The following is a 72,089-nucleotide window of genomic DNA, read 5'->3' as shown; positions in this document are numbered from 1 at the left end:
ACTCCATAGAGCAGTCATCTGGCCTCCAACAACCACTGTGGTGTGCACAAACACACATACACACACACACACATACACATACACACACATACACACACATACGCACACACAATCATGCACACATACACAAACTACTAGTAATTAAAAAAGAAGAAGCAGAATATGACAGGTCACTTTGTACCTCGTGAAATGATGTACAAGATTCGTCAACCAAGTAAGAAACAGAGGGAAGCATTCTTCTCAAGCCAGTGCGGCTTAGCCTGGGAAAGTGAAGCAGTTCAACTTTAGAGAACAAATCAATGTCCTTTGTCACGTCAGCCCACTAAGTGAGGAAAGGCCAAGAGAAAGAACGCTGTAGACTCAATGTCTAGTGCGATGGGAATATCTCAGTAACCTGTGAAAAGGAGATGCCTCCCCGTTCATCACGGAGCCTTCTGCCCTTGGAAGGGCAGCTATGAAAGCCACAGCTCACCTCGCACTCGGTGGTCAAAGCCTCAACCTCTTTCCTTCTAACCCGGGAGACAGGGCCATGCTAGGTGCACATCAGGCCAGTGCAACGGGACAGTTACCTCAGGGCTACAAGCTGAGAATGAACTCTGTCTGGGGACAGATGGTGGTGGCGGTAACATGGCAGTGTGAACACACTCAACGTCACAGAACTTTGCACATCACAGGCTAGGATGATAAGCTTCTTAGCTGTGCCTTTCCACTATTTTAGAAAATTAAAAAAACATTTCCAAGTCCAAATAGACACTCCTTGGCTGGAAAGTAGACTACGGAAGCCGCAAAGTGGGAGATGGGCTACAATTGGTCCGGCATTTGCGAAGTACTGGTTGACTCTCAACCCCAACGCCAGCTCTTCAAATGAAATATTCATAGAATGTTCATAGCAGAAATGACAAAAGGAAGGGTCAGTGGACTTAAAGACAGATGCGACATAGAGGAGACAGAGAAAATTGAAGGCCCTAGGAAGTGCAATGGAGCATGAAAGAGAAATAGAAAAGAATTGGCCAGAAGGAGATAACCTGTGCTTATCAGGAGCTGATGTGATTGTCTGCCAAAACAAAAACCAAAAATCCACTAAAAACCCATTGGTGTCCACAGAAAAGGGGCCTAGAATGCTAAATTATTTTAGTGAGGGCACAGAATTAAACGGTGACACTGTGAAACTGGCTGTGCTCCTATATATTAGAAACGAACACTTGAAACACAGATTTTAAGTCAGTGCCACACAGAGCTCACGGCAGGAGCCCAGAGTGAATGGCGTTCAACTGTCTGCCAATGGAAGAACGATTAAAAGGGCTTTTTAGATTTATTTTTAATTATATGCCTCCTTCTGCCTTTGGGAGCCCATGGGGTGCGTGTGTGTGTGTGTGTGTGTGTTACTCGAACGTTAATATAGATCCCCACAGAGGCCAGATGAAGGTGTGCGACACCCCCACCCCCACCCCCTTAGAGCTAGAGTTATAGGTATCTAAAGTAGATTCTGGGAACTGAACTTAGTGAACATTCTTAACCATCGAGATGTCTCTCAGCCTCAATTTAAATTTTCTAATTAAAAATAAAATGAAATGCAGTATATGTTGGCCAGCTTGAGTTCAATCAGCCTTCCGAAGGAGGGGCAGGGAACAGGGGTCTGGCTCCATGGACTAAGTACTTGCTGTGTGTGAGGGAGGACCTGCATTTGGATCCAGAGCTCCCACAGGGGCAGTGCATGCCTCTGACTCAACCCTTGGAAACCTGAGGCAGATCCTGGGGCTCTTTGTGCAGACAACCTAGGCAAATAGATGAACCCTGGGTTCAGGGAGAGACCCTGACTCAAAAATTAACGTGGAGAGTGATTGGGAAAGATACTGCCTCTGGCCTCCACACATGAGCACACACACACATGTAAACATGCACACGCACACCAATGCTCACACACTCACACACACACACACACACACACACAAACATACCCACATACACGGGCACTCATACACACAAGCATACCATACCCACATACACTCAGGAGTGCACACATACAAGCACCATCACACCATAGCATTTGACACATTCGCACAACTTAATTGTTTAAAAGTTTAGACCTGATTATAAAAGAGACATTGTGCACTAAAATAAAATAAAAATCACACACTGAAATTAATCAGACCCAAAGACTATACAGTTCTGTCAACATCTGTACAGCCAGAGCAGACGTTTGGAATGGAAGCTGTGGCGTTTCACATTGGACTTTATACTTTCGATATCAAATATGTTGTTATGCACTTTCCACCATTAAAACCAAAACAAAAGAGAAAAAAAGCATAACAGAGTTAGAACTAGAAAAACAATGGTTCTTATATCTTTTTTTCACAATGTATACTTTAAGACAAACATTTGTATTGATTCTTCAAAAATTATATACAATGTATCCTTGATTGCATCCATCCCCGGCTCCTCTCAGATTGCTCCTCTCCCCTCCTGGCTCAACTTCATGTCCTTCTAAACAAATGTAAGAAGCTATTGACTGCAGCTCATGGCTCCTCTTGAAGAAAGCTCGGAACGGTGTGCCAGGTGAAGTAAACAAACACAGAAGGGCTGGCACTGCTCTGATCCCGCTTAGTCACGAAGTCAGATTTACAGAGACTGAAGAATGGGGCTCCCAGGAGATGGGGAGTTAAGCTTTTCAAACACTTAAAACTGGGCACAGAGTCAGGTTTGCAAGATGAAAAAGAGCTTGTGGGCAGATGGTAGGAGGTGGCACAGCCCTGTGAATGTACTCAGCGCTCGGTGGCTGCAGCCAGCAACAGGTTTGGGAGGCCGCTCTCACACGTGTGTTTGCTCACAATTTTAGAGAATTTAAAAACTCACTTTTAAACGGCTGTTCTGGAGCTGGGAAGCACAACACATGGATGGCCATCAAACATACTTCCTTATGGTAGACGACAAAACAGAAAGCAGTAGACATACAGATAGACAAAGGGACAGAAAACAAGCCAGCTTTGTGACCGGGCAGGTGATTCTAATCAGCCGAGCTCACCTATGTTAATTCTACAAGCAGGTGTGGACAGGGAGAAAAAACAAGTTTGAAGACAAATAGCCAAAAATCCCTCAAAAATGGTGAAAAATGTCACCGAGACCCCCCCCAATGATCACCCTGGCCAAAAATGAGATGAAAAAGAAAAAACCCGAGAGCAGAAAACGTCAGTCACAGAGCGGAGAAGCCAGCATACAGGAAACTGACAGTGCCCAGCAGAGAGGACACATTGTACTTGGGGACCACACCACCCTTTCTCCACCAGAAGGTAAGGGTGACTGACACAAGGTAAAGTTGTCACATTTCAGTTAAACAATGGTGAGGGAGGGGCTGGGCTGGGGAGTTTAGATTCCTGGCACCTGCGTGTGTGAAACACCAGGGGAGGTTGTGCTCTCTTGTAATTCTAGTGCTAGAGAGGCAGGGGCAGGAAGAACCCTGAACCCCCTATCCAGCAAGGCTAGCAGGATGGGTGAGCACCTGGTTCAATGAGAAAGTAAGGTGGCAAGGATTGAGGAAGACGCCCGACATCAGACTTCCACGTCCAAAAGCATATGCATGCATGTGCACGCGCATGCACGCACACACATACACACACACACACAACACACACACAACACACACAACACACACACACTCACCACACACACACACACACCACACATACACACACACACACACACCACACACACATGCCACACACACCACACATACACCACAGACCACACACACACATACCACACACACAACACACAACACACACAACACACACACACACACACACAACACAACACACACAACACACACACCACACACACACAACACACACACCACACACACACACCACACACACACACACAGGCAGAGACAGAGAGTGTACCAGCTGGTTTTGTGTGTCAACTTGACACAAGCTGGAGTTATCACAGAAAAGGAGCCTCAGTTGTGGAAATGCCTCCGTGAGACCCAGCTGTAAGGCATTTTCTCAATTAGTGATCAAGGGGGGAGGACCCGTTGTGGGTGGTGCTGTCCCTGGACTGGTGGTCCTGGGTTCTATAAAAGACCAAGCAGAGCAAGCCAGGGGAAGCAAGCCAGTAAGAAACATCCCTCCATGGCCTCTGCATCAGCTCCTGCTTCCTGACCTGCTTGAGTTCCAGTCCTGACTTCCTTTGATGATGAACAGCATGGAAGTAAGCTAAGTAAACCCTTTCCTCCACAACTTGCTTCTTGGTCATAATGTTTGTGCAGGAATAGGAACCCTGACTAAGACAGAGAGGGAGAGAGAGGGAGAGAGGGAGAGGGGGGTTGGCAAGAGCTAATGCTTAGATGTGATGACCTGGAGACACCCACTTGGGCTTTTTTTCTAAAGGTTACTCACTTGGATCGAAGTGGGCAGCAATGACTAAAACCCACAAGTAAAGGCAGTGATCAAGAACTGTGGTGGGTGGCGGCGAGCATAGAACAGCTCACAGTCTTCAGCTGTTAGTTTAATTTCCCTGAAAGACAGCTGACTGCTTAAGCTCAAATCCTCAGATTGTACTATCAGCGTAAACCATGTATGTCCAAGAAGTACCCAAAGCAACAGTACCCAGCAACAGTACTCAAAGCAACAGTACCCAAAGCAACAGTACCCAAAGCAACAGTACCCAGCAACAGTAATAAAGCAACAGTACTCAGCAACAGTACCCAAAACAACAGTACCCAAAACAACAGTACCCAAAACAACAGTACCCAAAGCAACAGTACCCAGCAACAGTACCCAGAAACAGTACCCAAAGCAACAGTACTCAAAGCAACAGTACCCAGCAACAGTACCTAGCAACAGTACCCAAAGCAATAGTACCAAGCAACAATACCCAGCAACAATACTAAAGCAACAGTACCCAACAACAGTACTAAAGCAACAGTGCCCAGCAACAGTACCCAGCAACAGTGCCCAGAAACAGTACCCAGCAACAGTACACAGCAATAGTACTAAAGCAACAGTACTAAAGCAATAGTACCCAGAAATATTACCCAGTAGGTTGCATGACTCTAAGCACCTGTTGGGAGCACAACCTTTGATTGATGTGTCTTTACCACCATGGCCACTCTCCAAGCTCCAAGTGATCCCTGAACTTATTACGTTCCCATTCCCTGAGCTCTGGTCTGGAAACTCTCCCTAGACAGAAAGAAGGAAAGAGGAAATGAAAAACAGAGAAGACACAGGATAGCGTGTAAATGGTCCAAACATACCAGCTAACGATAGGAGGTTGGGCCAGCAAGTTGGCTCTAAGTTGTGAGTTCAATCCTTGGGACTTATGGGATGGAAGGGGAGAACCAACTCTATAAGTAGTCCTCTGGCTTCTGCTGACAGGCTGTGTCAGGCCAACAGCAACCTTAAAAACATAAAAAGTAAATACTGGAGGAGGGGGAATAGAGAAGTGATACCTCACTCGCTGTTTTTCCAAGAAATCTCCTCTCTCTCTCTCTCTCTCTCTCTCTCTCTCTCTCTCTCTCTCTCTCTCTCTCTGTGTGTGTGTGTGTGTGTGTGTGTGTGTGTGTAAGAGAGAGGATATATATACGTATATGGTGTGTACACATTTGTGTGTGTGACAGTTGTGTGCACGAATGACTGTGTGATTACCACAGTGCCCCTGTGGAGGTCAGACGATAACCTTGGGTGTCTGTCCTCACCTTACACTTTGTTTGTGATGGGGTCCCTTAATATTCACCTCTGCCTACACCCTTGAGCTCGAGGTTCCTTTTGAGGAGCCTTCTGTCTCCACCTCCAGTCCTGTGTAGAAATGCTAACATTACAGACATGTACCACTGGGTCAAGGTCACACGGATTTAGAGACTGGTTCTAGTGATTGTGTGGTAAACTCTTTCACCCCATGAGCTGTCCCCCAGTCCAAGACCTGTGAGTGGAGAGTGCAGAAAGGAAGAGTATTGACAGCTACCTCCGGGAGCCTGACTTAGATCTGGGAACTGAAGATTAGAGGTGAGACAGCTGGTTGGAAATAGCAAGGGAGATAGTTCCTGAAGATGGCCGAACTACCTCAAATGTTTAAGCACAAAATGATAGAGCTTCGGAATCCAAGGCTCGAACTCTGGCAAGCCCAGGATTGTCTCAATGTCTTTCCCTTCATAATTGTAACCCAAGACTCAAGTAAGTAAAGACTCGAGGCTTGAGCAGCCCTGTCAGACACCAACAACGAGCACTCTTAATCATTTACCACAAGGAGCTAGAAGGCCGCAGTGATGACAAGAAGAAATGCCCTCAATATGGAAAACTAAAAGGCACTTAAACGGCCTGAGAATTAAAAAGCAGAAAGAATTAAACATGAGAAAAAAGAAATTGCAAGAAAAAGAATAAGATTGAACTGAGTAAAAATTAAAACGACTTAAGGAGGCAGGGCTGACCTTAAAAGACCAATGTTGGGCATTTGACGATGCCTCTAATAGTCAGGTGTGAAACACCGAAGTCAGCCGATCCTTATGAAACAAGAAATACAATTAAACCCAAAGCTCAGAAGTGGGGAGGACTCTTCAAGCAGAAGCTGAATCTGTGACCATGTAAATTAAAGGGAAAAAACCCTCTGGCCAGACTGGTCATGGAGAAAAACAGACAAGAAATAAATTACCATGACCAGAACCAGAGAGAGTCCTTTATTACAGATTAATGACTTAAAGGACAGGAGGTACAAAAGCTCAGTTAAGTTGCAATGTGTGAAATGGACATCCAAGTGACCATGACACATATGGACGCTCAGTTGAACTTTAACCATTGTCACAGGCTGGAGAGACACATATACGGCTCCCACGGGAGACTGGGTTCTATTCCTAAGCCCATTAACTCTAGCTCCAGGGAGACCCAATGCCTCTGGCTTCTTCAGGGATCTGCATGCACAGGCATATGCCGCCACATAGACATGCGTGCATACATATAAGCTTTCAAAAGATAAAAGTAAATGTTAAGAAAATCGCAAAGATAATCCACAGTCCAGGTGGCTTATAGTCAAGTCTATCATACATTTGAGGGGGGAAATTCCACGAGAACCCCAGAAAATAAAGGATGGGGGTGAACTTCTAAAGTCATCTTATGAAGCCTGTGTTACTTCGAAACCAAAGCTGGAGCACTCTATGCTAAAAACCAAAATATAAAATGGTATCTCACAGAAACATAGGTGTGTGTTGTGTATGTTTGTGTGTGTGTAGTAAACATACATACATGTATAGGCTTTAAATAAATACACATGTGCACACATACAAACGTGTGTCTTGTTGCCATTAAAAATAATACCTAATGACTAAGAGAAAAGTTTTTCTGGCAATTCAAGAGAAATGGCTTAATTGTAGAAAAATCAATCAACTCAATCAAATTGGAGTTAGGATTTAGACACTAAGGGGGAAGGCCATATTATCTCAGCATGTCTCAGGAATAGTCTTTGTCAAAATTCAGCATGCATTCACAAGAGGAAAACAAATGAACAAGGACAAACACAGCTCTTAGCAAGTCGGGGCTGAAAGGGAATTGCCTTCACTCAGTAGTGAGTAAACCCTGGAGCTGCCACCACGCGCATTGGTGACCCTTCTGCTGCCGCGATAAGACAACGTGACCGAAGGTAACTTACAGAACTTCTTCTGATAAACTTACAGAAGAGTTTATTTTAGCTTTCAGTTCCAGAGACAGTGGCCAGCTCGGAGAGCTGAGAGCTTGTCATCAAATACAAACTCAAGGCAGAGAGACAGCATTCTCTTAAAGTCTGCTCCAATGGCATCCTTCCTCCTGCAAGGCTACATATACTTCCTAAACCCCTGAGCCTATGGGAGACCTTTCTCAACTAACCCACTGTACACTGGTCTATGGTAATATACAGAGTGCTTTCTTCCCAACATTAAACATAGGATGAGTAAGGCAGGCACGTTGGTGGACACCTTTAAACCCAGCATTTGGAATGTAGAGGCGGGCAGATCTCTGTAGGTTTGGGGCCAGCCTCGTCTACATAATAAAATCCAGGCCAGCCAAGGGTACAAAGTGAGACCCTATCTGAAAAAAAGAAAAGAAGGCAAAGAGAAGAAGTAAGACAGTGCCTCCCCGCTCTTACTCAGCAGATCCTGGATGTTCTAGGTACTACTATGAAGCAAGAAAACGGAACTGAAACAAAACAAGGCAAGGTGCATGCAGGATACAAAGAAGACAAAAATCTAGGGGCAGCAAGGCAGCTCCGAAGGTAAAGGTGCCTCCCATGAACACCGAGGACCTGGGTTTGATACCCAGGCCACACGTGGTGGAAGGAGAGAACTGATTCCTGAATGTCATCATGCACACACACCATGACAGGGATGCTGGCACCTGACACTCTCTCTCTCTCTCTCTCTCTCTCTCTCTCTCTCTCTCTCTCTCTCTCTCTCTCTCTCTCTCTCTCTCTCTCTCTCTCTCTCTCTCTCTCTCTCTCTCTCTCTCTCTCTCTCTCTCTCTCTCTCCCCTCTCTCTCCCCCTCTCTCTCTCTCTCTCTCTCTCCCTCCCTCTCTCCCTCTCTCTCCCCTCTCTCCCCTCTCTCCCTCTCCCTCTCTCCCTCTCCCTCTCTCTCCCTCTCCATATCTATATCTAGAGAGAGAGAGAGAGAGAGAGAGAGAGAGAGAGGAACACATACAAACACATGCGTGCATGCACACACACACATACACACACATACACACATAGAGAGTATCAATATAGCAAGTCCTTCTGGTCATGGCTTTTGTATTTACCGTAGTAATCTCCAATCCCATTGTTTTCATCAGAATGACTTTTACTCCACTGTTATGTTTACCATAAGTCCTCATTTGCTTCTCTGGTACTGTGATTAAAAACCCTGACCAATAGAAACTTGAGAAAGAAAGGGTTTATTTCCACTTACAGGTTGAAGTTCATCCTGGAAGGAAGCCTGGGGGCAGGAGCTGAAGCAGAGACCACAGAGGAACGCTAATTACTAGATTGCTCCCCATGGTTTGTTCAGCTACTTTTCCTATAGAACTCGTGCCCACTTGCCTAGGGATGGTACCGCCCACAGTGGGCAGGGTTTTCGGTTTTCTCCCCATCAATTAGCAATCAAGAAGATGCCTCACAGACACACTTAAGGCTACTCTGTTACGGGCAATTCCTTAACTGAGATTCTCTTTTCCCAAGTATGTCTAGGTTTCAGTCAAGCTGATTAAACAGATAGATAAACAGATAAAGGAAACATTAAAAACTAGCCATCATGATATATATCCATTACCTACTGGTGGGCTCCTAGGCTGATGTCGTGGCTGGTTCTTCTATACACATATAATATATGCTAACTTTGATTTCTTTGTATCTAGAAGTGATATGCCTGGGCTATCAGGCAATCCTACCTGTGATTTGTTTGTCTGAGGCCCCTGCATACTGATTTCCTGGTGGCTGGACTAATTTACATTCTAAGCACCATTGTGGGCTCCCCATCCCCTGCATCCTCACCAGTGCCTGAGACTTTTCTGTTTGCTGGGTGGTATCATTCAGGCCCAGAGAAAGGGACTCTCAGTGGTGGCTAAGGATGCTGTACGTTTTCTTCTTGTCTTCCCTGGCAATTTACATGTCTTCTCCTGTCACCTCTTCTGCTCATTTACACATTTATTGGTAGTATTATATATTCTTCAGCTGCTTCTGACTCCTCCGAGTTTTCAAAAACTGGTTCGTGATGTTGATCAGACAACAGTCAAAGGCTGCCTCCCGTTCTGTAGATAGTGTCTTTACTGTCGCTTCTGCAAATTTGCTGCACAGTTGCTCTCCAGCTTGATAGAATTACAAGGCTGTGAGTGTCCCTTGAAGGCCTTTCCCCATTTCCTCTAGCGGCTTCACATTTTCAAATCTTTTAAAATACTGATTTATCATGTTAGTGGTTACCTGTACATACGTACGTATACCACATGCGTGTGCTTGCCCTGGAGGTTGGAAGAGGGCAGTGGATCTCCTATAACTGAAGTTACAGACAGGTATGAGCCACCTGATGGGGGTCCTGGGAACGGAGCCTTAGCCCTCTGCAAAAGTGGTGAGTGCTTGTAACCACTGAGCAATCTCTCTTACTCCATCTTGAATTGATTTGGAGTGAGCCAGGAGTATCCCTGTAGTCGAATTCTACATACAGATATCAGGTTTTCCTGTGCCGTTTGTTAAAGAGGCTGTGTTTTCTCCAAGTATTTATGGAATGTTTCTCCTAAGATTCTGATGGCTGCAGCTTCAGTCTACTTCCGTGTTGTCTCTTCTATCCCACAGTTTTGTGGGTCTTCTTAGGGGACATTGTGTGCATTGTGGCTCTGTAGCACGTTTGGAAATTAGGTACTGCATAATTTATCCAGTATTATGTAAGAATTGTTGGAGGTGGTCAGGATCTTTCATGCTGCCTTACAGGTTTTAAGGCTTATTTTCTAATTATGTGAAAATGTCTTTGGTAATTTGATGGGGAGAGCATTGAGCACAGTCATTTTCACAACAGCCACTCTGGTGGTCTGTGAGCACTCGGGAGTCCTTCCAGTTTTCTGGCCCCAGTTTTCTGGCGTCCTTTCTCGGTCTCCTCTTGTTTTCCAGGTTCGGTACATTTCATTATGGAGTCTTTTCATACGCGTGGGTGCCTGGGCTCAAGGGTTTGGTTTGTTGTTGTTTTAGGCCTTTACAAGAGGGATTGTTTTCCTGACTTCTCTCTCAGCATGACCGTTTGTGGTACAGAAAAAAGCCGCAGATTTCGTCACCTTGATCTTTTATCCTGGAACTTTGCTTCAAGTGCTCCTCAGATCTAAGTGTTCTCTGTACACTCATTTCAGTGGGAGTCCATCCTCTGCAAAAAGGGGTGGAGGAGAATCTGCATCCTTCCTGTATGTAAGCCTTTGCTTCTTCCTCTCGCTTTTGCTTATACCAAGTCAGTGAAGGCCGAGTGGGCAAGCTTGTTTCACTCTTGATTTTAGAGGAAACGCTTTAAAGCCCTTCATTTAGTACAAGGTTGTCCTCCTCCCCCTCCTCATCCTCTTCCTCTTCTTCCTTCTCCTTTTCCTCCTCTTCTACCTCCTCCTCTTCCTCCTCCTCACCCTTCTCCTTTTTCCCCCTTCAAGACAGGGTTTCTCTGTGTAACCCTGGCTGTCCTAGAACTCTGTAGACCAGGCTGGCTTCAAACTTGGAGATTTGCCTGCCTCTGCCTCCTGAGCTGGGGTTAATCTGTGTACCAGCACTGCCCTAGTCTTATTTTTATTCTTTGAGCATTCAATTTGTGTATACAGTGTATACACATGTATATGTGATGTACACGTATACAATGTAGACTGCTCATACCCATCTACTGCTACTTTCCTCTATCTCCCCAGTGTCCCCACCCTATCCTGCCCCTAACCTCATGGCTTCTTTGTATTTTTTTGTTTTTGTTGGACCCTGTATCCAATTAGTGTTTCCCATAAGCACCTGGGTGTGGGGCTACCACCTGAGGCATTGACAGCTTTGTTTGGTGATTTTGTTTCCTTGAGACAGGTTCTCACTACATACCTCTGGCTGTCCTAGGGCTTACTATGTAGACCAGGCTAGCCTCTAACTCACAGACATCCACCTGCCTCTCTGATTCCCAAGTGCTGAAATTCAAGCTGTTTACCACCATGCCCTGCCAGGTCTCAGCTTTTTAAAAACAAAAAACAAAACAAAACAAAACAAAACAAAAACATGTTTTATCATGAAGGAACATTGAGTTTTGTCAAAAGCATTTCTATTCTTGATTCCATTTGTGTGTTATTCTGTCCATTGATTTGTGTGTGCTGAGTCATCCTCATATTCCTAGAACAACAGCAACCTGATCATGAAGCCTGATCTTTTTGAATGAAACGTTTAATTAAATTTGCTAACATTTATTGAAGATTTTTTTGTATTCCTACTCATAAAGGAAACTGATAGTTTTCTTTTTGTTGTTCTATTTTAACACAGTTTGAAATCAGTGTGATACTGGCCTTGTTAGATGAGAGTAAGGTTTTTTGTTTTGGGTCTGCGTGACAGTCTGTTGGTGAGCACGTGATGCTGAGGTTGGCCACCGTGATTGTGTGTGGACCTATCCAGCCAGATATGCCCAGCAGTGTTTTTTTTTTTAAATTGGATACACAGCATTCAGTACATTATAGTAGGTCTTGACGCCAAAGGACCTGAGTCTAATCCTTAGAGCCCATGTGGCTGAAGGAGAGGGCACACTCCTGCATGTTGTCCTCTGAGCTCTAGACATGTGCCATGGCTCACACACACAAAACAGACAAAGATGTAAACAAACGCAGTTTAAAGTCAGTCCCATGGAGGTGTGGAGTAGAATGGTGAACCCTACAGAATGGTGTGGAGAAGGGAAGGGAGATGTCAGTCAAAGACATAAGTTTCAGATGATGGGAGGGATTGGTTCTAGTGGGCCGTCATAGAACATGACGACTACAGCCGAGAACAATACATTGGTTCTTTTCAAAGTTGCCAAAAGGGTGCTTTTGTAACATTCCCATCCTAAGAAAACAATAAGGATCTGCTATAAGCTGCCTCTGTTGATCTGATTTAGACAGTCACTCTGTAGCACATCCCACAGTACTTCTCAAATATAGAGAGCGATTGTTTCTTGTCTTTGTAGCTGGTTATTTTGTATCTGTGTGGGGCACATGCCATGATGTTCACTTGGAGTTGATTCTCTTCTTCTACCACACACTACACCAGTTCTGGAGACCGAGCTCAGGCCATTGGGCTTGGGGACAAATGGCAGCTCAAGCATACTCAAAGATCCTACACAGGTCCTTCTTTTCTTTTTGGCTGATACATATTTGGAAAATGCTAAAAAAAAAAAATAAGAATGATAGGAAACCAAAATTAAACTCTAAGATATTGCTAACTAATGATTATTTCTTGATTAAAAACTTAAACTTTGAAAAGATTAAACAAGTGAAGAAAAGATACTGCTTAAGAAAAGTATGCATTAGTTCCCAGGGACTGTATAGCTGCCCTTCACAGTCTAGAGACCCAGACCAGTCTATACTGTGAGGGAAAGCACACCCCAGGCACCTAGACAGGCTGCTTCAGGAGACATAGCATAGAGCCTGTAGCCTTAAATACCAAACTTTGACATCTTCGCTCCACTAAGAATTAGTGAATTCTCTTCTGAATATTCTCTCAGCAGAGGTGTTTGGAATATTCAGGAGATTGTCTCAGCTAAGCAAAAAAGACGACTTGAATAAAAAAGAGAAGAAATCTGTCCAACAAACAGCCCCAGATATGCAAATCCAGGGCAGAAACAAACACAAAACCGAGGCAACATTTCTCTTCCACAAATTACTAATCCAATAATAATGACCCCTAACAAAAATGACCCAAAAGAAGTTCCAGATGAAGAATTCAAAAGAATAATTATAATACATCCAAACAACTCAAAGAAGACATGAATACACAAGAGAACAAAAGCAAAGAGCTGAATGCAATGGAGCAGTCAATCCAAGACATAAAAACAAAATTCAACAAAGAGATAGACTTGTTAAAGAGACAGCTGAAAAAAAAGTCAAATCCCTTTGATAAAAGGTCAAAAGACCTTTAAGAAAACCCCACGAAATCATCAAAATGACAAGAATTAATACACACATGTCAGTAATACCTCTGAATATCAATTTTCTCAATTCTCCAACAAGGAGACAGATTGGATTGGAAAACAGAATCTATCTTTTCACTGCTTCCAAGAAACAGCCCTCCGTCTCTATGATAGTCTTACAGTCCAAGACTGGGAGAAGATATTTCAAATAAAACTAGGAAACAAACACCTATTCCCATATCTGACAGAGTAGAGTTCAAAACAAAACTAGTCAGAAAAATAAGGGAAGACACTGTGTACTCATGAAAGGAGCCAAAGTTTCGCCATTTTAAACCTTTATGAACCTCATTCAGGTGTACCTGATTTCTACGAAATACTATAGGCCCCAAACCACAGGTTAAGCCCAGCACAGTGATGGTGGATTCAGTACCCACCTCTCACCAGTAGACAGATCATCTAGATAAAACTCAACCAGAGAAACATCAAACTTAAAATGTATGATAATTCTAATGGACCTAACATGCATATTCAGAGCATTCTATCCAAACACTAGACAATGCATATTTTTCTCAGCAGCCAACGGAACGTTCTCCAACACTGATCACGTGTTAGGACACACACAAAGCAAACACAGGAAATCTTCAATAGCATGCGGTGTTTTGTCAGACCACAGTGGAATGAAGCCAGCTGTCAACAAGATTAGGAACTACAGAAAATACTCGAACTGAACCGAACAACACAGAGCTCAATGACAAACGGGTCCCAGAAGAAATCTGAGAGAAATAAGATAATTCCTAGAGTTGAATGAAAAAGAAAACATAATAGAACAAAGTCTATGCAACATGATGGATGGAGGTGGTTCTAAGAGCAAAGTAGACACAACACTGAGGGCACACACACACATACACACACACACACACACACGTATGTGCATGTATATATTAAATGGGTAGCATCTCAAATTAATATCTTTTTCACTAAAAATAGATTCTTCTCCCATACAATACACCTTGACTACAATTTTCCTCCCAGCTCCCCTCTACCTGGATCTACTTCCCCTCCATGTCCCTTCAGAAAGGAACAGGCTTCCAAGAGACAACAACCCAACAGGACAAAACAAGATACAATAAGACAGGTGAAAGCCCTCATATTAGGCTGGACAAGGCAACCCAATGGTCAAAAAAGACTTCCAAGAGTAGGCAAAAGAGTCAGAGATGCACCTCCTTGTTAGGAGTCCACTGTTAGGAGTCTCGCAGGAACACCAGCTAACAGCCATAGCACATACACAGAGGACCTGTTGCAGGTCCCATGAAGGGCCCGTGATGGTCTCTTCAGTATCTGAGAACCCATGTGAGCCCAGCTTCGTGATTCAGTGTGCCATGTTTTCCTGCTATCCTCCATCCAATCTGACTCCTTTTATCTTTCCACCTGCTTTTTGGGAGGACATTTCTGGAGCTCAGAACAGGAGGAGAGACTGAATGGAGACTTCCAAAATAGGCTCTCTGTATATAATGTCATATAATGTCTGTTTGGGGGTCTCTGTACCTGCTCCCATCTGCCGCCAGAGGAAGTCTCTCCGATGACAACTGGACAAGACACAGATCTGTAAGTATAGCAGAATATCACTGGGAATCATTTCATTGTCTTTTGTTTGTTTGTTTTTGTGGCTGACCATTTGCTTCTTTGCTTGTTTTGGCCAGCAGTGTTTAGTTCTGCCCTAGGGCTATCCAGTCTTCAGTTCTTGGCCATCCAGGCAGTGTCAGGCATGAACTCTCTATCATGGTGTGGGATTAGATCAACCCAGACATCGGTTGGCCACTCCCACACGTGGTGCGCCACCGTTGCCCCAGCACATCTCATAGGTGGGAGATTGTAAGTTGAAGGTTTTGTAGTCAGGTTGGTATCTGGGTTTCTCTTTCCATAGTGGCAAATCACCTTCCTGCCCCAAAGACAGTAAAACATAGAGGCGAAGTCTCCGTGTGGCCACCAGCTCGCCCCCTCTACATTCAATAAACTGTGTGGGTGTTATCCTCAGTCATGGAGTCCTGCTGTCAGTTTTTGGAGAGCGACCCTCAGCGGCATCAGCCTGGGTTATTTGGGGATCTCCACTGAACCTCTTTAGCAACAGCTCTCCCAAACATGACTCAGTTCGACCACTGGAAGCTTTGCCTAGCTGCAAAAGATGGCCACTTTAAATTCTGTATCCACCGTTAGTAGGGGGTCTACACTTGGGTCACCCCGATAGATTCCAGGAAGTTTCCACTGCACTAGGTTTCCACACTGTCTCCCAAATCCCCCCACCCCCCAATGCCAGTTGTCTCTTCCCACACTCTCCCTCTACTCCTCTCACACAACAGATCCTTCCTATGCCTATCCTCACCCACCCCCATCCACCCACAAACTCTATTTCCCCTTTCTAGGGGCTCTAGGAGGAACTCACAGATCCCTCCTAGAGCCCTCCTCATTACCTAACCTCTCTGAGTCTATGGATTGTAGCTTGATGTTCATTTACTTAAAAGCTAATATCCACTATAAGTGAATATGTACCATAAATGTCTTTCTGGTCTGAGTTACCTCACTTAGGATGGTTTTTTGTTGTTGTTGTTGTTCTTATTGTTACATCCATTTGCGTGCAAATTTCATGATGCCATTTTTTTTTATAACAGCTGAATGAATAATAATCCATTTTGTAAATGTACCACTTTTTTTATCCATCCTTCTGTTGAGGGATATCTAGGTTGTTTCAAGTTTCTGGCTACTATAAATAAAGTCACAGTGAGCATAGCTGTTCTTGTGGTAGGGTGGAGCGTCCTTTCAGTATATGTTTGAGAGTACTACAGCTGGACCCGAGGTACATCTAGTCCCAGTTTTCTGAGGAGCCATCATATTGATTTCTACAGTGACTGTACAAGTTTGCACTCCCACCAGCGATGGAGGAGTGTTCCCCCAGCTCCACATCCTTGCCAACATGTGGTGTCACATCTGTTTTTAGTGTTGGCCATTCTAACAGGGGTATGATGGACTCACACAATAGTTTTGATTTGAATTTCCCTGGTAGCTAAGGATGGTAGATATTTTTTAAGTGCCTCTCAGTCATTTGAGGTTCCTCTGTTGAGAATTCTTTGTTTAGACTTGTACTCCACTTTAAAATTGGATTATTTGGGGTTTTTTTTTTTTTTTTGATACCTAGTTTCTCAAGTTCTTTATATATTTTGTGAATTAGCCTTCTATCAGATGTGGAGTTGGTGAAGATCTTTTCCCATTCTGTAGGCTTCTGTTTTGTACTATTGATGGTGTCTTTTGCCTTTCAAAAGCTTTTTCAGTTTCCTGAGGTCAATTGTTTGATCTTAGAGCCAGAGTCATTGGTGATCTGTTCAGAAAGTTTCTCCTGTGCCAATGAGTTCAAGGATACTCCCCACTTTCTCTTCTCTTCAAGTTCTGTCCCACTTTTTAAAATTATTATTATTGTTGTTTAATATATATGAGTGCATGCCAGAAAAGGGCATCAGATCCCATTACAGGTGGTTGTGAGCCACCATGTGGTTGCTGGGATTTGAACTCAGGACCTCTGGAAGAGAAGACAGTGCTCTTAACCACTGAGCCATCTCTCCAGCTCTAGTGTATCCAGTTTTATGTTGAAGTCTTTCATCCACTTGGACTTGAGTTTTGCACAGGGTAATAGATACAGATCTATTGGCATTCTTTTACATGTAGACCCCTCATTAATGTTTCTTCCCTAGTGTGTATTTTTTACTTTTTTTTTTTAAATGAAAAAGCAGGTGTCCATAGGTGTGTGAATTTTTGTCTGGGTATTCAATTTTATTCAATTGATCAATGTACCTGTTTTTTTATGAAAATACCATATGGTTTTTATTATTATATTTCTGCAGTACAACTTGAAATCAGGAGTGGTGATACCTCTGAAATATTTTTATTGTACAGGCCTGTTTTAACTATCCCGGGATTTTTGGTTTTCCATAGGAAGCTGGGATTGTCCTTTCAGTGTCTGTAAAAAGTTGTGTTGGAATTCTGATAGGGACTGCACTGAATCTGAGATTGCTTTTGGTAGGATGGCCATTTTCACTATGTTAATCCTACCAATCCATGAACATGGGCAATCTTTCCATCTTATGATGTCTTCTTCGATTTCTTTCTTCAAGACTTGAAATTTTTCATCATACAAGTATTTCACTTGCTTGGCTAGAGCTACTCCAAGATATTTTGTATTATTTGAAGCTCCCATGAAGGTGTCGTTTCCCTGATTTCTTCCCCTGTCCATTTGTTATTTGTATATAAGAGAGCTGATATGTTTTTTTTTGTTTATTTGTTTTTTAATTAATTGTGTATCCAGACACTTTGCTGTAGGAATTTCCAGATGGAATTTTTCTGATCACTTATGTATCATATCATATCATCTGTAAATGACCATACTTTTGACGTCTTCTTTTCCAATATGTACCCCCTTGATCTCTTTCAGTCGTCTTACTGCTCTAGCTAAGACTTAAAGTACAACACTGATAGATAACAGAGTGACAGCCTTGTCTTGTTCCCGATTTTAGTGGCATTGCTTTGAGTTCTTTTCGTGTAAGTTGAAGCTGGCTATAGTCTTGCTGTAAGTCACCTTCATTATGTTTTGGGAAGTCCCTTGTATCCCTAATCTCTTCAGTACTTTTATTATGAAGGAGTGTTTGAGTTTATCAAAGGCCTTTTCAGCATGTAATGAGATGATCGTGTGTCTTGTTTGATTGGTTACTCATTTTCATATTTTGACCCATTCCTGCATCTCTGGGATGAAGCTTATTTGATCATGGTGGACGATCTTTTCAATGTGTTCTTGGAATCTTTTTTGCAAGATTTTTATCGAGGATTTTTGCATCTATGTTCTAATATGAACTAAATTGGTCTGAAATTCTCTTTTTGTTGTTTTTGCATCTTTATGCAATTTGTGCAACAGAGTAACTATGACCTCATGAAACGAACACACAGTGTTCCTTCTGTTTCTAGTTTGTGACGTATTTTGACAAGCATTAGTGTTAGCTCTTCTTTGAAAGTCTAATAGACTTTTGAGCTAAAACCATCTGGCCCTGGGCAGGTTTTTTGTTTTGTTTTGTTTTTATATTTCACTAGGGGTTATAGGTCCCTTTAGATTGTTTCTCTGATTTGATTTTCTTTGGTAAGTGGTACCTATAGAGACAATGTTGCATTTCTTTTAGATTTTCCAATTTTGTGGAGTACAGGTTCTTAAAGAATCACTTAACGATTCTTTGGATTTCCTCAGTGTCTCTTGTGTCCTTTTCATTTCTGATTTTGTTAATTTGGGTATTCTCTCTGCCTTTTAGTAGTTTAGATAAGGGCTTGTCTCTCTTGTTGATTTTCTCAAAAACAAAACAAAACAAAACGAAACAAAACACCAAAACACCCAAGTCCTTGTATCATTGGTGCTTTGCATTATTCTCTTTGCTTCTATCTTGTTGGTTCAGCCCTAAGTTCGACTGTTTCTTTCTGTTTACTCCTCTTTGATGTGCTTACAACTTTCTGCTGTAGAGCTCTCAGGTATACTGTTAAGTTGCTGGTAGGAGATCTCTCTGTTTCTGTAGGCACTTAGTGCTATGAACTTTCCTCTTAACGTGGTTTCCTTGTGCCACCTAAGACTTTGTATGTTGTGTATCCATCTTCATTAAATTCTAGAAAGTCTTTAATTTCTTTATTTTTGTCCTGACCTGCTTTCCATTTAGTATGGAGTTTTTCAGTGCGTAAACTTTTTGTTGTTTCTGTTGCTGTTAATGTCCAGCTTTTACCCATGGTGGTCTGACAATATGCAGGGAGTTATTTCAGTCTTCTTGTATCTGTTGAGACTTGTGGCTCTGAGCATGTGATCTGCTTGGGGAAAAGTTCTGGATGGGCTGAGAAGAACATATGTTCTTTTGGGTTTGGATGAAATGTTCTTTAAATATCTGTTCTCTTTGTTTGGTTCATAACATTTTTAAGTTTCAGCATTTTTCAGTTCAGTTTTTGCCTGGATGACCTGTCCATTAGTGAGAGTGGGGTATTGAAGTCTCCCACTAACAGTGCATGAGGGTCAATATGTGATTTAAGCTCTAGCAGTGTTTCTTTTACAGAGGTGGATGTCCTGGTGCTTGGGGTATAGATGTTAAGAATTGAAATGTCACTTTGTTGGACTTTTCCTTTGATGAATATAATGTCATCATCTCTCTTGACTAGAAGTTTATTTTGTTAGATATTGAAATAGCTACACCAGCTTGTTTCTTCAGCTCATTTGCTTGAAATACAAAGGTTTTTTTTCCAGTCCTTTACCCTGAGGTAACGTCTATCCTTGATATTGAGGTGTATTCAGCAGAATGATGGACCTGTTTTTGAATCTCCTCTGTTATTCTATGCCTTTTTGTTGGGGAATTAAGACTATGGAGAGATATCAATGACAAATGATTGTTAATTCCTATTATTTTGTTGTTGGTGGTGATGGTGATAGAGATGATGATGATGATGATGATAGTGATGCTGTGTGTGTGTGTGTGTGTGTGTGTGTGTGTGTATCCTTCCTCCTTTTGGTTTTGCTAATGTGAGATTATTTATTTCCTGTGTTTTCATAGGCATAGCTAATCTCCTTGTTTAATTTTGGTGTTATCATGGAATATCTTAATTTCTCCAGATATCGTGACTGAAGGCTGGTATCTGTGATCTGCAGCACATCTGACCAGGCTTTTCTGGCTTTTAGATCAAATTAATATTTTAATGATGTACTTGTAGGCCATGAGAAAACAAAAACAAACAATATCCCTAAACTGTAAATGGCATATTTCTATTTTTTTCTCTCTTCCTCTCTCTTCTTTGTGTGTGTGTGTGTGTGTGTGTGTGTGTGTGTGTATGTGTGTGTTCTAAATACACAAATACAACCTCCTTAATCTGCATAATACTACTTTTATGTATGTTTCAAGGCTGGAAAACTAATTGATGTGTTCTGAATTTGAAAGAGAAAAAGGAAGTGAATAAGGTGGGAATTAAAGAGAGGAAGGGAAGGGGAAGATAATTTAATTATGTTATGATCTCAAAAATAAAAGAAATCATTAAAGTTTAAAAATACATATGTAGTTTTAGGTAAATAATATTATTCCTTAAAAAAACAATAGATGTGAAAAGATAACCCAAATCAGGGCTAAAACTAGTGAAGGAGGAACAGTTCAGCACCAACAGCAATGGCAACAACACAAATTGTCGATGAAACAGAGTTGGTTCTTTGAAAAGATAACAGATTGAGAAATCCTTAGCCAACTAAACAAAATACAGAAGGAAGCTTCACGCCAATAAATTACAGATGAAAAGGGAACATTTTAACAAATAACATGAAATTAAGAAAATCGTTAAGTATGTATCTTAAAAACCTGTCTCCCAAACCAAGAAGGGTGGCACTCGCCTTTAGTCCCAGCACTCAGGACGCAGAGGCAGGTGAATTTCTCACGATATTGAGGACAACGGTCCATATAGCAAGTGTCTGGCCAGCTAGACCTACATAGCATGATCCTGTCTCAAACAAAACAATGAACAAACCCAACAATGGAAAACAAACAGAAACCACCAACATTCTCTAGTCTACGCAGTTGGAAAGTCTAAAGGAAATGGATGAATTTTTAGAGGCATGCAACGTACTAAAATTAAACCGAGATAAAATAATCACATTAACCAGATCCGTGGCTAGCTATGAGGTTGGAAGAGCAATCGTCTGCCTGTTTAGAAAGAGCCCAGGACCACATGGATTCACCACACAGAACTCTATCAGACCTTCAAAGAAGAACTGATGCCAATAAGATTTAAATTATCCCACATGATAAAATGGGAAAGAAGGCAACCAAACTTTGACAAAGCAGACTTATCCTGACACCCAAACCAGATAAATATACCATGCACAGAAGAGAAACCTACAGACTGTACTCCCCACGAACAAAAATGAAAAGGATTTTAAATAAAATACAAACGAAACAAATTCAAGATCACACGATAAAGATCCTTCACAGGTATCAAGGTAACTGTATTTCAGAGATGCAGGAATGCTTCAATATACATTAACTCAGTCGATGTTATCTATTACAGAAATAGACTCAGGCATAGAGAAAATGTGAGTGCATCCTTACATACAGAGAAGGCCTTTGACAAAATCCAGCACCCCTCCCTTCTAAGGAGCATGAGAGGCTAGAGATACAGGGACCTTTACAAAACATAATAAAGGTTATATATGACAAACCCGTAAGCCAATAACATCTTTAATGAAGAAAACCTCAAAGCATTCCAATTAAGGAACAGACAAGCCTGCCCACTCTCTCCACCCCGTTCGATATCCGAGCTTGAAATCTTGAGGCAATAAGACAAGAGAAAGGCATGAAAGGAATACAAATGGGGAAAGAAACATGAGGGATACAAACAGGAAGGGAAGAAATCAAATATCCCCTAATTGCAGGTGATATAATTCTGTACATGAGAGAAACTGCACCAAAAAGCTTTTATCGCTGATAAATACCAGTAGCAAAGTGGCAGGATAGGATACAAGTTCATACAAGTCAGCGGCTACTGATATGGAAACTGGGGAAATAATCTCTCTCTCTCTCTCTCTCTCTCTCTCTCTCTCTCTCACACACACACACACACACACACACACTCACACACACACACACACACACACACACACACACACACACACATCTAAGCAAAGGATTTCCAAAAAACTTAAAATGAGAACCTTAAGACAGTGAGTACAGAAACTGAAGGAGATACTAAGACCTGCATAGCCTCCTGAGCTGTGGGTTGGGAGAACTAACATTGTGGAAATCATGATCCTTCCAAAAAACAATCCTAAGACATAATACTATCCCATCTAAATGCCAGGGTCTTTCTTCAAACTCAGGGAGGAAAATCTCAAAATTTTTGTGGAAGCACAAAAACCAAGAGTAGCACCATGGTGCAGAGGCTAGCCAGGCATCGATATGAAGTCAGGCTCATAGAACCAAGGAATAGAGGAGAGGTACAGACACAACTCCAGACAGATACAATCACCTACAATCACCTGCTCTTTGACAAAGATGCAAAGAAGTACGCATTGGAGAAAAGATGACATGGTCTGCAAACGGTGCTAGAAAACCCGGCTGTCAACATGCAGACATATGACAGTAGATGTTTAGCATTGACCCCACTCAGAGCTCAACTGCAGATGGATCGAGCATGTCAACATCATGCTGGAAACTCTGAAACTTTGGGGGGAAAAGTAGGGAGGACATGTCACCTCTGAGGCACCGATAAGGACTCTCTGAAGCAGGCTGGCCCCAGTAGCATAGGAAATGAGACCAGCAATTGACAAATGGATCTCGTAACATTAAAGACACATCTGTGCAAAGGAGACAGCCAAGCAAGTAAAGAGGCAACTCATGGGATGGATGGAAGATCCTTGCCAGCGACATATCTGACAGAGGATTAGTGTCTGAAATATACTATACATATGTGTAGTATATTTCTATATAGTAAATATAGTATGATATGTACATATTATACTAGATATACATATATTATATATACTAAATATATATAGATATACTATAGATAACAGATATGTATATGTAGTATATATTATACTATATACACTAGATATACATACAGTATATATTATACTATATTATATATACCATATATATAGTATATGTTATACAATATATATACTGGATATATAGTATGTGTTATACTATCTATCTATACACTGAATATATAGTATATGTTATACTATATATACACACCAGATATATAGTATATGTTATGCTATATATACCAGATATATAATATATGTTATTGTATATATATAGGATATATAGTATATGTTATACTATATATATATATATCAGATATATAGTATATGTTATACTATATAAATACCAGATATAATACTGGATATATAGTATATGTTATACTTTCTATATAACAGATATATAGTATATGTTATACTATATATACTGAATATGTATATATGAATAATCAGTTTTTAAAATGGGTTATGTATTTGAACAGGAAATTCTTAAAGACATGAGAATAGCTAGGAAACAAAAAATGTTCAACATCCTTAGCCATCGATGAAACGCAGATTAAAACCATGTCGAGATTCTGTCGCATCACAGTCGTAATGCAAAGAGCAAGAAAGGCAGGCGTGTAAATGGAGAGGGGAGGCCTTTCACACGCTGTTGGTGGGAGAGCAAACTAGTGAAGCCACTTTGGAAACCAGTCTGGCGACTTTTCAGAACACTAACGACAGAGTCACTATCTGACCCAGAAAGACCACTCTTGGGCACACACTCAGAGGACGTAACATCCGACCACGGAGAGGCTTGCACATCCGTGTTCATCTGTGTTCTATTCACGGTAGCTAGGACACAGAGGCGGCTCAGATACACGCCAAGTGATGAAAGCCTAGTGAATATGCAGTATGTATGTCAGGTAGCAGGCTACTCAGATGCAATGGAAAGTGAAATTGTGAAATGTGCAGGTAGATGCATGGAACTGGAAAGAAATCAAACTAAGGAAAGTTTCCCAAACACAAGCCCCACGAGCTCCTTCACACGTGTAGGTCCTGGCTTCAAGTCTTACTTTGTATGTTTAAGCTGGAGCACACGTAAGGAGCCAGGACATCAGAAAAGAGTTTAGCTGACTTTGGGAAGGAGGAGAGTAGAATACAGACGAAATGAGGGGGGAGGGGGGAGGTTTCCTGTGCAGAAGCATTCTTGTGGGCTGTGGAGGGATAGGGACAGGGAACTGAAAGGGCTGGAGAAGTCTTAGCCTGCATAAACTGTGCGTGAAGAAGTCACGTGGCAACCTACAGCCTTGGAATTCATGTGAAAAATCTAGGAGTGGGGAGTAGAACGCATGTGGTGTGAACGGAGAGCCAGAGAAGGCTGGGAGCGGAGAAAGAGGCAGGGGGTGAGGGTGGAAAAATGATGGAGGGGTAGGCTAACCAAAAGGAAAGGTGTGTGAAGCAGTATTCTGCAACCCCAGCGTTTCCTAGGCTACTTAAGAGCACAGCAAACCTCCTTCGGGAAAAGGTGCCCCCGCATGGGTGAACAATGGACCTCCCAAAGGACACAAGATTTTTAAAGAAAACTCAGCACCAGGCATGGGATAGCTCAATCAAAATCATTGGTCCAGGAGGCTCCCAAATCAACGCAGGCTGTCGCCATTGCTCTTGGTGACCCATTATAAGTAGATGGTAAGAGCATAACGCTGAAGCCGTCACACACTTTGGTTGTAGGACGCCGAGAAACCAACCTCAAATGACCAGGCAGTTCTCTCCCTGGCGGCTCGCTTCCACGCTGCTCTAGGAAGGAAGTCACTATCCATGCTGCAGGGTGGGAGAGAGCAGCAGAGGTGGTCTTACCCGGCAGTGGCCTCTCCACGTGACAAATGCAGCCTACCAGCAATAGGTGCCCACTGGTGGAAGAGTGGCACAACCGTTCCTGGTTGCAACCAACTGTCCTCTTGATGGGGTTTGAGGGCTGTTTCACCAGAGGGAAAGCATGCGGGGTATTGTAAAAACAGTTCAAACACATGGCTTGGGAGGCCATGGTCCCCACGTGAGAACTTCTTTATGTTGTTTTGCCAAACGGTCACATTGGCAAAGTGCCTCCTAAAATCCATACATCTGTGTACCTCCCAACCTCAGGCAGAGACTCTTCCGATTGCCCTGGGTAGTGGTTAACATAGAAACCCAGGTCTGGTCATATTGTTGAAAGTGAGCAATTGTGAGTGTTCAGCCCCAGACCCCTCAACCCTCCACTCCAAGACTCAGGAAGCCACGTGAAAGAAGGGGTAGGAAAAGTATAAGAGTTGGAAAGGAAGGCTGTTAAATGTCATCCTTTGGACGATGACACGGGTGTTAAGCACACAACCTCACAGCAACTGTGGTTACTTGCATAAGATCAAGCCAAATTCCAGCACGGAGCTGTAGCAATGGCCCTGAGGTTAAGAGCATGTGCGTCTCCTATAAAAGGCCCACGTTAGGTTCTCAGAATTCACATGGTGGCTCACTACCACCTGGAACTCCAGCTTCAGGGGACCCTGATGCTTCTGGTCTCTATGGGCATTTTTGATGACGTGTAGGCACACGTGCACACACACATATGCACACCATACACACATTCTTTAAAATAATAAAAGTAAATTTTAAAGACCCCACCATGGACAGAGGCTCCTGAGACTCCGCCCCCCAGCTGAGGAGTTAGTGACAGCCTCTGCCACAGAAAGTCATTTTCTATGAGAGGTGACCGCAGGTCGGTTATCTACACCCTAGTGGACAACCACAGGCAAGTTCATATGGGCACTGACCGGACTCAGTATATTATAAAATATTCTTTAATAGAAGACTTAAATTTGTAAGGATGTCATATGAATGGGGAGGGGCAAAAGGGAAGCGGGAGGAAGTTGGACTAAGATGAATTATATACATAATGAGATGTTCAAAAGTATTATTTAGGAGAAGAAGAAGAAGGAGAAGGAGAAGGAGAGGAAGAGGAAGAGGAAGAGGAAGAGGAAGAAAGAAAGAAAGGAAAGGCCAAAGCCATTCTTAATCTGAGAGAAAATATTTGGGAAACAGACAAATGAGAAAGCACTTTAAAAAAAGATTTGCCCTTTATGTGTCCTTGCCTGATGTACGTATGCTGGCCAGAAGACAATGTTGGGTTCCCCGGACATGACTGATGTGGCAAGGCCCCAACACTGGCTCCTCTGTAAACACAGGAGTGCTCTTAACTGCTAAGCCAGCTTTCGAACCCCAAGAAAGTATTCTTTCTTCACACTATAAAGGCCTCTTACATTTTATTAATAATAAAACAACAGGCCATTTTAACTTAGCTTAAATATTTGAGTTGGCCACTGGAGAACTCTGATGAAAAGCTGCTGGATGTTATTTGCTGGTCGGTGTGATGGTTTGTATATGCTTGGCACAGGGTGTGCACAACTAGGAGGTGTGGCCTGTTGGGAAGGGTGTGGCCTTGTTGGAGGAGGTGTAGCCTTGTTGGAGTAGGTGTGTCACTGTGGGTGTGGGCTTTAATATTCACCCTAGCTGCCTGGAATTCAGTCTTCCACTAGCAGCCTTCATCGGAAGATGTAGAAATCTCAGCTTATCCTGCACCATTCCTGCCTGGATGCTGCCCTGCTCCCACCTTGATGATAATGGACTGAACCTCTGAACCTGTAGGCCAGCCCCAATTAAATGTTGTCCTTTATAAGACTTGTCTTGGTAATAGTGTCTGTTCACAGCAGTAAAACCCTAACTAAGACAGTAGGCAGTCATAAAATTAAAACTACAATGTAATACCATTACACATCTATTTGAATGACATCTTCTAACATAAAGCTACAATGTAACACCATTACACATCTATTTGAATGACATCTTCTAACAGAAAGCTACAATGTAACACCATTACACATCTATTTGAATGACATCTTCTAACATAAAGCATCGACAATATGGAGACTCTGAAACTCTCACACTTTGTTCATGAGAATATAAAATTGGAATTGGAATTGGAAACAGTTGGACAGAAGTTTGTTTTGTTGTTGTTGTTGTTTACTGAAGAAATGGCTCAGCAGTCACGAGCATTAGCTGCTTTTGCAGAGGACCAGGTTTGGTTCCCAAAAGCACATGGTAGCTCAATCAAACTCATGCACAATTTTTTAAAAAATCTAATAAAAGTTAAACATAAACCACCATAAATACACTGAATGTTTTGTGAAGCATTAATGTTTTCCCAAGAGATATGGAAGTGTAGCCATATATGTGTTGACCTACAAACAAACAAAAAATGAAGTTTTATTTTACTGGAGACTGTAACCACCCCATCATAAGATAACTAAAGAAGCAAATCTTGCTATGTCTTCTTTTAGATTTTATAGTTTTTATTTTATGTGTACTTCACCTGTATGTATGTCTGTGTGCAACATGCATGCCTGGTGCCTGCAGAAGCTGACGAAGATATTAGATCTCCTGGAACTGGAGTTACAAACAGATGGTTATGAGCCATCAAGTGGATTCTGGGAATTTAAAGCCAGGTCCTCTGGAAGAGCTGTACTATTAACCATTGATCTCTCTAGTCCCAAATTTTGATATTTCTTTAGAATATAGCACTACCAAGAAAACCCTAGCAAGACATGTAACAATATGGGAAGACCTCAAAACCAGAAGGCTTAGTGAAAGAGCAGTCTGTACCATATGCTTTTATCCATATAAATGTGTAGAAAGTGAGAACCCATATTTCCCAAGAACAAATGAATAGGCATGGGAGAATGGTGGGAGGAAGAATGGAATCCTAATGGAACATCAAAAGGTTTTATGGGGATAGCAAAGTTCAGTATATAGACTATGGTATTAGTTTTTCAGCCGTCGGCATTTATGGTCTACCAGTATTGTAGCTAGTTATAATTGTCAACGTGACACAGCCTAGGGTCATCCGAGAGGAAAACCTAGACTGAAGAATCGCTTAGATCAGATTGGCCTATTGCCATGTCTGTGGGGGCATTGTTCTGGATGGTTAATTTTTGTAAGAATGTCTACTGTGAGTGGCACAATCCCTATGCAGGCCATCCTGGGATGAATAAGAAAGCTAGCTAAGCATGAGCCTTTGAGCCACCAGAGAGAGTCAGAAAGCAGTCCCTCCATGTTTCTGCTTCAAGCTCACACTTGAACATTGACTTCTCTCAGTGATGGACTGTTGACCTGGAAGTATAAGCCAAACAGACATTTCCTTCTCAAGGTTTTAGGTTTTTTGCTTTGTTTAGTTTTTTTTGTTTGTTTTGGGGGTGTTTGTTTGTTTGTTGTTTGTTTGTTTTGTTTTTAGGGTATTTTATCACAGCAACAGAACAGAAAGGAAACAATAAATGTTTATTATATCCTATATTTATGCATGTGGTATTTATGTACCAAGTATATCTCCATAAATTTCTCTTAACATTTTTGGTATGATTACTCAAAAGGGGGGAGGGGCAACAAGTTGCCAATATCAGAAATTAAAGAGGAGACATTACTATAGATCTTACAAGATGCCCAAAAGATAAGAGAATAAAGAAACATTCTATGCTAATAAACTCAACTATTTAGATGGAGAAAGTAAACTCTTTGGTGTGCACAACTTAAAGATGATATTCAGAATGTATTAAAGTCATTAAATTCTTCTCACAAGAAAATCCTGGAACCAACATGTTTTTCTAGTGAGTATTATCAGAAACAAAGAAGGAAAAATACAATTCTAAGACAAATTTACTCAGGGAACAGAGGAGAATGGATTTCTTAATCATCTTAGAAAATCATTATAATCTAAATAACAGAACTGGGCATGATCAGAAAGTTGAAAACCAGTTGCTCTCATAAAAATCCCTAATGAATCAAGTGAGGTATACAATTATTGTTTTCTCTTTGAGGAATTTACAGATAGCATCCAAAAGTTAGCCACTCTCATTTGTCATAAGAGCAAAGCTGCATTTGTTTAGAGATAAGGTCTTATGTAACCCAGGCTAGCCTCAAACTTGCTGAGAGGATGGCTTTGAGCTTCTGTTCTTCCTGCCTTCATCTCCAGAGTACTAGGGTAACAGGTTGTACCACTACACAAAGGGGGCCAAGGATCAAACCCAGGGCCTTACACATACTAGGCAAACAGTCTTCTAACTAGACTACATCCCCAAGCTACCTATGAGCAAAGAGAATGGGCAAAATCATTTGGTCAATTCTAAAGGTACAGAAAAAGTGTCTGGCTTGCTCTGTCACTCTTGGCTTCAAGTGCCCATTCATGACCAAAACTTTTATCGAACTTGGTTGGGAAACCAATGTCTTTAGTCTGATAAGAGATGATAAAATTCCAAGCTTCTGATAAAAGTTTCTGGTAAACGTCCTAAATATCAAATGTATTATTGAAATACTGGAGTCTTTATCCTAAGACTGGGACCAAGTCCAGGATATCTTCATGCACTCTTCCCGGTCATCACACCGCACCAAAACTCTAGCTAGAATAATGGGAAAAGAAAAATAAAAAGAACATGGATGTAAAAGAAAGGTTCAAGGCTGGAGAGATGCTCTGCTCTTGCACAGGAGCCAGGTCAGTCTCCAGAGTCCACACTGAGCAGCCACCTATGATTCCAACTCCATGAGATGCAACGCCATCTTCATGGTCTCCACAAGCAACTCCATTCAGTTGCGAGTACCTAAGTAGAGCAACATTCTAGATACTGGATATACAGACACAGGTTTTAGATACTTTTAGATACTGTGACTATGTAGACATTTCTACAGGATTCATTACAGCAACCCCACCTTTCAACAGTAACCAAATTAAAACTCCCTGTATTTACAAGATCTTCGTATACAAAGTAAATGTCTGCAACCAATTGTATTCTCATTCCAATAGAAAATAATGGGAAATGAAAGTTTGAAATCTTTCGTTTTGTAACAGTATCAAAGACAAAATACATATGTGTCACCTTAAAGATATACAAGATCTGTGTACTCAAATGCAGGATGTGCTGGCAGGAGACACTAACAACAAGGAAGCAGTGCTTCAGGCCTGATGTGGGGAAGACGTTTGTGTGTGTGTGTGTGTGTGTGTGTGTGTGTGTGTGTGTGTGTGTGTGTGTGTGTGTGTGTGTTTCCTAGTTTGCTTTTGGTTTTGAGATGGGGGTCTCACCTTGTAGCCCAGGCTGGCCTCAGACTCCTCTTTGTGCCTCAGTCTTCTGAGTGCTGATGTTAACAGGGTGAGTCACCCACACCCAACAGAACTTTGTTCTTAGACTTTCAACACAAATCCAATCCAAATGGCATCAGGAACATTCTCAGAACAGACGAGGTGTTTCTAAAATCTAAATGCCAACAAGAACGGTTTAGAGTAACCTTGATGATCTTTTTTTTTTTTTTTTTTTTTTTTTTTTTTTGGAGCTGGGGCCCGAACTCTGGGCCTTGCCCATGCTAGGGAAGCCCCCCACCACTGAGCCAAATCCCCAACCCCCAACCTTGATGATCTTGAAAACACAATACTAGGTTCGAGAACTCACTGGCATGATTATTAAGTGGGTGTCATCCTGACAATCATAGATAAGCAGATATGTGAGCTAGGATAGTAAAGCCATGGGCAGCTTTCTTCTATGAAACCAACACGTTTTTCACAAAGGTGGCACACTGACTAGATGGAGAAAGAAATGCTTTTTAAGCAAATGAGGCAAAAAAAAAAAAGGAAACATATGAAAATATGTTTTGTAATTAACCAGTTACTTCCATTTTATATTGACACACAAAGGTCAGTTTAAGACAATTCTATCAGTTAGGCATGGTGGCTCGTGCCTTCAATCCTAGTACTTGGGAGGCAGAAGCAGGTGGATCTCTGAGTTGGAGGCCAGCCTAGTCTACAGAGTGAGTTCCAGGAGAGCCAGGATCACACATACAAACACTGTCTCAAGCAGCTCGTTGTATCACAGACCCAACATGAAAACCAAGAATGTCAAAGCCCCTATCTATCACTGTACACAGAAGTCCGTCTTGAATTTGAGGTAGGTTAAAATTTCCAACTGGAGCCCCCAAGTATGTTAGTTACAAAAGGAACAGTGACAGATCAGATACCATAATTTAAACGAGTTCATGGAAAGTCAGCAGGAGTCAAAAGAGAAGACCAGTTACAGGTTGGGAGAAGGAGGTTTATTGGTTACATATCTGACACAGAAGTTTTATGCAGAATATTTTTAAAAACCCTACAATTCAATAGCCAGCCATGAATAAGAGAACAAGATATGAATAGACACTTCTCAAGAGAAGACATACAAATAAATGGATAAGTGCATTTGAAATCCTTCAGAGTTGTTAACATTCAGGGAAACTCAAATAATCTACACAATGAGATCCCACTTCACACCTGCAAATGGCCAGTTTTCCAGACACTAACCACAACTGAAACTCGCCCTTATCAGACCATTCAATCAATTTGGAGAGTCGAACAGCCAGTTCTCTGTTATGAAGCAACTCCAGGATGAGCTGTTTATTTGAGAAAAGCAAGAGAGCGCATGCATGCACAAAGCTGGCACGATCCAAGGCCTGCTGTTAACAGAGGGATAAATAAATTATATATGTGCACACTGAGGTTTACCCAGCATAAAAGGAACGCTCACCAAGTCCGTAAAATAACACAGGTGAATCTCAAAAATATGCATTGTAGCAAATGAGTACCTATTCTATGGTACTTAGGTTCAGTTCAAGATTGGGGAAGATTGATCGATGGCGGCCACAATCCGAACCGCCTGGTATGGTAGGCACAGACGGGGAGAGGCGTGAGAGGACCTTCGGGCAAATAGGAAGGTTATCTGTCTTGATTACAGCTGTGCTTGTGTGACTATTTGCATAACTCAAAACTCATAAAACTGTACACTTATCTGTAAATTCTTCATGCAAATTTTGCTTCAATAAAAAGTTACCGTGATGCCTGCTCTGTTAGTCAGCCTTCAGTTAACATCATTACCGCATCATACACTCCATTTGAAGCTCCAAAATTGCTCAACAAAACCCACAACACAGCACAAAATAAATCATCAAGCAAGAAGATGGTAATAAACAAAAGTCTATTAACATAATGTCAAAATATTTGGGAGGAAGTAACATATTATTTATCCCTCCAGAAAGCCCATTTTAAAATGATGTTCTTTCTAACCACGTAATTGGAAATAAAACAAAGACCGTTTGCTTTACCCCGGTATTCTCTCTCACACCAAAACAAAACAAAACAAAGTGGCTGATTAAAAACAGGTAGAGATGATCTATGTTGTGAAAAGTCAGGAGAGTTGATCAGGGAATGGAGATTAGCAGCGAGTGAGGGTACACGGGGTAACCTCATGCACAGCTGGGGCGGGCAACATTTTGCTTTTCTGTTTGTAAAAACTCACCCATCTTTTATTGAGGATACTAAAAACATTAATCATGCATACACAAAAGAAATATTGCCACATTATTCATCAAGTTAAAAACTGTGCTGTGCAAGCCAACATCAATCAAATGAAAAAGGAATCCATAGGTTGGGATATATATATATATATATATATATATGTCATCACAGGCTGGGGAGATGGTAAAGTATGTGTGTCACAAGCATGAGGGCTTAAGTCGTAATCCAAACTCATACCCCATGTAAAAACAGTGGGTGTAGGTGGGGTCCTTGCAATCCAGGAGCTTGAGGAAGCAGAGCCCTGGGTTCCTTATTCAGCTAGCCCAGCCTCTTTGGTTCCAAACTACCCAGCGATTTTCTGTGAATGTCATCTGAGGTTGTCCTCTGGTCTCCACATACATACATGCAACTATTTGTATACAAGTAGACAGACAGACACACACACACACACACACACATACACACACACACACACACACACACACTAAAACAACAGCAAAAATAAATCTTATAATGTTTTAGGCATGTTTACACGTCTGTGTTGGTCTGCTTGGCTGCATGTGGTCCACAGAGTTCAGGTTGGCACGCTTAGCAGTGTCCAGAATGCCTGCTCAGGCCCTCCTCTGCCGGACTGTACAATTCTACTGACCCCGGCCAGCTGTATCAATGGTCTTCACTCAGCAAGGCCAAGAAAGAATGGCCATAGATCCATCTAGAGAAGCCACTCTTGGTCTGAAATGCAGAAACATCAAAAGAGACCTCTCTCCCCCTAATTCCAGGTTAGATGGAGCCAAATGGGGAAACCCAGAAAAGGCTGAGAATTCTTGACTACCCAGAGCACAAGGCAACATGTCTGCCCACTTATCTGGGTTTCTTGGGAGCCATGTTGCTCACTGGAGTCATCAGACCAGGGTAGGAAACTGGGGTGACTTATCGAGAATGATTCTTATTTGGGGTAAAAAAAAAAAGTGAAACCGTTATTTCTGGGTGAGTTGACTTGCAGATAGAATCTGAGGACCCTAAAAGGGTAATGTCTGCCCCCTTTAGCTGTGCATGCTTAAAATCCAAATCTACAGCACTGGGGACCAAAACACAGCCCCTCTCACCCCTTGGTGCTTAGCTCCTAATTCAATCTTAAGACAATCTTTAAATCCTTCTCATGAGGCCAATGGAGACCATGTGGTGGGCCCGGGAATCAGCAGGCAGAGCTGGGAGGTGATGAGCCCCTAAGAAACCAATGCCTTAGGTCTTACTAGGGAGAAGTTTAGATGAGGCCCCAGGCCATGTGTCAGGGAGGTTTATGTCTCTGACACTCTAAATCTGGGTTTGGAGCCTCAGGCACAGGTACCACCTATGGCCTGGCATCATTTGTCAGCTGAGACCTTTCCATCGCTCCAATGCACCTGGATGTCTTCCTCTGTGAGAGGTCAGGAGGCAGCACTGGTATAGTTAGAGCTGTGCCAGGCGGTCATCAAGATCCCACGCTCAGGCAATTATGAGGCTTCATAGATATTCCTTGGGCTTCTCCATATAGCTTGGTAAGGGCTTCAATATTTCTACTGAGAGCAAGAAGTGACTTGGGAAAGGGACTGAGACTTGGGGCTGGTATGTGGCCACATAGAGCCTCTCTATGCAGAAAGCACTGGTTAGTGAGGGTTTTGAGTCTCTGATGCTCGACCTGGGTTTGAACATTGCCTTTCACCTTGCCCCTGGTTTTATCCTATTGACCTCTATGAATAGGAGAGGGGGGAGAGGTCTTCTCTGCTTCCCCAAACGTTAACAGATTTTGGTTGTTCTTTCTGCCTTATTGTCTATGTGTTTCTGTCTGTCTCTTTGTTTATCTGTGTCTGTTGGTCTTTCTATCTCTAGGCCTCTGTCTTTGTCTCAGCCTCTTCTTTGATTTTGCTTTCAAGGGTTTGTTCTAACATCTCCTGACTCCCCCTTCTCTGTCTCCATCGGAATAACTACCCATTCTGTACCCCATCTGGCATCTTTTCCTGTTACTGGGGTTTGTGCATATCCTGTTTCCTAGACTGAGTCCCCGATTCTTTGAGTTCCGTGACTGCCATTAGCAGATTCCTGAAGTCATGACATGGTTTGGGAGTCCCTGAGACCTTTTCTGGAGAGAAGTTCACCCCATCCACCACCCTTCCTGCTGCCTCATGCACAGAGAGCAGTGCACTGAGCCAATCCCCCAAGCAGTGAGGTCTTACGTCCCTGCTCTGTTCTGACTACAAAGGGTCCTGTTTCTTGAGGGAAAGGTCCAGGCTCAAAGGTCTCAAAGGAGATAGAAACCCCAGCTCAGGAAGATTCAGCAGTTGAAAGGCCCCAAGAAGACGCCCCCACAGCCAGCTTTGTGGAGAACCGGTCCTTTGGACAGCAGCCCTATTCCTTTGTACCCAGCTTTCACCTTAATTAGTAGAAGCTTTTCAGAGAAGCAATCAAACAGTGCCACAGAAGCAGCTTGGACAGGGCACGGAAGGCAAGAGCCATTTCGGTAATGGAGTTGGTGGAACTGCTTTTCTAAAAAGAGCAAGTGACCACTCTGCGCTATTAAGTATGCTGGGGGCAACGCTGTCCTGTCGTCTGCCCAGTTATTAAGGATAACTGATGGCCGTCCCACCTTCGCTCAGCAGCCAAGGCAAACTGCAATTCCATGAATCCAGGGTCCTGGGCAGTGACTTGCAGGAGGAAAGTACTGAGCTCAGTAGTCCCAGGGGAAGTACGGGCTTGGACACCTTGCTCACCAAAGTACCCCAAGAAAGTGGTGCTGATTTAAGTACTACCTCTAAAAACATGGGGGAGACAGCTGCACCTAGCTGGAGGGGTGGTATCCATGGAGACACTGGTGGGCGATGGGGAAATCTTCATGGTTCAGTGGACATGGGGAAGCAAGGCCATGCCCCACTAATTGTATTTCAGTGCTGGCTGGAAGAACCTGGGAAGGTGCCATAGCTGAGTCTCTAGCTTGACAGGTTAACTGGGGACAACACGCACATTCATTTCTCTCACGTCCGTATTTACATAGAGCGCCAAGGGAAGCTACTGCAGTGTTCGGGGACTGACCTTCAAGGGAAGGGCTGACTCTCTTGTGTCCACCCCTGAATGTCTATCTCCACTACAGCCACATGTCATTTCTCTGACCCAACCTCAGACCTTGGGTCTCACCCCAGACAAAACCTGTGTGGACTGAGGAGAGTATAGTGTGGAAGGATTGGTACCAGGTTCAAATCCTTCTTAGGGGGTCATTAAGCCAGTTCTCTACTGTCAGGTTCTTTGTCTGACAAATGGTGGTCACCAGCCAGGGGTGTCATAAGTGGCTGTGAGGTTTAAAATAGCTCTGAGACTGAAAAAATATTGGGCATGTCTGATGATCTGAGATATTGGTCACATTATAGATGGGCAAGAGGAGGAGCAGATAGAGAGATGAGTACTTAGATAATAGATGAATGAATGAATGAATGAATGAATGGGTAGACAGATGCAGGAATGGGTGTGTGGATGGTGGACAGATGGATGAAGCAAAGAAAGAAGGAAGAGGGACATGGAAACAGAAAAAAGTGGCTGGATCAAGAAATGATGGCTGCTGTGTGATGGCCCACCTTTAGTTCCTGCACTCAGGAGACAGAGGCAGGCAGATCTCAATGAGTCTGAGGCCAGCCTGGTCTATAGGTTGAGTTCCAAGACAGCCCATGGCTACATAAAGAAAAACCTTGTCTCAAACAAACAAACAAACAAACAAACAAAACGAAACAAAACAAAACAAAAAAGGAAAGGAAGGAAGGAGGAAAGAAGAAACGAAAAAGATGATGGGTAAATAGACTGGAGCATGGAAGGGGGCTTGGCTGTGTAGCCACAAAGACAACTGTTAGAAAGAAGGACTTGACAGATCAAAGCAGAGGCAGCCTCATGGTCCTGTGGTCCCCCACATTTCTGTGTGCATACCATTGAGAAGAAAGAACAGTGCTGTTGGGACAGGGACTGAGACTTGACTCCAGCACCATGCTGTGTAGACTAGATGCACTCATGAGGAGACTGTGTCTTCTTAGTCTGTAAGTGACTCTGCTGCCACTGCCACTATACAAGCAGTACAGTGCTGTAGACAAGGAGACAGACTCCTTTCCCCTCAGCTTCCTACCAATCCCTCATGCATTGTTCCTAAGGGAAGGTCTCTCTCTTGACACCCCCCCCCAGCTACTTTTTAACACCAGCTCCTGGGACTCCAGATGTTTATTCAATATCTTCTTACTAACATTTGGATGGATGGGAACTTTTCAGTAGGTTACATTCTTACTAGATCCTGGGTTGTTAAGACCTGTGGGAAGACTCTGTAAGGAAGACCTCATCTGACCTCCTTCCAGAAGTGACTTTAGATGGGACACCATGCACACACACACACACACACACACACACACACACACACACACACACACACACACACACCACACATCACACACACACCACTCCTCACCAGCTGGCACCTACTGTCCTTCTTCAAGGTACGAATGAGGTACTGGTATCTTGTGTTTTCAACCTCCACAATGTAGACACAGGGTAGTGACTTGCTCTTCATTGTCCTTGATCTCAAAGAACCATGTCTGGAACTCCACAGAGGAAAGCCTTGTAAGTTGTAGGTAACCATGAAGGCCAGCAAATGATGAAGAAAGAATACACTGAAGTTGATCGCTGTGATGGTCTGGGTAGGAATTTAGACATAGCAAAAGTGGAAACCAGATGCTCCAACAGGAAATGCTCTGCTATGGCTTGGAATACCAGAGTCTCTATATTAAAATCTAACTCAAATTGTGAAGTGTAGGGGGCAGTTAGTGTTGAGAGGGAGGAAGTTAAGGATTATGAGCAGAACCTCATGATTGAATTCTGAAGCTTAACACACACACACACACACACACACACACACACACACACACACGCATTTGCACATTCTTTGTCTTGCTTTTCTATGCCCTGTGGTACCTCAGGATGCTGCCAGCAAGAAACCTATCACCACCTGCAGTCTTCCATTGGAGACTTTGAGTTTCCAGAACTACTAGCCAAACAAACATCTTTGTTTATAAAGTTACACACCCTCAGGTAATTCAGAACAGTAATGACAAACAGGACAATATACATTTAAACAGGGAACCAAGCAGAAGGGACATATTTATTGATCAGCCTCTGCCACCCTATGTACCTGGGCAAAGAAGTAGCTCTAGCAGCTGCCAAATATCTCAGTTTCCCTGTCTGAGCAACAGAAAGCAGTTTCTAATCTTGGCCAATCCCCTCTCACTGTAATTAAATATTAAGAAGGAGAGGGCTGGGAGGTGGCTCCATTGGCCACATGCTTGTCGGATAAACATAAGACTTGAGTCTGATTCCCAGAACCCACAGAATGTCCCAATAGTCATACTTGTGACTCCAGCACTTGACGTATCTCTGTGGCTCATTGGCAGCCAGTAGAGCCTGTTAGGCTACTGGCCACTGAGAGACCTTGTCTTCAGAAACAGTCCTGAGGAACATTATCTCTGACTGCCATGTGCATGGACACACATGCACACACATGATCACATACTTAGGCATTCACACACATGCACAAATCGATAAGGAACTGGTAAATTGCATCATCACAGGACATTGAGTGAGGTTGATTCCAGGTCGATGCACCTTTAAGGTGGAGCATAGAGAGTGCAAGGGATATAGTTGTCCTCAATCTCAGGCATAGGAGGCAAAGAAAATGGCTTTTCGGGGGTTGGGGATTTAGCTCAGTGGTAGAGCGCTTGCCTAGCAAGCTCAAGGCCCTGGGTTCGGTTCCCAGCTCCGAAAAAAAGAAAAAGAAAAAAAAAAAAAAGAAAATGGCTTTTCTCCACCTGGTGCCACCACGTTGGGGAGGTGAGGGATCCACACCAGGAAGGGTATCTGATTGTGACAGTGGCTTGAGGAAAGAAAGGAGAGAGGGATAGGTCATGTTCCTGCAATGCCTGAGGTCCACAGGGGGTCCTTGCGCTCCTGGTGCTCGAACAAGTCTTAAGCCCCTACTAATATACTTCCTTAGAAAAGTCATTGGCACCTGCAGAGGCTGGGGGTGAAAAGAACACCCCAGAAACTGCCACGGAACCGTAAGCTGATCCCAGATGACACTGCTGAAGGCGGGTCACCTTCTCCCCCCCTTTTTTAAAAAAATTTCTTTGAGCAATAACTCTCTTTGTGATTTCTCCTGACGTTTGTTGCCCACTAAATCAATTTGATGTGTTGCAGGCAGAGGAAGACGGCTCTCCAGCTTGCACTCCCTGACAGGCGAAGCGCCAGGTAGTGATTTTAAGAGATTGCCTTTTTATGCTGAAAATGCTCAAAAAAATGGCACTGTTTCCTTTGGCAATGGAAGGTCCATCAGAGTTTCCCTTCCTTTTAATATTGATAGGTTCCCAAACCCGGGGGAGAAGCATGGATTTCCGAGCCAAGGAAGAGGATGGCCCAGTGTACAACGTTACCCAAGCTGCTCCAGTGCTATTTTGGGGTGCCACCCCTGAATTCTAGACTTCTAAAAGCACATGATTTTTAGCCAGATAGGTGACTTCATGCCTAGAGAGACCTCTCAGGGGCTGCCTGTGGCCAGCGGTGAACTGGGGCAGCAAAGTCTGGAGGACAAGGAAGCAAAGAGGTGTCTCTGGCCTTGGGGATAGAGAGTGGTGTCCACACATACATACTGGCAGCTGGTTAGCGTGTGCATGCGCGCTCGTGTGCACACGCGCACACACACACACACACACACACACACACACACACATCCCCCCTGTTCACTGTGTAGACAGAGCCTTGTGTGAGTTCACATAGGAAATTTTGATTTCTACCTGAATCCTCTTGCTTTTTATTGTCTGTAAAATTGGAAGTTTGGAAGTATCATCTTAAAGCTTTCTGATTTGACCCTCTAACTCCTTAAGCAGAATTCGTGTTTATTTGTCCACAGGAACTAAGTCAGAATATAGACGCCTCCCTTACGGGATAAGTTAAGACTCCAGCCCAATTTTACCTCCTCTAAATGGTTGACTTGAAAGGGACGGGCTCGCGCCCTGGAGCATGCGCCTCTCCTAACCCTAGCTGTGATGTGGGATTGAAGGCTATGCCTCAGATGGTAGCAGGAGCCTCAAATGCTTAGGGCAAGAAGGGAAGATGAGTTTCATCCCCAGAACAAACTCTTAGGCAGTAGGAGTTGGAGCTGATGCTAAGGCTGTCAAAAGGTCTCCTGGAAAAAGAGAGCTTGGGTGGATTACTAATGTCTGGGTGAGCGCAGATATGAGAAAGCCACACGTACCCCAAAGGATGTTTTCCTTCCCTCCAAAGTATGGAGGCAGGAGCTGTGGGTCCACCTGGGGACTCAGGAATAGCAATCTGGGCCCTGGGTTCTCACCACTTTGCATTGTGGGACAAGCCCTGGCCTCCAATGTCTTCTGATGAACGATGGAGAGAGCCAGCTGGCTCCGTGGACGCTGCTTTCAGTGTTGGCCATGTTTATTAACTAAAGGTTCTGTTCCAGAAAAGCTTTCGGGAAGATCAAATTTCATCTGGCTGCAGCAGTAAATCAAAATAGATCTATTTCCTGTGTGATTAGGATCTCCACTTAGGCTTTTAAATGGGCTCTCCTCCCTCCAGTAGGCCATGGACTACTCTTTGCAAAAATGTCCTTGCTGGGTTCTGCAAAGCGGAGTCTCCCGAGCCTAAAGAGAACCAGACTAGACAGAGGAAGGCCGGTCCCCTGGGGCTGCTTTTAGTGATCCTCAAGTGAGGACCAGAGCCAGGAGGTTTCCCTTCTCCCTCACTGCCCAGAGCTCTTGCAGAGGGGGCAATGACAGCTTGGGAGAGCCATAGTTCATTCTGACCATCTTATAAAAACGGCCTGACAGGAAAAAGAACCCAGTGGCTGGTACTTATCCTTTGCTCTAATTAATTTCAGGGATAGGCTGTCTTCAGATTTACAAATGTGTTGGAATCAGAAAGAACTAGTGGTAAGTTATGTCTGTGATGCCAAAAAAAAAAAAAAATTTTTTTTTAAAGAAACACGCATTCCCAAAGCCAATGGGTATAAGCCTACAAGCATTTACTGAGCACTGACTGTGTGCAAGATACCAAGGAGGCCCCGTCAATGACTCCTTACGACTGCTGAAAGCTAGCACTCTGTTAAGAGGTAGCATATGTTCTGTGTCGTTTCCTCCAACTACATCCCTCAGCTCTAGCACTGGACATGTGGCAATGTTGAACCAACATTATGTGACAGATGGTGGTAGGCAGAGGGCTTGGTCTACTAGCAGGCAGTAGGCCTTGCAGAAAGGCAGCAGAGCATCAAGACTGGACATGGTGTAGAGTGAAGGTCACTGAAGGTCAACCTCCCAGAGCAACAGGCTCCTACAAACCCTGTAGAACCACCATGGAGTCCCTCGGGAAGCTCCTGGAGGCCGGGGAAGAAAGGCTTTCCTGAATCTGAGGAAGAACAGCCAGCAGCACCGAATGGGCGGATGTAGTTCTGCCTCGAGCAAAACCAATAGTAAGAAGAAAAAACACCCTCAATTTTTCCAAACTCTACACAGGGAGCAATTTTTCACTTTTCTGAACACTCAGCCACAAGGTTTTCCGTTTAACGGGCACTCCCTAGATGCATTTAAAAAAATATATGTGATTTGCAAAACAGCTCAATCGCTCACAATTTCTCTATTGAGTAAAGTATTTTCAAACAAGTAATCAAATTCAAAGAACCAATTGCTTTCTCTCCTAGAGTATCTAGCATAACACCTCTTAGCCAACCCAAGTACAGCAATTTCGGCTGCTGCACTGAACAAGAAAAATGTGCTGGTGTCGAACCTGGGTTACATATCGTTCTTGCCTTTTAAGGCACTGGTTGCTGGCTTGCAACCCCTTGTATGCTCTTCTGTGGGAGCCATGGGTCTTCCTGGTTCTCTGAGTAGGTGGGATGGAACAGAGGTAGAGTAACAATCATAGCCCCTGCCTTAGTCAGCTCTCTCTCTCTCTCTCTCTCTCTCTCTCTCTCTCTCTCTCTCTCTCTCTCTCTCTCTCTCTCTCAGAACTGCAGAGACCTTCTACTTCCAACATGCCCTCTGCCCGCCCCTTCCCCCTTCCTGGCTGGCTCACAACAGTTTTGCATTATCATCTCTCCCTGGACCCCAAAGACATCATTTTTTAAAACCTTTGATGACCAATCGATTACATTGGCATCAAAGGGCGTTCTACTAAAAAAAGAAAGAAAGAAAGAAGAAGAAAAAAAAAAAAAGAACAGGCCTCATGAATTTTTATTCCAGTCTCTTTCCACCTGGAATTCACAATCACTGGGGCTGGCTGGAGATTTACTCCTGCATGGCCCACGAAGAATGTGGCAAGGTGTTCAGCCAAACCACTACCAGACTTGGAGAATCTGCTCTGTTCCGGATCTTGACCTGGACAGCGGAGACCCACGGAGGGAGCCAGTTATCTTTGTGTGCGTTTGGACCTCAGGGAAGGGGGAGCACAGAAACCAAGAGGAAGGGTACAGTGTCTAGGTCTGACTTTTTCCACAGAGCTATGGCGGGTTGGAGGTGACCTCCCAGAGGTGAGATGGGATGACAGAGAAACGTGGGGGATCTATATTCCAGGCACAAGTGACAGCTGAAACACAGGAGATCAGTTTACCAAGGGTGTCCTAACCATGCTAGGGGTTTGGATTCATCCAGTCAGCACTGGTGTTGCCATTGGAGGGCCATAAAGACAGTGGGGGAGGCAGGCTTGAGAGGAGCTGGAATCCACATGGACAGAAAACTAGACTGACACAGACAGGTAGGGCAGGGGTCTATTTGGGGACTCTGGGCACAAGAGGGAACCCGGTGACATTTCAAAAGAAAGCCATGACATACGTTACTCTGGACACGACAGAAGAAAGATGAATCTCCAAGAGCTCCTAGAAGTGAAACAGGACCTGAATGGTCATGAGGGCTTGCGGAAGAAGAATTCGGTGAAGATCACACTGAGGGCATGGTCAGGGGAAACTGGGGTGAGTGAGTCCTAAATCAGACCATTCCTAAGCAGTAGAAACTGGGACCCAGAGCTCCACACACATGTGAACAGAAAACAAAGGCGATGGTGACTGGGAAACCGAAGAGAGATAAAGAGCCCAGGGACAGAAGGAGGAGGAAGGGAAGTAATGATTTGCCTTTGTTCTTCAGAGCAGTGGGAAGTCTGCACTGGGCTGAAAGGGTGAGAGATCTCAAGGCTCGAGGCTCATCCTGTCTCTGCCATGGGAAAACACACGGCCCGGCTCTAGGACTGGAGAGCACACAGAAGGCCTGGGGTGGAGAAGAACGTAAACAGGATATAGGCAGGGTCCTGGGGTGAGATCTGGGGTGAAGAGAAGGGGCCGTCAGTCCTCCAGCATGCCCTCTGGCTCTCCTGGGTAGAAGAAAAGCAGCATATTTCAGATGGAGGAGGGCTTGCATGTGAATCCAGGGCCTGGGAACAAGAGGAAGGTGGGGCCTCAGTCCCAGGAAAAGCTTTTTGGGCAAAATCTGGCCACGCACTCTCTTTTGGGGTCTGGCATACTGCAAGGGCTAGGAGCCCATGGTAGGCGGGCGTGGCTCTAAGCTGGATCGAGCAACTGTGGATGACTGTACCCAGCTAGCAGAATAGAGAGGTGGGGTTGAAGTACGCAGGTCCACAGGCTGCCAGGCGTGGTCCCCCCACGTGTAAAGACGAACATGTACTAACTGCCTCCCTCTTGGAGGAAGGAAGGTGCACAAACAAACCCATCCACGAGCAATTGCTGAACGCCATGCTGGGTAGATGAGCTCTTGAGAAACACCTCCATCGCCACTTGGCATGGAGTGACCCTCCTGTGGGCACACCTCTTCATCTCACCACAGGCTCCTGTCCACCAGAGCTGTCCTCTTTGTTTCTGTCCCTCGGTGACTAAGACAAGGCCTGGCAGTGCAGAGAGCACCCAGCCTGGTGTCTGAATAGGCGCGTGGATGTCTTCTCGCCAAGTGTCCCTCCCACTCGTTCTATTCCCATTAGGTGTTCATGTGAGGCCTATTTCATTTTGTCCCTCCTAAGTGACTTTTTAGAGGGTCACACAAAGTCACAACTCCTATGACTAAAAACTGTGTAGGAAAGAGGACTGGTCAACGTTCACCAGGACCGCCTCCGACTTCTCTAAAAGCCAGGCTTCGCACTTGAAGAAAATTACTTCTGCACCTACCGAGGGTCACTGTTATTCAACTCCGAATATAATTTCATGGCATTAGCAAAAAACGATCCCTTTTACAGCTCTGTAAATGCCCTTGGCCCACAAAACACAGTCTTGACCTTCAAAGAGACTAAGATTTCATGGGGCGTCTTTTATACCTATGGCCCTTCCCTGGCAGAGAACCACACTGGGGCCCAGGGCAACCTGTTCCTCCATTAGGCACTCACCCCTCCCTGGGGCCAGCACAGAAACTGTGGGTTTCTGGATGGTTCCTCCACATTTCCTGTCTTTAGACAAAGAGGCTACCGGTCTGGATGCTGTACCTGCCTTTCCCCACGGCAGCATCTGACAGTGGGAGGTGTTGCTCTCAGAAGGTCCTCCATGTGGCCTTTGTCTCCTGCAGGAGAACATCAGGTCTTTATTATCTTAAGATAAGACAGGCGAGGTGGTTATGGTGCAGGCCTTTAATCCCAGCCCTCTGGAGACAGAAGCAGGTGGATCTCTCTCTTTCTCTCTCTGTGAGTTCAAGGCCAACCTGGTCTACAGTGTGAGTTCCAGGACAGCCAGGGCCACACAAAGAAACTCTGTATTGAAAGACAGAAATCGGGGTTGGGGATTTGGCTCAGTGGTAGAGCGCTTGCCTAGCAAGCACAAGGCCCTGGGTTCGGTCCCCAGCTCCGAAAAAAAAAAAAAAAGAGAGAGAAAGACAGAAATCAAGAGGAAGGAAAAATCCCCCAGCAAGGCCACACACAAGGTGCTATTCACGCCCAACTCTCTGTAATTTGTGTCTCAAGACACAAGCTAGCATGGGAAGGGGCTCCCCACTGCCACTCCAAAGACTTAACTGGGAATTCTGGACACAGGAAGCCAAGCCAAGCATGGGGCGGCTCAAGTCATAGCTCATAGGAAAGTGTGTGTGTCCTAGTAGGAGGCTAGAAGGTTATCACCAGGCACTGCCAGGAGCTAATACACAGCATGGGTCATCCATCAGCTCGTGAAGTGGCTTTCAACATTGTTGGGAGAGAATAACTAAATTGATGTCATCAGGGAAAGCCACCTCCCTCATTGCAGGGCTCGCCTTATGGCCAGCATGACACTGCAGACATCTGTCTACTTGAAAGGCCGCCTCGGTGTTGCCATATTCTGCTCAATGCACTTGGAGCCTCTGTGTCATTGTCCAGCACCACCTGTCCCAAAATCCAAAGGAACTGGGCCCTGGGAAGGCACCTCCAGGCCTGCACTAGCTATGGAGAGAAGGCGTGAACCAGCTCGCTTTCTGCCATCAGCAACAGAGGCAAGGCAGCCTGGCCATCTGTGGAGAGCAAGTGAGGAAAACCACCAACGGTCTGTGGGTGTCTCTGTTGTGGTTAATTTGCTGGTTGACAGTCCTCGGATAAAAAGAGTGGTGTTTGGCAAACAAACACTGAGGGCTGGCATGGGTTTCCTGCCTCACCTGGGAGCTGTGGCTGGAGATGAAACCCTGGACAGAAATGGGTAAGGGAACCTCACTTTTGTCTCTGAGCACCGAGCCCCACCCTTATTACCCACTCTGCAGATAAACAGATTTGAGGGCTTACATTGCCTGAGATCTCCCAGTTGATGAATGTAGGAAAGGACTGCCTGGGGGAGGCAGGAGATCATTCTTCCTAAGGAAAGGTAGTGTCACAGGGTGGCCCCAGAACTTCCTAGAGACAGCAGGAATGTAGTAGGGGCAGAGGGCTTCAGCAAACCACTTAGCTACCATCTTTAGTGGGAGCCCACCCCTGAAAAGGGGCAGCCATGGAGCCCTTACTGTCAACTTGGGATGGAGAGACAGCTGTCTTTCCCAAACCCAAGGGAGCATCGGACCAACAGCCGGAGAGCTCTCTGATGAGTTTTTCAATGTGAGAAAGAATTCTGAAAACAACAGACCAGAATCCTTTGTAGCCCTAGACCCTTTCTCTTAGAAACAAAGACCAAATGGAAATGCAGCCGTGGTGGCTCACACCTTTAATTCTAGCGCTTGGGAGGCAGAGGCGGTCAGATCTCTGAGTTTGAGACCAGCCTGGTCTATAGAGTGAGTTCCAAAGACTACACAGAGAAACCCTATCTCAACAAAACAAAACAAAAACAAAAGAGCACAGGGAAGCAGGCCTGGAACCACAGGGCTCTCCAAAGGTCCCTCTCTACAAGAGGTTGGTCTCACAGCATGAATGTAGCTTACCCACGGCCCATTCGGCATTTTCTTAGATTTTCATTTTAGCCTTAATTTTTGTGTGAGGTCCACAGACCGCACAGTGCTTGTCAACCCTAGGAGAGCTTCTCAGAGCGCCTGTTCCACTTCAGAAGCACCTTCCCCTCCCGCCGTCCTACAGTTTTTCTGTGTCAGATACCATAGGGTTGCTGTGTAAACTGGACTCCTCCGGATTCTTTGCCTTGGCCCCAACTTCAGCCTCCAGAGCGACCAGCCTCTCTCCCCATGAATCACACCAAAGAAAAATAACAGAGACGTCCATCAGAAACCCTGTCTGTTTTCCGTTTACACTTCTGTAAATGTTTCTTACATCCCAATAGGGGCGTCTATGTGTCCAAGGTGGGTATGTTGATGGGAATTTTGGTCCACCCTAAACATATTTAACTCTGTGGGCATTTTTTTGGAGGGGCCAAGGGTACACTGCAGGCTTTAATGTCCATCACCTGATCCTCATTCCAGACGTTAGGAAAGGTCTGCCCACAGAGGAAAGCCTTTTGAATTTGTGTTGGCTCGTGTTTACTCTCTGTCAGGGTCTCAGCTTAACTGAAATGCATGCCTGACTCAGGAAAGATTGGCCCCTCAACAGACCACATATTTATCTATCTGTCTTTGGTTGGTCAGTACGTTCCAAAGCCTTATGGAAAACAGGCTTGGAAAAATGCATATGCGTCCCAGTATCTCAGACTAACAAGTCACCCCTTCAGTGAGCACCTCACTGTCCACACCACGAGGACCACCTTAATCATACCCTCCCCCCGAAACCCTGGGATGAAAGGCCCTCTATGCTTCCTATATGCACCCATGACCTCATCACCCCCCTACACAGCCCACTTGTTGTTAAAGGACCCAGTCAAAAGCCAGAGTTGCTTGACGCCAATGTTCCTTCTTTGACCATCTGTTGATCAAAGTGACCACACAGGCTCCACGCCGACGTTGCCAGCACCTCCACAGCACACCCCTGTTTTCCCCCCTTTCCTCTTACGGATCCCTCCCCACCCCTCCTTCCTTCTGCCTTCATCCCAGAAGCAGACACGGGCACTGTTTGTCCAGGCATCACGTGAGAGCCATAAATCCTGGCCTGTTCTTTGGCAGTTTCAGACATCTCGGGCCCAAGACCTCCTTAGCTTTCTTAAAGGTCACAAAATTTAATTAGAACCATTGCTAACTGTATATTCTCGTTGTCGGTAAGCCTTAAATAATAAAAATCAGACCGAATGAGACTAATCAAGGCAGATGGAAAATCGATGTCATATTTGTTCCAAGTAATTTCCTTTTAGAAGAGAAAAGCTCTTAGGGATGGTTTGCGAATGTAAAAGATGTTGAAAGTTGCATCTAGACACTGAACATCAAAGTCAACCCCAAACGGGATTTTGCTGGATGCTCTCACCCCTCATTCCGGGAAAAGTCAGTGCTGCCTGGGATAAAGGACTGAAACAGGAAGACAGCCCTCTTCGTGTCTGTCTTACATGTATATATGTATGTACTTTTTTAGTACGGATCCCTTAAGACAGGAGAAAAGAGTACCAATACAAGACATACTTTCTCTTCCTTCCACATTTCTCTGAATAGTTACTGTGGGGCAGTACACGGAGGTGAGGGACCCCTAAATAAAAAGAATGTAACAAAAGACAAACACATGTGAAGGAAGAGGAGTGCCTGGTTCCTTCAGACTCCTTTGCCCTGAAGTAGTCAGAAGACCCTTCAGTGTCTCCACATAACCACAGGTTCCATTCCTAACACTGTATCCACCATGTCCTAACATTGTATCCATCCAGTCCTCAGACAGGTGTCTTCCTTGTAGGGAATGAGTGACTCCCTCAAGGTCACCAACCACCGCTAAGTGATAGGACTTCTAAGGAATGGTTGGTTATTAACTGTCATTAGTTAGACTCCAGGAAATCCAAAGTAAACCTGGCTAGGACTCTGCCCCTGGCCTCTCATCCTGCAAAGCCAAGCCACTGTACCTTTATGCACAAGTTGACATTGGATACATCTTCTTGAAATCTCAAAGAAGAATCATATAATGTTTTTTAAGGAAGTTTGATTTTGTGTTGGGCTGCAACTGTAGCTATCCTCTGCTGCTTGTGTGAGTTGGACACACCTACAAGACAAGGGACTTTCCATGGTCAGTGCTGTTCCTTGCGTGCTAGCACCAGAGCCCTAATCAAAGGAACAAGCCCAGAAAATTGTTTGGGGTCTGGTTGATTGCCTTTTGTCTCTGCCTCTCTTTCCCCTTGTGTCTCTTTTTTCTCACTGTTGGTCTCAAAGAGGCTGTGACGGCCTCCTCCAGAGTCCCTTGAAAACACTCAATCTCTGCTAAGTTGGAGGGCAAGCTGGCCTGAAAGGCACGTTGGATGTCTTCGTCTCCTGGTGTGCAGATCTCTCCATGACTGAAGCTTCCTCCCAGCTCATCTGGCACCAGAAGCAATCACTGTCGTGACAGGGTTACCGTCTCTCTAACTAGAGTGAAAGGATGGATTAGTGTCGAGATTTCATGCTGGACTCCTCTGCTTTTGCTTCCCTTTGCGATCAATGCTTCTCTTTAGCCACAGGATCTTCAAGCCCAGAATGCACGGACTAGCGATAGCAGTGGTGGAGGCAGCCCCCGGCAGACAGTGGGAGCCTGCCACCCCACTGTCACCAAGGCATGAGCTAAGCTCTTTGCTTCTGATTTTGGCTTTTGCTGTCAGGGTGTGTGGAGTCAGACCCCAGGTTTCACACATGCTAGGCAAGCACTTCACCATTGAGCTACATTGTGTGTGTGCGCGTGCGTGTGTGTGTGTGTGTGTGTGTGTGTGTGTGTGTGTGTGTGATGGGGGGGCGTCTCTCACTCAGTCTAAAGCCTTCTCTCTTGACTAGCTCACTGCCCAGTGAGCTCCCAAGCTCTACCTAACTACCTCTGCCTTCTCAAGGCCAGGACTATGGGCATGAGTAGCCATACCAGGCTTTGACATGGGTGCTGGGCTTTGAACTCACGTCCTTTTGCTTTTACAATAAGCAGTTTTACACATCGATTCGTCTTTCCAACCCAAGTTTTTATTATTATTATTGTTGTTGTTGTTATTAGTATTAGTATTAGTATTAGTATTAGTATTTCTAGCAGTCAGTCCTGGATGGGCTTACACAGTAAGCGTTGACCAACCTACTCCTGTTCACTTGCCATAATCCTTACGGGGCCAATGGCAGATATCTCCTGGAGAACTGGAGTCCTGGGCAGGGAATGGGCTCAGCTCTCAGCCACTGAGGCCACTGTGCCACTGCCCACTTACTTGAAATTACTGGAAGGATGGACATGCCACCAAAGGCTACCACCATCGCTCTTTCATTTTCTGTCTGCTGCATTACGATCGTGTGGACAGAGCTGGAACCCGAGATCTGACATCCATCTCCCGTGGGCCAGGCAACGGCTGTCAGGAAGAGGAGCTGTCATGAAATATATCCATCCACCCGAGACATCAGAGCCAGCCCACTGGGCAGTTATTAACTCCCCTCCGCCCTACAAATAATTCCTCTGGGCAAAGTAATTAACTCACATAAAATCTGAAAAGGAAATTTATCAACAATTTAAAATAATACGCTGTTTTCACATGAGACCAACTCAGCCTGGCGCTTAGGCAGACAAGCATTGCTGTCCCGGGAGGATTCTCCAGAGACTTTGCTCTGGGAGACTGGCCCTAATGGTTCATGAACTTGAGCATACTAAAATGGAATCTCTTCTCTTAAAAGCACCATAACTCAGTCTTGCCTCTAATTCAGACAGTGTGTCCGCCAATGAGGAAGCCGAGGCGATACGTCACCCCTGCATACCAACGTCCAGATGAGACACCATCTCTGCAGCTTGGGGCCAAGAGATGCTGCTGTTTCCTCCCTTCGCTCGACTGGAAAGAGCAAATCCGGTACAATTTGAAAATAACAACTTTAGAAAGATAATGCGTTTACTGCAGATCTGATAAAAATGGAGCTTCACGCCTCGCACCGCTTGGCCCTTTGGGGAAGTCATGTTTTCTGAGAACTCTCATGATGGCTGGACAGAAACGCCATTTAAAATGGATGACTGCTGAAGCCACGCCCAGAGAAGCAGGGCCTGATCAAACAGAGCACTTTACTTGACTTGGGGTGGGGTGGGGTGGGGTGGGGGGCTTTCATTTTGTGAATGAAGCAGGGGACTTTGTGCAGCCTCCCTTGGGATGCAGAATTTTAACTCAAAGCATTATTCCAAATTTAAACCCTCTGAATGCATCGGACAAAAAGGCCCCTCCATTATCCCCTCAGTCCTGAGGGGAGGAAATTCATTTTCTGGTAGCTCCAGAGGTGGTGAAGGGATCAGTTAAATGTCCCCATTTTAAGACCAGAAGAACAGGTCACCTCCGCGAGCCCAGAGAACAGTACCTCCGCCTGTAAGAAGGCCCTTCTTGTAGCCTTGCACTAGGTGAGCAGTGCTCATTGCCAGCCAAAATCGCAGGCCTCCTGCAGGCTCTCTGCAGAGCAGCAATTTCCCTGCGGTTTGCTTTCCTCTGTCCTGGCAATTGGCGACAAATAGAGAAAGCCATTTCCCTCTCCAGCAGCCAGAATGACTTGGCCATTTTGCTGGTCTAAAGGCCTGCCTTGTTCCCTGAAATCATTCAGCTTTACTCCTGAGGGACCCAATACCCAAGAGCTAACTGCTCTGTGGTCCATTGTGGTGGACAGGACCCCCTTCCAAAGGCACAGGAGTCACTAATAAGTGTGGAGGGGAAGGACAGCCTCTTACTGATCAAGAAGACATGACGTGTGTTGCCAGTGGGGTCTAGATGACAGCAGTGTCTATGAGGGACAGGGTGTCAAGCTCTTGGTACACATTGAACACCCGAGGAGTTGGGACTTGAGTTTGTAACGCCCGTTGTGACTCTTTATCATCCGCACATTGTAGCTTTTTATTTATCTGTATATTTGCATATTTCTTCTCCCACATGACTATGGGTCAACTCCATTTTAAGTCTTCACTCTAACCCATCATGTCTTTGGGATTCTACACTGAGTGAGTAAGGTACTCCCCACTACAGCACATTAAGACAGCGTAAGGATCAAGTGGACCACGGTGTCATCTGCTTTAGGGAGCAGGTTCGATATCTGCAGACTTGAAGGTCCCCGGAGATGGAGTCCTCTGTTGTCAGCAGCGGTGTGTAAAACTCAGCACTGAAAGCAAAGCCTTTCATTTCCGATCAGCTGAACGGGACCTGAATTGTGTCTTGGATCCTGGATGGTGTCCATACTACCCAGCAAGTCATGGACAGTCTGCTAGCTAAATCCTGTAAGAGACCCCATAACAAACAAACCAACAAACCACACGCCCTGAAACCTGAGGACCCACGCTCAAATTCTTAGAAACCCCTGAAGGCAAGAAGAGAATGGATGCCACCAAGTTGTCCTGTGGTCTCTACGTGAATGTCAAGGCGTCCATCCTCCCATCTCTCCTTCCCTCTCCCTCTGTCTCTCTCTCTCTCTCACGCTCACACTCATCATCATCACCACCATCATCGTCATCGTCGTCATCATCATCATCATCACCACCACCACCATCATCATCATCATAATACATTTTTTTTAAAAAAAATTAAACTTGGAACTGGAGAGATGGCTCAACAGCTAAGATCATAGGCTGTTCTTGCTGAGGGTCAGAGTTCAGTTCCCAGCACCCACTTTAGTGACTCACAACCATCTGTTAAGTCCAATTTCAGAGGACCCAATGATCTCTTCTAATCTCATGGACACCCATATGCACATGTGTACACCGCACACACACACACACACACAGGTATACGCACATGCACACACCAGTTATATAAGCCTTTTTTAAAAAAAATTTTATTTACTTGGTTTTTTGAGATAGGATTTCTCCGTGTAGCCCTGGCTGTCCTGGAACTCACTATGTAGAGCAGGCTGGCCTTGAACTCTGAGATCTGCCTGCCTCTGCCTCCTGAGTGCTGGGATTAAAGGCGCCTACCAGCACTGCCCTGCTAACATTTTAATATTTAAACTTTAAAAGATTACTATCTAGCTGAAGTTTTCTGATAAAGAACACAGAAATGCCTGTCCCCTCCCTGAAGAGTCAAGATCCAAATGGGTCTGTTGATCATGTGGACAAGAGGAATGTTCTCTGAGCTGTCTTCTGAGACTTTGAAGGTCATGTAGACATAGCTGCTTGCTTGTTCTCACTCTTTGAGAGCACCCCACTTTACCCTGTGATAAACCCCACACATCTCCTGTATGTGTAGCCCCCAACAGCTTGCTGGGAACTGCCTGAGGTGGGGGACACACTGATTGACAGAGGGTGGTCCTGGCAGAACAGAGCATCAGGTGGCTCTTCTCAAGTGAGAACAGCTTGGCCAGAGGCTCGGACCTCGGAGGGTGGGGTGGGGGTGGGTACGGAAGCAGAGCTTTGAAAGCATCGTCGGTTCCCTGTCAGAGCTCCATCAGGCGATGACTCATCCCAGGAGAGATTCATGTTCTCATCACACTCAAGAGCTGTGCCTTTGTTCTCAGAGCCAGAAGAATCAGCCTGCAATTTCTGTCACCTCCAGCCACTGATTGACCCACATTTCCCAGCTTGCTAGCACACTACACTTCAAACATAGCATTTTTCCGGACTTGTGGCAGGCTCTTCTTCGTCTTGCAAAATTCAAAAATAAGAAAAAGAAAGAAAAGGGGCTATCAGAGAGACAGATGGTGATTAGAATGTGGTAGGTACTTGGAAAAGAAGTTGATAGATAGGTGATAGATAGATGATTGATAGATAATAGATAATTGATATACAACAGATAGATTGATAGATATTTGATAGATTGATAGATATATGATAGATTGATAGATAGATAGATACATACATACATACATACATACATACATACATACATACATACATGCATGCATACATAGATATAGAGCTTTATCTTGGTAAGATAAAGAACCCAGATGGTGGTGTTTGGCTTGCAAGCACATGGCCTGAGTTCCAGAGTCTACGGTTTTGTTTTTGTTTGTTTGTTTGTTTATTTGTTTGTTTGGAAAATCTGTGTGTGGTGGTATGTGTTCATGATCCCAATGCTGGGGTGGTAAAGAGACAGAGAGAGTTTTTGAATCCTTGAGTCCTGGTGGCAATGGCAGCTGACCCTGCTGCCTACTTGACAAGTTTTAAGAGCCTGCTTCAAAATGAGGGTGATGGCCTCTGAGTAAGTCCTCTGCGCCCCATCCCGTGTTGCCACAGAAGAAGCCAACTAGTTTGCCTCATGGTGACCAGTTGGGATTCCGGTTCATCATCGTCACAGGGCTGCAGCAACATTGTATCCTGTGTTGTCTTAACCCAGCTAACCTTTCTGTGAACTCTGTTAGGGAAAAGTACACATTGTTATCAAGACAAGCTTGGCTTCCTGCTTGAAGGAGTTCCTTTTCTCTCCCAAGCTGTGAATCCAGAGCCTTGGAGCCCAGGCCGGCTCTCCTGATGGGGGAGAGAACACTTAGTAGGGCCACAGAAAATGTGGCTACAGATCTGCACCGTCTGCCTGAAGACTGGCTAGGCCGGCGGCTGCTGAGTTTGAGGGACACAATTGAATCAGTAGTGTTTCTGAGTTCTGGGCTATGGTCTGGCCTATTGAAATGGATGGCATAATTCTCCTGAAATTGAATTTATCCCTTCCCATTGACACAGTGCTGACACGCCCTGTGAGGCCCAACTCCAGGGACTCGCTGCTATCAATTAAAGAGAACAGCCCAAGGCTACTCCATGATCAGCTTAGTATCAGCTGAAGAATTTGTCACCGGTAGGTACTGTCAGGCGAGTTGGACAGGCAGACATTTAAACAAGAGTGAGGGCCTGAGGCTGGGACGGGGGTGGGGCCACGCAGAAAGGTCCCTGAGTCTCTCTCTAGTCTGCGGTAAGGCCTGGCGTGAGCCGAGCAGTAGATTGATTGTCAGGGAAACTCAGCCAATGTCACTTTTGACTCTAACTGTGCTTGGCTCCTCTCTGCCACGGGGTTGATTGATGCCACTCACCAGAAAGCCCTTTATGTACTTCTGTATTTCTAAGTCTGGTATAAACTAAAGTTCCCAGGGAGAAGCACCACCGCTGTGTTGAACGTTCTATTGAGCCGATTGACTGATTAGAGCTTCTGTTGATTGTGGAGGGCTAGAGAGACACGGATTGGGAATCTATCCTAAGCTATCTTAGCCTCCAAGCAGCCTCTTGTTGCCTACTTTGTGACTACTATATGGATCCTTGGGGGATGTACAAACAGTCCATAGCTTCTACCGACTCAAACGCTGAGAATGTCACGGTAGGTAGCTCCGCTTTCCTCTAACCTGCCTAGCTGGTACTTGCTCCAATCAATTTGAATTGTGCTTGGATTTATGGGTTTCTTTGTTCTGTTACTATTTTTTTTTAAAAAAAAAACAACAAAACTTTATGAAATTGTTACCACCTCGGAACACAGTATTGGAGATAAACTGGAATGTGTGTCCAGGGCTATGGTCATTTGTTTCAGTTCCAGAATAAATCATCCCTTGTTCCCTTTGAAGTGAGAGCTGTGGTTTTTTTATGTTGACACTGCCTACATTGAGTTGAAGTCCTGCACAACCAGAAGCCCGCAGAGACAAGACTGCACACCGAACTCAAAGGGGAGCAATGTCAGGTAGAGACTCATCAGGGAGACACAGGAAGTGGCCCTGCTCTGTGCCTAGCCCCATGCAGGTGATCTACTTTGAACCTAAGCTCTTTGTCTATGGAAGACAGGGCCTGTGATTGTGTGGACTGAGGACTCTGTCATCCTTTGACTAAAGGGTTCTACACATCCGAATGAGACCTTGAACTCCGATGCCTCCCGGTAACCAAATGTCAATAAAACCTTGATGGCTTGTGGGTCAGTAACACAAGAGGTGGGAGAACCATATCAGTAGATCAACAGAGAGGTTGGAGCCTCCAAAAGGCTCCACGGGTCTCGTGTGTGGGGATAGCTTCCGGGAAGACAGGGGAAGAGGAAGGGTCTGACATGTACCTTCCATCTTTGTCGAAGGAACAATCAACCCTGGACAAATGTCACTGTGCTTCCTATGTGCTCTTTGCTCCTCATGGTTCCCTGCTTCCTATCCAAATGCTCTGTGTCCTCCTGGGAGACAAGCAGGTGATCTGTATGCGGAGGATTCTGTCCTTGGACGTTCAGTTTACTCCTGTAGTTTCCCATGGTGACTTTTGCCCAGTGCAGCTTTACCTTCCCTTCGATAAATAGCAGAGGCTTACTGCAGGCAGGGACAGGTAATCCGCAGGCTCAAGGCCCTTCAACCTCAAGACCTCAAGTGTGATGTGTAGATACCTTCTCACAGCCGCCACGGTGCTGAGCAGGGAGCTGGGGCTTATCTGGGAGTGATGAGAGATGCATCTGCACGGGTTCTGTTTTTTCAGACTGACAGAGAGAGAGAGAGAGAGAGAGAGAGAGAGAGAGAGAGAGAGAGAGAGTAATCAAGATGTCTCTCAGAGACAAGAGGAAGAAGAAACAATTTCCCTTTCCTTCACTCATAGAAGGGAACTGACCCCAGCTCCAGTCAAACAAAACCCAGGGCGTCTCCCCTTCTAGTCTCAGGATCCTGGCCATTAGCGGATCAGTGACCAGAGCTTCCAAGCTCAGAGAAGCACCCTTGGCACAGATGGAAAAATCCTAGAGCCCAGGGGTCACTGCCTGGAGGGCCAGCTGCCCTTGATTGACACCCATCTCCCGGCAGAACTGGGCAGCACTGTTTGGTCTCTTCTTTCCTATTCAGTTCTTGGATTCTGGGGAAGGAGGATGGGTGTCTCTCAAGCTGTCAGGCTGTTCTCAATGGCCCTTCAGAGAAGAGTCTGGCAAGACAATCAAAAGCAGCAGAACGTTGATTGGATTGCGATTCAAGAAATAATAACACTAATGTCTGCAATCATCTACTCTGGAACAACTAGGAACATTGGGGTATGTAGCTGGCCTGCAATGATACTAGGGAATCGGAGTTAATTTTCTTTTTTCTCTTCCTTTCTCAATAGTGCGTGTGCTTGCCCGTGTGCAGGTGGACACATGCAAGCCACAGCGCAGGCGCTGAGGTCAGACGACAACTTTGCTTACCTGTCCTAGCCTTCTTCTTTGCGTGAGGTGGAGTCTCTCATTCATAGCTGCATGCATCAAGCAAGATGGTCCTCCAGCTTCCCAGGATCCTCTTGCCTCCACTTCCTATCTCGAATTATAGATGTACTTTATCATGTCCAGCTTTGTATGGTTTCTAAGGGTTCAAATTCAGGTTCTCATACTTGTACAGCAAGGGTTTTACTCACTGATCCACCTACCCCACCCTAGAGTCAGTTTTAGGGGTGTCCTCATAGCGTTCTGATTAGGGGAGAGCATGTCATGAGACGGTGCCTTAGAGGGTTCAATACTCACCTCACACAGGCACAGATGGGTACAATTCCAACTCCTCTGTGTTTGAGCTTCTTGCTAATACAGTTGTGAGTTATGCATCAGCTATACCAGATTCCCTACTTGTGCTATCAGAATCCTTGGGGGTGTATAACTGGCTGATACCCCCTAGAAACTGCCAGGAGAATGGACAAGTCATCAGTGGGGGGGGTTGGGGACAAGTAACACTTGCATTCACCTCTAGCAGAGAAGAGTATGGGGTGGGGGGTATCTGTGATCTCTTCATCAACAAAGCTTCCCAGCTTAGCCATCAGTGTTCATTCACTTCCTGATTGCTCTCTAGCATGCTAGTCAACCATAAGAGTGGCCACTGGCTGTTCCACCAGAGAAGGAACTAGATGCTTGGCTGCCATCATAAAAGAAGTTTGTCCAAGAGGCTGCCGAAGGGTGTGTATCCCGAGTCTGAGGGCGGGTAGCTGCATATACATGGAGCTACATGGCCCAGAGCTCAGAGCTGCCTTTGTGTTCCACTCAGGGTACTAACTACAAAGTCACCATGTCTTCCTGGAAGCCTTCCTTCCTCTCTCGAGTCTTGTCACTCATAAAGGAAGACCTATTGGCCATTAGGAGGATGAAGCCCTAAGATGTATTATGTTGAAGGACACTGCTATCTCATCCACAGAGATGCAGCAAGATGAATGGATGGTATGAATGTCACTATTACAGTAAAAGCTAGTTTATCCGACAGGCAATCACTCAGAAGTCTCGGGCCAACGAGGGCTGCTACTCTGAATGATAGGCCGAGGTCTCAGAACCCCCAAAGAATGATTTTTTTTTCCTGGGGAGAGTTTGATGGCTGACTAGTTTGGAAGGCCATGCAGTAGGAATTGCACACTGGGTAAGGGATTCAGCACCAGGCTGTGGAGATTGGTCCGGCCTCTTCTAGACTAGCTGAGCTGGCTTTTGTGTCTCGCCTACACTGAGGGGCTCTTCCAGCCCTGTCAACCCAAGCAGCAGGACCGAGGATAACCAAATTATCTCTTGACTTCCTGTTTTCCCAACTCTGCACTTGCTAATCTCTGAACTGCTCAGTTAATTGGCTTGGCTGTGTAGGAGCGTTCTACAAACACACCAGCAAAGGGCATGTCTCATTGCAGTGATGGAATAGGAGGCGAATGGTAGCATTGTGAGCTGTTCCATAAAGCACGTTTCTCTTTAAGACCTCTCTCTTCTTCAACTCTTGATCCCCTGTAACTTCCAACCTCTCTGACATCAAAAGTTGCTTCAGAAAGCACAGGCCATGTCATGCGTGACCGGAAAGGACGGTTTTACATTTCACCACCTTTGGTAAACACACCCTTGAGAAGGAACTTTCAAGGTGCCTGTTGGTTTTGGCAGTCTCCGGCTGTAGCGTATTGAAAACTACGTCAGGTGCCAAAAAACGAAGAGCAAACTTGAAAGAAGAGCTCTCCCGTAGAGAAAAGGGCCTCCACCGCTGCGCCAGTAGCCAAACTTGAACCAAGAATTTCATTTGTTTCAAGAGATGGTGGCTTGCCTGCAGCATCAAGTGTCTGGGGACCATTGAGAGCCCAGCTCCCAAGCTATTAATTCAGGTCCTTTAAGAAAAGCCAGGCAAAGCACAGAGCAGAAAGGAAAATGAGAGACAGCAACACGGACTGCACCCACAAGGGACCTGCATGATCAAAAAGGCAAATGCAAAGACACGGTTCAGCAGAGACCCAGGCAGGTCTCCCATGGGCCAACTTAAACAGAAGGAAACACACGGGGGTGGGGGGAGACAGCGACAGAGAAACAGGCAGAGAGAGACAGAGGGACAGATAGACACAGACAGACATAACACAGAGAGACAACAGAGACAGAGAGACAACAGAGACAGAGATAGACACAGACAGATACAACATATTCACAGAGAACAAAGAGAGAGACAGAGACAGAGAGACAGACAGAGAGAGACAGAGAGACAGAAAGACATAGATACCACACATACAGAGAGAACAGAGAGAGAGAGAGAGAGAGAGAGACAGAGACAGAGAGACAGACAGAGAGAGACAGATACAACATATACACAGAGAACAAAGAGAGAGACAGAGACAGACAGAAACAGAGAGACAGAAAGACATAGACAGACACAACACATACAGAGAGAACAGAGAGAGAGAGGGAGAGAGACAGAGACAGAGAGACAGGCAGAGAGAGACAGACAGACACAGCACATACAGAGAGAGAGACAGAGAGAGAGAGACAGAGAGAGAGAGACAGAAAGAGAGACAGGCAGAAAGAGACAGACATAGCACATACAAAGAGAGAGAGAGAGAGAGAGAGAGAGAGAGAGAGAGAGAGATAAAGGCCCAGAGGCCCCTGAGGATGCTGGAAGCTACGTGGAGCACAGCCTGCAGTGCAGGGGAACATCTCTTTAACTCTAAACAATTCCACACAACCCAGTAACCACCACCATAGCTGATGTCAGTTGTGATGGCAACAGAGACACAGCTCCCCACAGGTTACTACAGCCTGAGGAGTCTCTTGAGTCTTGGTGACACCTTGACTCAACTAAAACCAGGTCCTTGACTTCCACACAGAAAGCGTTTCAGAACTGGGCAGTGTTAAGTAAAGGTGAGACTTTAAAGGGTATTTTAATTTAGCTCTTGTTTGTTTGTCTGGGGCTCTGTTGTTGGTTTGTGTGGGTTGGCCTTTTGTTTTTGTTGCTTTGTTTTGTTCCGTTTTGAGAGACAAGCATAGCTATGTAGCCCTGGCTGTCTGGAGCTCACAGAAGTCTGCCTGCCATGCTTGATAGTGAAGTCATCCGTTATCACTCCCAGCCCTTAATATAGATTAGATTAGAAGCATAAGAATGGAGAGAAAGAGAGGCACTGGGGAAGAGATTAAGAGACGCTGACAGCCTGAATATGGGCCTCTGACAAAGTTCTCACTTCCTGGTCCTTACAGTGCTCATGTATGGGTCTTTGGTGGAGCTTGAAGTCACTACTCTCTTTCAAAGGGTGGCTGAGATGGATGGGTGGTTCTCGAGGGTGACAGCCAAGACCGCCACCGAGAAGGTCTAGATCATGGGATGCAGGAAGGTAGGGGACCTGCTCTGTGTATGAAATTAACAATTTTACCTGTGATTCCCAGAAAATGTCTAGAGAGAATGAGGGAAGACCTACAGGAAGTCGTAAACATCTGGGCTGTAAGCCCGGACCCTTGGGGTTTCAGCGAGGCCATCTCTGCCTGCAGAGACGATATCACCTCGATGCTGACAACGCACACAGCAGATGCTGTTCGTGATGGACTCTTGCCTTCTCAGCTGGTCAGAACTCTCAGCCAGAGTTCACAGTGGGGGCTCCTTCCCAGCCCACGTCCTAGCATCTCCCCTCTCTTTTATCCTCGATCAAATATGAATGATTTCCACCCAGCCCAAAGTTTCCCTGAACATTTTCATACAATCACAATAGTGACAGCAAACGTTCTTATAGGTCACTCTTTTTTATTGCCAACTAATACTCCACAAGACAGGTGTGTGTGTGTGTGTGTGTGTGTGTGTGTGTGTGTGTATGTGTGTGTGTGTGTGTCTTTTTTCTTGGACAGGGCCTCAGTCAGTAGCCACTGCTGGCTTCAAACTCATAATCCTCTTACCTCTGCTTCCCTAATGCTAGGAATGCTGGCTATAACAGTGCAGGTTCTGGACACAAGTCCTTTATCAAGACATGTGTTTTGAAAATATTTCCTCCTTGCCTGTGAAATGCCTTTCCCTGAGCTCAACAGTGGTTTTTTAAGAGCAGAAAGGGGGGGTTGTGGTTTATTTGTTTATTTTTCTATAAAAATTGAATTTATCAACTTTCCCTAAAATTCTTGCACCAGCTTATGGTGATGGGGTTTTTCCTTTCTCTGTTTCTTTTTTTCTTTTTCACTTTAAGACAGGCTCTCAGGTATTCCAGAGTAGCCTCGAACGTACTATGTATCTGAAAGTGTCCTTGAACACATTCTCCTACGGAGACGGCTGGTATTGTAGATGTGTGCCATCGCCACCCAGTAAATGTAACACTGCAGCTTGGAACCCAGGCTTCATGCATGCCGGTACTCTGCCAACTGAGTCACATACCTGGAACGGTTTTTCCTACAGGTGGGCTCTTAACCCCATGTCTCTAATTCATTGCTTGTTACTCGACAGATACGGCATGAGCTTGGGACCCAGGGTTTGTGTTTAGGAGTTTCATCAGAGGCCTGGGAGCATTTAGTTCTTCACAATACTTCTTGAAAAGGCCTTGAAGATCTATGGCCAGACTTGGTGGCCAGCAAGTTCCCAGGGATCTCCCTGTCTCTGCCTCCCCAGCACTGGAATCATAGGCACTCATGCCTGTGATTGGCTTAAAAAGCCATGTGCTGGTGATCAGACTCAGGGCCTCATACTTGTGTGACAAACACTTTGTTGAGCGAACTGTCTCCTCAGAACAAACTCATTCACATCTAAATGTTAATATTGCATTAGTTCTGATGAAGGTTTGTCAAGGAAAGGCATAGAACATTTCCACTCCTCCCCCTCTTCCCCCTCCTCTCTTGGTTTCTTCTCTCTGAAAGAAGACATTTACTTTTCTATGTATGGGTGTTTTGTTCCTGCATGTATGTTTTACCAAGAGTGTGCCTGGTATCCACAGAGGTCAGAAAAGGGCATCAGATACCCTGGAACTGGAGCTCCTGATGGTTGTCAGCCGTGATGTGGATTCTAGGAACTGAACCCAGGTCCTCTAGGAGTAGCAAATGCTCTTAATGCCTGAGTCATGGCTCCAACCTCCTCATTCCTCATTCAGTCTGTGAATCACTGTTCTGATTTCTTTCGGCATAGGCTTGCTTGTTTTGAATGTTCCAGGTCATCTCTATGGACTCTCATGACATGTATGTTTTTATATCTGGCTTCTGTCACTAAGACTCATTCACTCTGTAGTGTGGCTCAGTAAGTCATTCTTTGTTTAACGTGTGTGTGTGTGTGTGTGTGTGTGTGTGTGTCAGAGCACATGTGTGGAGGTCAAAGATCAACTTATAGAACTTGATACTTCTCCTTCTGTGGATTGAACTCCAGTGATCAGACATGACAACAAGTCCTTTTTATCTGGTAAGCCATCTCAATGACCCTGCATTCCCAGTTGTGATAGTGTATATTTGCTTGGCCCAGGAAGTGACACTATTGGGAGGTGTAGCCTTGTTGGAGTGGGTGTGTCACATGGATGTAGGCTTTAAGAACCTCATCCTAGCTGCCTGGAAGCCAGTCTTCTCCTAGCAGCCTTCAGATGAAGATGTAGAACTCCCAGATCTGCCTGTATTATGTCTGCCTTGAAGCTGCCATTCTCCCTCCATGATGATAATGGACTGAACCTCTAAACATGTAAGCCAGCCACAATTAAAAGTTGTCCTTTTAAGAGTTGCCTTGAGGACTGGAGAGATGGATCAATGGTCGTCTGCTCTTTCAGAGGTCCTGAGTTCAATTCCCAGCAACCACATGGTAGCTCATAACCATCTGAAATGGGATCTGATGCCTGGTGTCTGAAGACAGCTACAATGTACTCATATACATAAAATAAATAATAAATCATTTAAAAAAAGAGTTACCTTGATAATGGTATCTGTTCACAGCAGCAAAACCCTAACTAAGACATAAGTTGGTACCAGGAATGGGGTATTGATATGATAAACCTGACCACATTGAATTGAAAGAATGTGGATTTGGGAAATTAGGATTTGGAAAGCAGTGGAATCCTTTAAGTGAGGCTTAATGGGATATCCTAGTAGGAGTATGAAAAACTTCGTTGCTGAGAGTAATTTGAACTATTTTGACTTACCCCAAGAGGTTACGGTGGAGAATAATTTCGGTATGTGGCCTAGAGACTGATTTTTTTGGTATTTTAGTGAGGAATGTGGCTGCTTTTTTGCTGTTGTCTGAGGAGTCTGCCTGAGGCTAAGGTGAAGAGATTTAGATTAATTGCTTTGAAAAGGAAAGTCTCAGAATAGCCTGGTGAAAATTCTTTTGTGTGGTTACTAAAGTTCACTCTTATGAAGAGAGTTTTGATGAAAAGGAGCCAGCTGAGAAAGGAAAAATACAAAATGTATGGTTCAAATACTAAAGGGGCACCAGGAAATAGAATAGAACTGAATCTCCTGTTCTAGGAGATAACAGATTAAGGGAGTGGGACTTTGGGGAAAGATCCCACCCAGGTAAGTTTAGGTCCAGGCATGATAATACACACCTTTAATTCCAGGAGACAGAGCCATGCAGATTTCTGAATTCAAGATCAATCTACAGAGCAAGTTCCAGGACAGCCAAGTTTAGGTAGTGAAGGAGTTGGAAAACAGAAAGCTGGTAATAGAATGGGGGAGGTGGTGTTCCAGCCCCAGAAAGCAGCAGAACTCAGCAGCTTCTCCCATTTGGCTCTGACCTTCTAGTTAAGAGTAGAAGAAGACTACTGGGACAATTGATGCTGGTTAGCTCAAGCTAAGAACTTAGTGGTGATGAAGAAGAGACCAGCATCACTGAGGTGAAATCTTCTGGGAGGTATTTTCTTGAAAGCACAAAGAGACTGTGTTCCAGAGACAGCCAAGGCTGTACCTCGTGCTGCAGCTGTACTTGGTAATGTGTAAGAGTCATCCAGTAGGTACTGGTTTTGAAGGCATAAAGGGGTCATGGAGAGCAGCTGAGGCTGGGCACTGTGAGAGGCCAGGGAAGGCCATTGGTGAAGGTGCAGCCTCAGTTGCAGTTGATGGCCCAGGACTGAAGGGGTCATGCAAAGAAATTGAGGCTTGGCACCATGAAGAGAGCCCATGAGAGGCTATTGGTGAAGCCTAGTTGCAGCAGAAGACCCCAGCATTTTGGAGATGCCAGGACCATAAGATGATCACCAAGAACAGTAGCAGCAGTGGAGTGGAGTCAACCAGAGCCTAGAATGTTACAGAGGGCAGAGCTGGAGAAGTGACCCAAACCCTTTGGAGGAACCCAGAAGATCATGTGTGGATCCCAGATATTGGAGCAAGAAACTTTAATCTTAAAGGTGCCTTGGAGACCCCTAGATGTTGGAGATTCTAGAGCCATGGGATATCTCCTGAGGAAAGCTGCTAACAGGGAGTGGAACCAGCCCAAGAAAAAGACATTTGTTTCAGTCAACAAAAATGAAAAAGGAGTTGGATATCTGAGGACTGCTTTGACATCAGACATGAAGATGCAGAGTTTGGAGTTTGCCCAGCTGGTTTCCTGTCTTGCTTTGGGGAATTACAGTTAAGTGATTGGATGAATTTCAGAAGAGACTGAACTCTGGACTTTTAACTTGACTATGGGGACTTTGGAAGTTGGATTAAATGTACTTTTTTATTATGCTATGTTTAGGTATGGCCCCCATAGACTCATGTGTTTGAACAACCCTTTGGGGGGCCAGGAAGTGAAATGTGATGGTTTGTATATGCTTGGTTCAGGGAGTGGCACTATTTGGAGATGTGGCCTTGTTGGAATAAGTGTAGCCTTGTTGGAGTAAGTGTGTCACTTTGTGCAGTTTTTAATACTCTCATCCTAGCTGCCTGGAAATCAGTCTTCTAGCAGCCTTCACATGAAGATGTAGAACTTTCAGCTCCTCCTGCACCATGTCTGCCTGGACACTGCCCTGCTACTGCCTTGATGATAATGGACTGAACCTCTCAACCCATAAGCCAGCCCCAATGAAATGTTGTCCTTTATAAGACTTGCCTTGGTCATGGTGTCTGTTCGCAGCAGTAAAACCCTAGATAAGACACTAGTTTTGGCTGATATCAATAAATCTTCCATGAAAAATATTGAACAGCACTTCTATGACATATGTTTATTTCTCTGTATAAATACCCAAGGAAATGGAATTTCCGAGCGTAACATTTCCAACGTGTGGTCAAATGCTTCTCCAAAGCCATAGCACCATTGACTCAGCCTTTCTGAACACCACTCCCTGGCCTGGGGTACAAGTGATGTCCTGTTGCTAATAATGTGATCCAGTCAGTCAAACAGTGTATTGAGTACCCCATCGGGCATTGCATGGTTCCCAATTCTCATCCCACTGTTTAAGGAACTGGCAGAATGTTCAAGGGAAAGCAACGGATCCCAGTGGTTCATGGGGGTTTTCTGAATAAGCTGGAACACTGAGCATCCCCACTTGTGAGGCTTCCTGCAGAGTCCATTGTCCAGAGAAGTGGTGTCTGGATACCAGGGGGGAACCCTAGATCCTCAGGCACAGTTCAGAAGGTGGGACCTTTCCAACAAATACCAGTGAACAACTGGATGCCCCTGGGCCTCAGGAAGAAGGAAGTGGATTTTACATGCAGCAGAACCCTCCGGAATGCAGGAAGTGGAGGAAGGAAATGCACACAATCCTGTCACCCCTGCTACAACTCTCTGGTTACTCAACCCGATTTTGTGGATGGTTAGTTTTTGACAGAAAATGAGGGGTCTCAGAAGACGGCTAAGTCAGTAAAATACTTCCCATGAAAGAAGGAGGACCTGATCAGATCCCCAGTACCTATGTTCTTACTGGAAAGGAAAAGGAAAAGAAAAATGGTGCAGTAGCCCATGCCTGGAATCCTAGAGCTCAGAAGGCAGAGGCAAGAGGTTCCCTGGGGTTCACTGACCAGCAAGCCTAGCCAAATCAGTGAGTTCTGAGTTCAATGAGGGACTTAGTCTCTAAAAGTGAGGTGGAGAGTACCTGAGGAAAAAACCAAGATAATGAGCTCTGGCCACACGTGCCTGTGCATGCACACACACACACACACAGAGAGAGAGAGAGAGAGAGAGAGAGAGAGAGAGAGAGAGAGAGAGAGAGAAGGGATGGGGAGAGGAGAGAGAGGAAATAGAGAGTAGAGAGAGAGAGGAGGTAGAGAGAGGAGGAGAGAGAGAGAATGAGAGAGAGAAAGAGAGAGAGAAAATAGAGGAAAGAGAAGGATGGGAGAGAGAGGAGAGAGAGAGAGGAGGAGAGAGAGATAGAGAGAGAGAGGAGAGAGAGAGATAGGAGAGAAAGGAAATAGAGAGGAGAGAGAGAAAAGGAGAGCAAGAGAGGAGAGAAGAGAGAGGAGGGAGAGATAGATAGGAGAGGGGGGGGGTTACTGTTGGATGGATTAGCTCTGACTCCCAAACCCAAATGCAGGGTCTTTATTTCAAAGCTGACACTCAGATATCTTATTTGCAAATCAGCCATCCCTCTTTTTTTTATTTAGTGTCTTACTAAATCTCCGGATTTTAAATCATCTATTGAAAGTCCTACCCACCCCCTTCACCCCATCGGAATAATGCTTAGGAATTAAAATTCTCTGCGACGCAAGCACTTTTTAATTAGACAGAGACCTTGGAACCTGGTCACTATATTTCTTCACTGAGCTCATCTGGCTGATTAGAAGAAGATGAAATGGAGAGATGTTGGAAGGGAGGTTGGCAGGGAAGGAGGGCTGAAATGCCACTTGGAACATCCTGAGTCCACCACTGCCTGCCTAGCCTGAGGCCCCTGAAGTGGGGAGGCACTCGAACACCCACGGGACTTGCCGGGTAACAATTTGACCTGTGCTTCTTGGCAAAGTCAGGGAAATATAACCACTTACTGAAATGCAAAGGTGTCTCTGCCCTTGAGGTTCTCCATGGGTAGTCAGTAAAGGCAGGAGCCAGTTTCTCTTTGCCTTGTTGCTTTTCTGAAGACCGTTGAGTCTATGTTCCCTTAATGTTTCTTCTAAATTATATAGAATAACTAAGATCTGGGTATGACTTGAAAGTCGAGAGGACATTTTGATCTTTCAAAGGTCAAAGGATGCTCAGGCTGCTTCAGAACATCTAGCAACTGGCTTGTCTGGGTAACTGGAGTGGTGTTAAGATACTTCAGGTTGACAGTCACATGGTTTATATTTAATCCTGAGAGTCTGTTAGTGGCAAACCCAGGTGAGGAACTCTCTTCTATGGGAGGTGGCACAAGAGGTTTGGGCAAGGATGGAAGGAACAAGAGAAGACTTGTGTACATGCCTAGAGGTAGGATCATGAAGAAGAGACCCTGAAGTAGAAGCAAGAACCAGAGAGAAATTAATAGGAAAAGACAAGGAAGGGCAGGAACGTGTGAACATGCATACGCATGCACACAGACACAAAATCACTCCCATGTGCAGAGAGAGAGAGAGAGAGAGAGAGAGAGAGAGAGAGAGAGAGAGAGAGAGAGTTTACCATTGGGTTGGTAAGAGAAAGAAAGAGAAGAGGAAAAGGAGAAGAAAAGAGATGAGGGAGAGGGGTTAGAGGTCAGAGGTTGAAAAGGAGAGAGGCTCCAAAACCCTAGGAAAGCAAGAGAGAAGAGGGAGACCTGGGCTAGAGAAGGAGAAAAAGAAGAAGAGCAAGAAGAGAGAAATGGAAGAGAAGTCAAGCAAGCAGAGAGTGAATGTAGACTGACTGCAGAGTCCACCAGCCACGCTGCATCTGACTAAGAGTGACAGGGACTTTTGTGTCCAACTCAGGTCAGACAGAATTTTGAGTCTTCATGTTCCAGGTGGTGACCTCCCAGGAGAAGACTACGGGGTCAGAATCTGCTGCCCGTGCTATATAAGTGTGGTCTGGTTCTTCCTCCCAGCCTCCTGCCTCAGAAATAAAACTCAGACTCAAAATATACTTACATATACCTTGCTAGGCTACATATAGCTAGGCCCCACTCAGACTAGATACAGCATAAATATCCCATTTATTCTAACCTACATACTGACACATGGCTGGTTACCTGGGCTCAAATACCACACATCCTTCTCCTAACATCTTCCCAGCAAATCTCCAGACTGGCTACATCCCAGAATCCTTTCTCCCTCCTGGATATCCCACCTCCCATTTCCTGCCTAAGCTGTAGGCCATAGGCATTTTTAATTGACAGGGGATGCATCTATGCAATTACAGAAGATACTCTCTCCACACTGTGCTACCGAGAGTTTGGCTGAGGTAGCATGGCGCCCAGCTGCAGCCTGCTGGGAACTGGCACACCAGCCTTGCCTCCTTCATCTAAATAAAAGGATTCTGGCTGCACTAACCCAACAGCATTACCACATGTAATGAAATGGGACGTGTCAGGGAGTCAGGGAGTGTGCTGGGGTAGAAGACCACCATTGTTCCTGTTCCCCTCGTCTTTATTTGCATTTGGGTGCAGCTGGGCCAACGTTTTTCTCCAGGCAAGCCCTGTTGGATGGATAGATATGATTGACTCTGTTCTTGGATCGTGTGAAGAGTGATCAATTATCCCCTGAAATAAGTTGTTCTGGGCATTGTGGAGAATCACTCCGAAGGTCCATTGTTCCTCAATGCAGCATTTCTCCCACACAAAGGAGCTGATGAGAGCTGGGGAGACAGCTCTGTTGGTGATTGCTTGCGTCTATGAGGATGAGGGTCAGAGTCCAAATCTCCAAAACCCATTGAAGTAAGCGCCGGGCAATCACGGCAGCTAACGTGTAATCCTAGCAGTCAGAAGGTAGAAACAGATGGCTGGAGGGAACTAACTAGTCGCCCTAACCAAATCTCTGAGCTTGAGGTTCAAGTGGGAGACCCTGACTTAGTAGTATACAGAGAACAATCCAGAAAAATAGCCAGTGTCAACCTCGGATCTACACACACACACACACACACACACACACACACACACACAGACGACGCACGCACGCACGACCACGCGACGCACGACGCACATGCACATGCACACGCAATGCACACGCACACACGCACACACACACACACACACACACCAGATGTACACTAAAAAATTAAAAAGAAAGAAGGAGGAGAGAGGATGGGAGACACAGGAGCCAAACTTATGTTCAAAGACACCCCCCAGTATGTCTACATCGAAATCAGTCAAAACTCGTGTATCCCTGAGAGGCAGTGGGCAGGCGGATGTGTAGAGCTTTTTGTACAGGAGGGCAGGAGGCAGGCCTAGGGCTCAGGAAATCCTGACAGGTCCTAAGACTGACGAGAAATCGCAGCATCCGCACCAGACCTCGGCAATTGCTTTTCTCCACTGCAGATCCAGAGAATGAATCAATCAGACGACACGGATGACGAAGTGGAAACCCGCACGCTGCCCTATGGCATTGAGGGCGGCCACAAAACATAGCTGAAATGCGGATGAAGGATGTGAAGCAAACATCCTCCAACAGCAGCCAGTGGGAAACAAGACACAGGACAGACTCCGGGGGCTGCGCTGAGAAGATGGCTGGGATTTGGGGAGGGTGGTGCCTGGGTTTGTTAACTTTCCTTTAAATTTCCTTTTTTTTTTTTTTTTTTTGCTTCTTATTGTAATAGCCCGAAAATCCATATTAGCAAATTGGTTAAATAACAAGACCCAATTTGTTACAACAACAAGCAGAGCCCATCCTGCCAAAAGGTGAGAAGAACACAGGGATGCCCTCGGCAGAGAGCACGGTGGGCCTGACAAGGCCAGAGCCTGAAGAAAAGATCCAGGGGCTATGGAGATAGCTGAGTTGTAAAGTACTTGTAGACGGATCCCAACTCAGTTCTGAGAATCCACATTAAAACAGAAAACAAAACACCACCACCAGCAACAACAAAACTGGGCCTAGTGGCATGTACTTGTAGTGACAGTGTTGAAAAATAGAGGTAGAGGGATCCCTGAGACACAAACACATACAAATGAAACAGACAAACACAGATACACACACACACACACACACACACACACGCAAACATATACACATGTACACATACATAAACACATATACACACATACACATGCGCACACATATACATACACACACACATACACATATACACATACACACACACTTACATACACACATACACACACACACACACACACACACACACACACACACACACACACACAGTTCCCCAGATAGTAAAAGCTAGTAGATTTATAGGAAATGATGAGGATGATAGATAGGCATATGGAAAGTTCCCAGGGCAAGAAACAACTCAGAGTCAAGCATCTGTCCACCTTGCTTTTTACAAATAGGACCTGGCTGAATATGGTGTCAGATACCTTTAACCCCAGCATTTGGGAAGTAGAGACAGGCTGACTTCTGTGAGTTCAAGAATACCCTAGTCCTCATAGTGAGTTTCAGAACAGCCAGGGATACATAATGAGACCTGTGGTGGTTTGAATATGCTTTCCCATGGGAAGTGGCACTATTAGGAGGCGTGGCCTTGTTGGAGGGGTGTGGCCTTGTTGGAGGAGGTGTGACCTTAATGGAGGAGATGTGACCTTAATGGAGGAGGTGTGTCACCATGAGAGTGGGGCTTCGAGATCTCAGATATATGCTCAAGTCTGGCAGAGTCCGTCCTCTCCTGGTTGCAATTGGATCAAGATGTAGAACTCTCCTCTCCCAATGCCATGCCTGCCTGGACACAGCCAAGCTTGCTGCCTTGATGATAATGGACTGAACCTCTGAACCTGTTAGCCTGCCCCAATTAAATGTTGTCCTTTATAAGAGTTGCCTTGGTCGTGGTGTCTGTTTACAGCAATGGAAATCCAAACTAAGACAAGACCTTGCTTTACAATAAATATAAAAATAATAAAAATAAAAGGATATCAATATGAGAAATTGAATTCTGGGAGAGGCCAAGTTTCTCTTTACAGGGGCCTTTCACTAACAACAAGACAAGAAAGGACCAAACCATGCCCTGTGATTTTAGTGGGGGGAGGGATTTGTTTGTTTGTTTTGTTTTATTTTTGAGATAGGGTCTTGATATATAGACCAAGGTGCCCTTGAACTCACTATCCTCAGCCTTCCTAAATTCTAGGATTATAGATGTGCGTCACTTTTTAAATCAAACCATGAGCTATGGCAGTAAAATCTAAACCAAAATAATTCATCTGCTCTCATCCCTTCAACCTGTAAATTGCAGGCTAGAGGAGCACCCGCAGATTAAGACATTTAGAAGTCGTGCCTACCACGTAACCCATGGCAACCAGTGGGCATTCTTTGGAGCCTGAATTCAACAGACTCTTTGAAACTGGTGAGTCACTTGGCAAGTCTGGACACAGGAATTGTTAATATTTTAGGTGCGATCTCAAAATTGTTTCTATGCTTCTGGAAGAAACTGCATCACTCAAGAGATTTTTACAGGAGCACTAGTAATGTCTGGTCTGTCTTCCCATGGAAGGATTGTGGAAGGTGGTAAGGAAGACATGGTCTTCACAGTGCTGCTCTGCTCTGTGTGTTTTGAATGTTTTCCATATTAAAATGTCAAGCCAAGGCCCCGGGAAGTCACAGCAGGTAAAGTGTCTGCCATGAAATCCTAAGGACCTGAATCTGGGTACCAGGCACCCATGTAGAAAACTGGGCATGATTTTCCTTATAATCCCAGCACTCAGAGGTGTATGGTCAAGAGGATCTGGGGCTCCTGGGGCTCCTGGACAGCCATTTGTAGATGACTTGATGAGCTCAAGTTTCAGAAAGAAAGAGGGAGAGGGAGAGAGAGAGGGACGGGGAGATAGAGATGGAAAGGGAGAGGGAGAGACAGACCTTGCCTGGAAGAAAATAAGGAGGAAAATAACTGAGGAAGATATCGGCTCTTAGCCCCTGTCACCCATGTACATGGCCAAGGTGCTGGCCAGTGGCAGCTTCAAGTGTAAGGTTGATAAAAGCTCCCCTGAGATTTTTGCTGGAAGTTGTCAGTCCTGAAAAACCAAAGTCATGGGGCCTAAGATGTTGAACTGTTTCTCTCCCACACAAAGCAGACCTAGAACCCAGCACCATCCGGGACCCAAGCCTCATTAACAGGGCTGATAAGCAAAGGCTAGGTGTGTTTTGTTTAGTAGAACCAACCAACCATTCAACATCCCAACCAACCAACACCCAAGAGGAAGCACCAGTTTGAGCATGCTCAGTGGGGGAGAAGACTGACAGCTTCAGACTCGACCTTCCAAGGGCTAAATGATTTCCTGAACATTTCCCAAGTACTTCCTCTCATTTCTTCCTATAAGAGATGCCCTGGACAAATACCAAGGTATTGATTTTCCAATTGATCGAGGAGGAAAATGCTTCATACAGTTATGACTCCTGACAAGTGGGGGTAAAAAGCCAATCGTAATGTGTCCATTTACTTTGCTTGATTATATCGCTTGATAACACAGTATGTATACCAACACCCCCCTCACAGATACACACACAAGAACTTCTTCCTCCCCCCTTCTGAGCTGCCTGGGCTTAATAACGCTTCCAGTTAGTGCTGAAATCCATCTTGCTATACGTGGTATGAATTTCAAGTCCATTCTGAGTGGGCTTTGTGTGTGGGGGGGGGGCGCCATGGATGTGTAGCGACATCTTCCCTGTACCCAGAAAGACTTGACTTGCAAAGTACAGATAGCTCAGATTTGTAGACAGGGTTTACAGAGGGTGTTTGTTGGGGGCTGTTGTTACGAAGAGAGGCACTGAAAGCCTAATTGTTGGTTATAAATATGCTCTTTCTCCATATTGATTAGAAGGCAGCAAAATGAAAAGGGTTACCTTATTAGACTATATTTAGGCCTAAGAATGCCCTGTGTGCTTGACTCGGGGCACTTGTAAGAAACTCACTAATTATATGAGATGAAGTATGAGGTCTGTTTAGGGCCCCAGACGCCCCGTGGCCACCCCTGGTCCTGGGCAGATGTTTCTTTCACGGCTTCATAGAGATTCTCTGTTCTACCCGCCTCTCATGGCTGGGCAGGGACCTT

Source organism: Rattus rattus, chromosome 5 (assembly GCF_011064425.1).
Source record: "Rattus rattus isolate New Zealand chromosome 5, Rrattus_CSIRO_v1, whole genome shotgun sequence".
NCBI classification, from domain to species: domain Eukaryota; kingdom Metazoa; phylum Chordata; class Mammalia; order Rodentia; family Muridae; genus Rattus; species Rattus rattus.
The sequence above is the reverse complement of the archived record's forward strand: the minus strand, read 5'-3'. Positions refer to the sequence as shown.